Source organism: Lepidochelys kempii, chromosome 9, assembly GCF_965140265.1.
Source record: "Lepidochelys kempii isolate rLepKem1 chromosome 9, rLepKem1.hap2, whole genome shotgun sequence".
NCBI classification, from domain to species: domain Eukaryota; kingdom Metazoa; phylum Chordata; order Testudines; family Cheloniidae; genus Lepidochelys; species Lepidochelys kempii.
The window spans coordinates 49,983,688-50,043,482 of NC_133264.1; the positions used below are offsets into that span (position 1 = coordinate 49,983,688).

The 59,795-nt window shown below is 42.5% G+C and overlaps 1 protein-coding gene and 1 long non-coding RNA gene across 5 annotated transcripts; one reads left to right on the plus strand and one right to left on the minus strand.

Moving 5' to 3' along the window:
• Positions 1-951: 951 nt before the first annotated feature.
• TRA2B (transformer 2 beta homolog) lies at positions 952-36,229 on the minus strand. Of its 3 annotated transcripts, none has more exons than XM_073360305.1 (11): positions 36,060-36,228; positions 27,447-27,727; positions 27,053-27,186; positions 18,203-18,249; positions 16,207-16,369; positions 14,587-14,775; positions 11,041-11,156; positions 9,605-9,688; positions 7,277-7,342; positions 5,934-6,007; positions 952-4,825 (listed from the first exon to the last, which is right to left on the minus strand). In XM_073360305.1, exons 5-11 carry the CDS (start codon positions 16,237-16,239, stop codon positions 4,815-4,817), a joined length of 573 nt encoding a protein of 190 aa, XP_073216406.1. In that variant the 5' UTR covers positions 16,240-16,369; positions 18,203-18,249; positions 27,053-27,186; positions 27,447-27,727; positions 36,060-36,228; the 3' UTR covers positions 952-4,814. The 3 variants fall into 3 exon arrangements, with proteins under 3 accessions (XP_073216406.1, XP_073216407.1, XP_073216405.1); XM_073360306.1 differs by lacking the exon at positions 36,060-36,228 and adding an exon at positions 35,315-35,749; XM_073360304.1 differs by lacking the exons at positions 18,203-18,249; positions 27,447-27,727 and having other exon boundaries at positions 36,060-36,229.
• Positions 35,038-55,972, plus strand: LOC140917438 (uncharacterized). Of its 2 annotated transcripts, none has more exons than XR_012160830.1 (6): positions 35,038-36,245; positions 37,123-37,181; positions 43,327-43,388; positions 47,774-47,876; positions 51,121-54,759; positions 55,031-55,972. It is a non-coding gene; the product is annotated as an uncharacterized lncRNA (long non-coding RNA). The 2 variants fall into 2 exon arrangements; XR_012160831.1 differs by having other exon boundaries at positions 35,194-36,245; positions 51,121-52,561; positions 55,031-55,958.
• Positions 55,973-59,795: the final 3,823 nt, after the last annotated feature.

The window sequence follows — 59,795 nt, forward strand, 5'->3', positions numbered from 1 at the left end:
AAAGCTGGAGAGAGGACACAGGATTCCAACTCAGGCCATGCGGTGACAAGAACTGAAGGGGCATCAACCCACACTGCCTCTTACAGCCTTGCTAGGGAGCATAAGGAGATCTACTGCACGGGTGCATGCGCATCCACATGTGGAATACACCCAGAAGAACGAGCACTCAAAGAAGAAATGAACACTTGCTGGGAATCTGGTGCTGCCAGTAAAATAGTTTGTACAGCACCTGACACAATGGGGTCCTCCTCGCTACTGTAATACAAATATAAAGTGATCTCTGGTGTGTAAACTAGAGCAGTGGCAGTCAAAATCTCCATGTAAGCTTCCAAATAACTGAGGCGGAGATCTGAAAAAGGGCTGCCTCTCAGCCTCTTTACTCCACAAAGGCTTTTGAGCAGGAAGGGGCAACTGTAGTGCAACCCTGGCTCCATTACCAAAGCAGCTATCCAGATGCAATGCAGGATACACAACCAAAACAAACTATAAACTTTAGCTGAGTTGCTAGGTAACTGTTTTCTTGGGGTTTTAGCTGCACATTTCAAGTGTTCTACTGATTGTGGCAGTTATATGGGAATAGGGTTGATAAAAGGCACATCACTCAACCTCTACCCTTTCCAGATGTTGCTTTGTTACACAGATGGGAAACTGAAGTTCACTGTTTGAATTCAATGAGCCTTGGTCAACGGTTTGGAGTTTGTGTTATCACAACTGGATTGGATAGTAGGTGAATATGTTCTCTCAACAGGTCACGTCAGAGGAGTTAGTAGCAGTGAACTTCCATCCTTACATGAAGACGACTATCAGAACAAAAAGAAAAGGAGTACTTGTGGCACCTTAGAGACTAACCAATTTATTTGAGCATAAGCTTTCGTGAGTTTCACGAAAGCTTATGCTCAAATAAATTGGTTAGTCTCTAAGGTGCCACAAGTACTCCTTTTCTTTTTGCGAATACAGACTAACACGGCTGCCACTCTGAAACCTATCAGAACAAAACCAGCACTGATTCCCGACCCCTGCCACAAACTGCACTTTTGGGGACATAGTAAGGATGTACAACGTACAGGGGCGATTCCCCTGCTTGCATACACATACTTGCCCAAGTACAAAGTGTAGCTGCAGTAGCAGAGCCACAGCTTAGCCATGCCGAATATGCTCCCACATGGTTCAGGTAGGTTTATACTCAGCCTGGCTAAGCTCCGCCTCTGCTGCTGCTACCTGTGCTACACTGCTACTTACACGCATGAGCACTAGCGCAAGTAGGCATGCGAGCAGGAGAAATCAAGCCGCTGGCTTGTAGCACAGGCACAGCTTAAGAGAACTCCCAAAACAGGGAGGGCCTTGTTCTTTAGCCAGGCCACTTCTTGACCATCATTCCTTGACTTCTACACTAACGCCTCTGGTTTGGGTTTCCCAACTATCTGGATCTGTGGTTGGGCTAGTCATGAAAACTTACCTGAGCTCTGTGCAAAGCAGGGACAAGTTAGCCAACAGCTGTTGTTCAAATCATTCAAGCCATTCTGCACCTTCATACACTTATTTTCTCCTGGCAGTGCATGGCAGCCTACAGGAGCCTGCTAATATTTTTAATGCATTTGTTCCAATTCGGAATGGGGAAAATGTCCAAAAACAGACCTTTTAAAGTTTTTCCAATAGAAAACATGAGACAGAGACCCCACCTTCAGTATAACCAACAGTTTGGTGGCTAGGGGACTAAGCTGGGATGGGAAAAATCTATGTTCACATCCCAGGTAGAGGAGAGAGAGAGAGTCTGGAGAAATTCAATCATGGACCTGAGAAACCTTCTAATGAAAGTTTTGAACACAGTACATTCCCAGTTTCCATTTTGACAAACAGCAATCTTCCAATGGCAAAAAAGCCACCACGCCCCCGAATTCCTACTAGCTTTAATCATCCGATCGCATCCATTTCCTCACATTTCAGACATGCCTATTTCTAAATAGGCCCTCTGTCACTGCCAGGTACCCTCCCAATTTTTGCTTTAAATGGACTAGTTGTGTGTGCCTAGACAGGACCAAACCAGACCAAGTACTTGGCCTTTACAAAGCTGTACCAGGATTTAACTTTTTGGGGCTAGATGCAAGGCAAAGGCCTTCTTGTTTTAAGCATGGTGATTGGAACACCCTTTCAAGTACAAATGCAGGATAGGACATAGCATTAGGAGGCCTGCATTCTATTGCCAACTCTGCCACTGACTTGTAGCAGGGTCTGGTGCATCTAACAATGTACAGTGTAAGTTAGCATGGGACAGCAGCATACCATAATACCATATGTATTAATGTTTCTTGAGTATCCAAATCTCTGAAGTCCCCTTTAAGAGATCCATGGCTGCCTCTCCCTCTCACCTTACTATTCTGTTCAATTTAGCTTCTTACATACAAACATCTCTGGTATCTGTACACACTACAGAATAAAAATACCATACGGCCTGCATCAATACATTGTTTCTTCTCCATTTCCCCCTACTTTGAGGAAAAAGTGCAATACTTAAGTTTTTTTGCTCTATGCAAATGGTGATGTTATTAGTTGCTTTGTAGGAAAACAGATCAAATGACATTCGTAAATGGAAGATCTCCCAATAGAGGTGTTTCTAGCGGAGTCCGAGAGGGATCTGTTCTTAGCTCAGTGGTATTCAATATCTTTAAAAATGATGATCTCAAAAGACAAAATCATTACCTTTCTGGTTAAAAACAAACCAACCAACTTTCAACGATGGTGGAATGGTAAATTATAACGGGGAAGGTCAGATCTATACAACCCCCTGGATTACTTGGTAAGCTGGGCTCACTTGAACATGTATGTGTGACCAATTGCAAGATCACATCTAGGAACAAAATGTACACTTACAGAACAGGGGACTGAAACCTGGAAGCAGTGACTCCAAAAAGGAGGTAAATCATGGTTAACCAGCTGATCTTAAGCTCCTAATGTGGTGGCTTAGAGTATTAATGTGACCTTTGGAGGTATAAACAGGGGAACATTTGAATAGGAGTAAGGTTGTGGCATTACCTTTGTAGATGGCATTAGTAAGAATGCAGTTTCCAGTTCTGGTATCCACACATAGTGCAGATCAAGTGGTGATTTGATCATGGTCTAAGTACCTATATAGTGAGATCTCTGAAAGTAGAGGGCTCTTTACGCTATCAAACACATAGCAAAATTCAAGTGAGGGTAATGAATCACTGGAACACTGTTGGATTCTCCATCACTTGACGTCTTTAAATCAAGATTGGGTGTCTGTTTCTAAAAACACTGCCCTAATTCAATCACAAGATAAGGGTCTGATGCAGGAATTACTGGGTGAAATTCTTTAGCCTATGTTAAGTAGGAGATCCCTTCCGGCCTTAAAAATCTACAAAAGCAAGTTTGGAATAAAACTTTGCAATTTAACCCAAAAGGAGTGAGATTGTGGTCATACTTTGTGCTGATTACTCCTACAGGAACTTTCTCAGGATAAAGCTAAGAAAGTCACTTAGTATAGTTGCCACCTCCTCTCCATTTTCATTCTCGTTTTACCTCCCTATCCCCACATTTTTCTTTTCCTTCCTGGTATTGTTGATCCTTTAAGTTCCCCACCTCCTATATAGGCCATATGCTGCTCTTTCTACTTGTGAATGGGTGAGAAATCCACTGATGGCAAGCAGTGTAGCAAAAACAAACAAAAACTTTAGTAAACAGAAGAGTCGTAGGAAAGCTACTTTGTAGTATGAAAAAGTAGGGAGCTAGTAGGCTAGTTCTGTACATTCATGGTCTCCAATACTTCAGAGATTTAAAAGCTTACTTCAGGGATTTGCGTATTACAAAAGCTACATTCTCAAGGAATAATTCCATTTTAAAGCATCAAAACAGTTTAGTTGGTTACCTTCGGTTAGTGAAAACCTTACAGGTGAGAGTCTCGGACTTTCTATGTTCGTTAGTTGTGTAAGTGTTGTCTACTCCAGTGAAATCCATTCCCTGCCCAGTCCTAATAAAGCATATGATCTCATTTACAAGCCTTCAGACAGAACGTTAGGAGGTGTAGAATGTATTATGTCACCCCATGACAGACAACCGAAAGCTCAAATATTACCATACAACAGTAATTTATAAAAAAGCCTTCTCCAAGTATATAATACTATTCAACTTACCCATCCCTCCTGCTACTGTACAAGTTACACATTAAACGTCTAACTAGTCAGACCTTTAGATGAGCATCTATTTACAAGCCACAAAGCAGCGATTTTGTAGAGTAACTTTTGTCCAGATAAAAACAGTATAATCTTGACATTTTATTAATGGGCTTCATACTATGCATATTCTGGAAGGCTGTGGAGAAGAGTGATGACTGTCTTTTCTCTTAATTAGCTACTGAATTTGAGAGTTGGAGGAACAGATTACTTTGGCTATGCATAAGATTTGGGAAGTAAAAATCAAACTGTTTATTATTTACCATTTGAAAGCATTTTACACAGGTTTTGATCTTCAGAATACCCTGGAATCAGTAGAAAAAACTTTAAATGAACAGTTTTGTATAATAGAAACCTTTCAGCAGTCAAAATTCTGACTAAAAAAATACATGCAAAACATACTCCTCTCAAAAACACAACTTTGAACAAAGCACCGAACTACACAGATATGCAGAATGAAACAGCATTTTAACTTCACCAAAAAGTAGTCTTCATAAAAGGTGTAAAAGTCACCTATTCACTAGGCACTGCTCACTTTTTAAACAGAATAGACAATAAAAATATTGTCCACATATCTGCGATCCCAGCTCAAGGGCTGTAGTTAGAAATTCATTTAAACTTCATGTTTTAATAGCGACCTGTAAGAGAAAAAGTATACAAAACGAATTAATGTATGTTATTACTAATAGGCTAAATCTTTAACAATATCAATCAAAACCTTTCAACATCTTGATCACCTTGTTCAAGTAGGTAACAGAAATTCAAGAGCTAAGGGCTTGTCTGCATAGGGAAATTTACCAGCATTAACTATAGCACTGAACTTCCCTGTGTAAACAAGCCCTCAGATACTTGACATATGGAGGATTGGTGTTTCAAGGTACTGAGAAAGGACAGGGACAATGCAGATTACTATGTACGGCAGAAGGATGTTTCCATGTTTATTAGCAAAGAATGTGGGAACATTACTAATGTATTCCTTAAGAACAAGTAAAAATAATGCAATGGCATTCTATTTTAAACAGAACCTCCCCATATGAATACCTCAACAGAATGTGCACTGATAGTGAGATACTCCAGACAGAAGCCCTTATTTTAGCAACTTTTTGATATGAAATATACTAATACAAAAGCCATTACTCGGACTTTAATCTCAGATTAATTTAAAAAGTGTTCTCTGTCCTATAGAAAGTACCATGTTGGGAAACTCAGTTACAACATGTTAGCCTCTTCCAGGATTGACCATTTGATCTTGGGCATAACCAAAACGTTAACCATGACATGGCAATATGGTATAACTGGGTCTCCCATGAATTTTTAAAAGGAAAGTTATGCCTGGCAAGGACACAGTAATGCAAGAAGGCAAGAGTAAAACTGACATTTGCCTTGTCCTTAAAAAGGTGGTCACTTGCATTGAGAACTCAGTTTTTTTCCCCCCGCAAGGGGCATTTGGGCAGGAGGAGGGAAGGATAGCTCAATGGTTTGAGCATTGGCCTGCTAAACCCACGGTTGTGAGTTCAATCTTTGAGGGGGCCATTTAGGGATCTGGGGCAAAAATTGGGGATTGGTCCTGCTTTGAGCAGGGAGTTGGACTAGATGACCTCCTGAGGTCCCTTCCAACCCTGATATTCTATGATTAATACTCTCACCATCTAGTTTAAAGTTCCAGTAGTCGCATTCTCAAATTTTTTATCTACATGAAAGTCATCATCCAATCAACGTCACAGCCAATTCTAAAACAAGACTTACGAGGTGAATAGGATCGAGATCTGGATCGAGATCTGTAACCTCCTCGGCTGTAGTATGGGGATGGTGATCTTCTCCTGTAGAAAGGATTAACATGATAATTAAGCCAATTCAGGTTTCACAGTAATTAACACTGATCTACATAAATGGAAATGATACCAAGAAATACCATATTATAATTCTCCTTCAACACCCCGTTGCTCGTGATTAGTGTACATGCCATGAAAACTGGTCACCAGAAATTTAAGGTTAATCCTGTCACACATGCATTCTAGCTGCCTGTGCAACATTCTTAACTAGCAGTTGATTCACTGAAAACCATGCACTGCTAAGCTGACACAGGAGCATCTGTATACTGTATTAATAGATGCTACCTAAAAGTCAGTAAAGGTACTAGAACATAATGGCCATATGGGGTCACACCAATGGTCCATCTAGCCAAGTATCCAGTCTTCCAACAGTGCCAGATGCTTTAGAGGGAATGAACAAATCAGGGCAACTGAGTGATCCACTCCCTGTTGTCCAGTCCCAGGATCTGGGAGCACACGAACAGCATGGGGTTTGTCCCTGACCATCCTGACTAATAGGATGAATCTATCCTCCTGGAACTTACCCAATTATTTTTTGAACCTAGTTATACTTTTTGCCTTCACAACATCCCCTAGAAATGAGTTCCACAGGTTCACTGTGTGCTTGGTGACTGCATGCCTATAGAAGCTAGTAGTGTATGAAGAAAGCAAGCTTGAGGTACTTAATATTTCCAGAGAAAAGGTTTCATTTTATATTTTAAAAAACAACCACGAGTCATGCCAATGTTAACTTTTGGACTATTAAACATTCAGAGACTGAGAAACATTAATCTTAATGTAATCAAACAGCATACCATAAGATAAGTAACAAACCAATACTACTTATCTTAGCTATTCATCACCAAATATTTAAATTGGAAAAAAATTTAACACCAACAGCTGCAATCTCTGGGCTGGTCAAAAATTAGCACCCCCCCCCCCAATCAAGGCTCTCTACATTTGTCCCCCCCAACTTATTCTTGTCCCCCAGGGACTAGGTGCACAGAACAGTTTAAGAGTAACTGAAAAAATTCATTACACATGGAAAATTCACAATCTGTGCCAGAGTGTCAAGCTCCATCACCAGCCTATGTTCTCATCAACCTATATAATTTTAAATTTGGTGAACTTTTGTTTTATTCGTTCACCAGTGACCACTACACTTTTTTTTTTATGCTTCTGGATGTACATTAGGGCTCAACTGTTTGAATTTTTTAGGCAGGCTGTTTCATGAACATTTCTACTGTTCTTTGGATATTAAATCCTGTCCAAGCATACCTGTAAATCTGATCCCTGTCTTGGGCAGCTCTCCATCCTCCTCCTCCTCCACCACCACCTCCTCCTCTGTGAAGACAGAAGCAAAATAACCTTTTTTGCACTTCATTATTTTCAAAAGGTATAAAAACAAGGAAAACAGTGTTATATCTAATATAAAACTACAGCTGGATCACACAGGAAAGACAAGAAAATACCTAAATAAAATGTGCTGCATTGTGTAAGTGAAAGCTACCTGTTTCATCACAGTTCATGTGTGTATTATGCCCAGCATGGTTTGGCAAAAATCACGAAGTGTCTGGGAAAGTTGAGGAAGTCTCATGGTCCAGTTTGCCAATATTATACATTACAATTTCCTATCCTCCAGGTAGCAGCAGTTTGGGAAAGGAAGAAGCTCCATCATTCAGAAGTTAAAGCCATGAGGTGCAACAGACTGGTATCAGACACCCCCAGAGGACCCAGCTCAAAGAATACTCTAGAGCGGTAAGGAAACTGAGCATGGAGTTTATTTTTGTATAGATCTGTGCATTTCTTATGCTACTAAAGGACAGGCAGTGAGTGGTGTTTTAGAATCCTGTGCAGAGTCTGCATATGTTGCATGTTACACCTATTACATGACCTTGAAGAATTAACTTGTGGGCCCAGACAACCTACAAAGCTGGAGTTGTGGGAGCCACAGGGAGCCTGAGGGGCAAGGCAGCAGCAGAGGCAAGGCAGGAGCGGGGAAGGAGAAGAGGTGTTGGATGGGTCTGGGGTTCTGAGGGGGCAGTCAGGGGACGGGGTCCAGGCTGTTTGGGGAGGCACAGCCTTTCCTACCTGGCCCTCCATAAAGTTTCACAAGCCAAAGGTGGCCCTCGGGCCAAAAAAAGTTTGCCCACACACCTGTCCTAGAAGGAGTGACAGGAAAAAGGACTAAGGGAAACAGTTGCTCAGAAGGGATATTTTGAGCCAGCTAAGGAATAAAAAGACAACCTCAGATTTAAAATCTTATTGTAACTGCACAAAATCTGCCTCAGGCCTGATGATAGGAAGTCATTAAAAAACAAAGAAAATGAACTACTAGATATTAGCGTAACATTTAAATTTTGTCTTGACTGTTGCATGGTCCAACTTTGTTCATGCAACCAATCTGAAGATTCAGATGTAACATGACATTTTTCATCAAGACCACCACCAACCGGCTATATTCACGTGTTTTAAATAAATTTCAAACAGTTCTACAATTTATTTATGGCAACATATGTTAACTATGAGCTTTCAGTCACCTTAAGTACAACCATGCTAGGTTTGTCAGGCTTAAATCCTCTGCAAAATAAAACAGCGATTAAGCCTCATTGGCACTGCCACTTGAAAGGCTAGAGGGCAACTGTTAATCTACGCCATAGAATTCAAAGTTCCTAGACTACCCCTGCATTCTACGGCGTTCTCTATAATTCAATCCTGCATACGTCTAAGCTTTCACTTTCTTCCTTAATTTGGTTTCTCTTCTCATTTCCTAGAGTTAGTCGCTGTGTTGGTGGATCCTGAAGCAACTGTTGTCCATAACAGGCTTTACAACAGGAAAATCCAGCTATGGGTGCCAAGGAGTTAGCGCATAGATATGAAGCCGTGAAATATGATTGCCCTCTGTTTTATAGAAAGGCTATGTGACATTTTCATAGTACATCTGTCCAGTGCAAGGACAGATTTAATTTATGACCCTGTCTACACTTTAACTTTCAAAATAATCTTCCACTGTTGTACTCAAAGTGGCAATAACTTTTGAGCACTGGTGGTCACTGCTATTTTTACCGCTGTGTTGACTAAGTTTCTCTAGAACATGGCTAGACCACCAGATGGGGAAATGCAAGTGGTAGATGTCTATACTAGTACTTTCACCACTGCTGTCTCTTGGAGATTCCTCCCCCCCCCTCCCTTTTTGGGCCAGTGTACAGAAGAGGCGTGTATGTCCGCTTGCTCTTAAAGCTGAAGTATTCACAGCAAACACACTTAAGCTATTAAACTACTTATACAGATATATGTAAGTATAGCATTATGGACTATTTATGTTGAAATTAGAGATCTCATTCAAATTGAAATTCTGTCTGCCTGTCACATTGCCATCTGTTATATCTGATGTACAGCCAAACAATTATTTGCAGTAAAGACCAAAGATTTCAAAACCAGAGCTTGGATGTAAAACAGTGACTTCAAATGAATTTCAAAAGGTACAGTTATAAAATTTAGTAAGTTAAAGAAATGCAAATAATTTACTTCCAAAAGCACGAGTTTCAAGAGAAACTAGCCCATGGTGATCTGCACATATTTTGTTATTTGTTAATAGTGGCTCACCTATAAGATCTGCTGTAATATTCACGATCATCATACCCTCTGTCATACCCTCTGTCATAGTAATCTCTTCGTCGGGAGCTGCCACTGCATGGAATAGTGAAACAAAGTTACAAAAATACAAAATACTGCATACAGGCAAGCCTAGCTGAGTCCTACAGCACTGTAGGAATCTTCAAATAAGGTAGTCAGGAAATATAACTGCAATCTCAACTTGGATTTAATTTTTTGACATGAACACTAAGTTTAAAGATTGCAGGAGGAATTCTTTTCTATGACAACTTTCATCTATTCCTAACTTTCGGGGAAAAAAGTCCCCTCTGGAAGGATTTTTCCTTAGGTGAGGCCAGTATCATAGAAGATTAGGGATGGAAGAGACCTCAGGAGGCCATCTAGTCCAACACCCAGTAGGGACTTAAAATGTATGAACACAGTTTCAGTTACACAGCTACTAAACTAACATTTCAAAAAAGCTGTCAGCTGACAAAAATGTTTTCTTCAAGACTTTCAACTTGAGATCTTAGTTCTCATATGCCTTTGATGGTATGAAACCAAATTTTTAATGTAAGCGTTTTAGATTGCAAACTCAGATTTAAAGCTATACATTTAACATTTCCGGGTATGGCCTCTCCTACTGTTGGTCTCCAACTACCCATGCCCTCTTGGTTTTCCTGGCACCACTTCCCAGGGAAAACAATGATGTTGATAGATCTGGACGAGTCACAGCAAGTTAAGAACTGACTAAATTACGGAACATTAGAAAGGTGGATACAAAGTACTGAAATTGATGCATTTTTGGTGCTTTAGGTTTTTTTAAAAGTGTTCTATTACCAGTAAGTGACATAAGTTCATGTAGTTTTATTTCTATTTATGGTTATCTAAACACAAAGTTACAAGTCAATAAATTATTGTACACAAATGCATCTTGACTTTTTACAGTTAGAAAAAGCATACAACCTTTGAGGGCTACCCCCAAGTAAGAATTAAATAAAAATTATGGAATTTGCTTCAACAATAACTACACAAGTTAGTCATTTTCATTAACAGAGTGGCAGTTACTTCGCTAATAAGTGCCATCATTTGACATTTTAAAAGGTTGTTTTATCTAAAAATTCAATTTTTAGATAACTGTCAAGGGGGAAAAAAGTAGTTTGATACGTAGCCCCAATGTTGACTGGCATGATTTTGTTAACATTTGGTGCAAGTATACAAATCAAGGTGCACTATTATTTTATGCCCATATACTTAGAGTTGCATGTTTACTTTTGAAAGTCTGGGACTTTAACAAAAGTACCAAAAAACCACCACCACCACCACGTGGATGGAGAACTCCTACAAGAGCAGAGATCATTTAACAAAATAAAACAAAGACTACTTGGCGAACAAAATGTGCATTTCCTTTATGCCACTTGTGCTATTCAATGTCTGAAATAACTTACTAAGTTGGTCTCCCCATGTAGATTCCAGGTGTGGGGGTGTGAGGCCTTTTTGTTATGGAGAAATCTACCCGGATTCTTCTCCCATCAAGTTCCATTCCATTGGCACGCTCTTTAGCCTATATGGAGTGAAACAATCATGATTTAGACAGTTTTAACTGCAAACAGATTAACTTCAGCCTAATAACTGCTAACCCAAGTTTCCATCAACTACTTCTCCTTTCTCAGGTAGCTGGGGCTGGATCATTGATCTGTCTTTTCCAAGCCTGCCAGTCCAATGCTTGCTCCATACCCACTCCGTCCTCCCTTACAGTCTATCCACTGTTTACTTGGTTGTCCTCTTGTTCTCAGGCCACAAACTCTAGTCTCAGACGTCTCCCTAATGGAATGCCTTTCATCCATCCTTGTACATGCCGATACCATCTCAGCTTCTTTTATAGCTTCTCTCAGATACCGCAAACCTCGGTTTCACGCCTGATGACATCATTCCACACGTGGTCCTGCAAGGTCTCCCCCTCAAACATCTCATTTCAATAGCTTCAAGTCTTCTCAAGTGCCTCTCTTTGGTTACCCATGTCTCTGATCCACACAGAAGAGCTGGTCTTATCATGGTTTTCTATCATTGCCCATTATGTAATCTGAGCATTCGTTTATTAGAAGTCACTCCACTTACCTTGTACCAGACTTCCCCCATGCTCAGCTGTCTTGGTTATGGTTCTCTGATTTCTCTATTTGTCACTAACCAGCCCCACAAGTTAAACACAGATGATACCTGATTTAGGTGCTGGCCCTCAATGTTGATACTCATCTGTCTTCGTTCTGAGCAAGTCACTCACATGATTTCGCTTTTCTTTACTCATTTTGACTCTACAGTTTGTTAGTTCCCTATTGCCGGCATCAATTGCCTGGACCAAATCTTCCTCACCATAGGCCATTAGCAAAATTTAATTTGTATAGATCTTCATACAACCTTCCATGTGGATTTACTTACCTATGAAGTCTATCACAATTATGAATAGTAATGAACTAAGCACTAATCCCTGGTGGAGTCCAGCCTTCACCCTTGAAACACTGAAGGGCAACAGGCACCTGTGTCATAGAACCCTCATACAAACCCATCACCATCTGGACAAGATCCTCCAGTACCTCACAGAATTAGAGAGGCACCAGCAGTCATGTATGTATTTTGCCAGATGCTCTCTCTAAAAAAAAAAAAAACACAAAAACAAAACCCAGCCTAAACAATGAACCATGCTAGAGATTTCCCTCCAGCTTCTTTATCACCAACTGTCTGCCAATGAATACACTATCTGCTGTCCATTTTCCTTTTCTAAAGCCAAACTGCTTCTTTCCTTAAATGGACTCCACATTTCAAAGAATGCAGCTATGATGCTCACACAGTGGGTCAGGTCACTTGTGTTTCTATATCAGTACCAATATGGAATTATCTTTTCTTCCCAGAGTGTAGGATTCATGTAAGCCAATGTATCTTAGCCTCTCTCAAGGCTTTGATCATTTCCACCATTACTTCATCTGGACCTGCTGCTTTTCCAGGTGATCTGTGGGCAGACCTCAAGGCATCTACATTCATAATTATATGCTGCATTGTCATGCAAAGCAATAAAGGGTTTTCCACATTAAGTAGACCGCCCCAAAATTTTCGTTGTCAGTTACATACAAGACCCCTGCATCCTTTCTGGCGTGTTTTCTTTGTCATCTTCCTTTTGTTTCTTGTCCATGAGATCATATACATTTTCTTTTTGGCAAACTGAGAACAATTGTGAAACTCATACAAGGTATCCAAAATTAGGTTTCTTGCCTTCCATACTGCTTGTTTGGAGGCTCTATAGGTGACATCCACTTCTTCTGAAGGTTTCAGAGTAGCAGCTGTGTTAGTATGTATCCGCAAAAAGAAAAGGAGTACTTGTGGCACCTTAGAGACTAACAAATTAAATAAATGTTACTCTAAGGTGCCACAAGTACTCCTTTTCTTTCTTCTGAAGGGTTATTTTCCTGATGCACGTTTCATTGGAGCAAAGCTCATACTGGATCCATTTGCCAGTTGCGACCATTTCAACCAATGTGCTGGGGGTACAACTGCTTTTCCTTGGGTAACAGTACACTCATCTTCCTCTGGTTCATTTGGGTTAGCAAGAAGTTGTTTGCATGCTCAATACATTTCTTTGGTGTGTGACTCTTTTTCTAAGATAAATGATGGCAATTACCCACTGATTGCCTAGACAGGTATCAAGCGGTGCAATGGCCTCCACATTCTGTAATCCCAGTTCATATCATCCTCGTGTATGCTCATAGCCTGACTTGAGCCTGCATAAGCAGTAATTTCTCTGGTCCAACCTCTAAGTCTTAATACAGTTCAATTACTTATTGTTTGGATTGTGATTTCAGCAAGATCATAAACTCATTAAATTGAGTTTGTATTTAGGAGGATAACTCTGGTACAACTGGAGATCTACAAGTATTTTTATTTAAAGCATACCTCGCACCCTGTATTTTGTGCTGAGATACCTACAATGGACAGGATCTAATAATTCCCCAAGATGGCTTACAGCTCTTATATGATGAATAGAGTTAGGCTTTTGGGATATGTGTAAGTTACTTTCACCTCCAGCTGTGGATGGGCAACATTAATAGTCTAACTGCCATGGTCAGGTTCTAGTCTCCACCAAGTGCTCTGAAAAGGTGTTCAGTTTTATTTATCATTGACATTTGAAATTTTGCTTCAACGTGTATTTTAAACCTAATATGATTGTGGCTTTGGGCACATATCTGATTAAATTAATCTAATATAAAAACTAAAACCATATAAACCTTTTAAAATATTGTTTTAAGACTATCATACATTTACCTGTTTTTCAAGACCTATATCCAAAATCAAATGCACCCCAGGGGAAGTCTGAGTTTAATATCTCATCTACTTCAAATTGAGAGAGTTACAAACCAGTTAACTTTTAAGCCTAATTACATATTTAAATCAACTGAATGGAGGATTTTAATACTAAAATAGTATTTCGTTCATCCCAGAGGATCCTAAAGCAATTTACAAATAAACAATACTAGTGAAATGCAACCAACCAACCAGAAAGAAAAAGCAGCTTTAGTCAAACACACGCAACCAGCTGTGTGGGACTATCTATTTCTCACCAACGTAGGGCTGAATTGACCATACTGATATTTTAACCTGTGGCATTTGAAATAGTGATCACTAAATCATTCCTTTCAGAAATTTGTCTTTTAAACAATTGATCAGTTCGAGTAAATACATTCATAATCCCATCAGTTATTTTGAAGAACTGTTAACAAACTACAGAAAACAAATGCAACACTTTCAAGAATGCTATTCTTGTTCTTGTCCAGGTGCATATTTTCATTATAGCAGTTTTAAATATTAATACTGTACCTTAATTCCTTTTCTACAGTCTCAAAAAAGGTTTAAAAAATTCATTTTACAGGGCTATGTACTAGTTATACAGGAATAAGTTTTTAACATTTGGGAATTGCAAATTTTCAAAGTGTTATATTCCAGCTTACCTCCTTTGCATCATCAACATTTTCAAAATACACAAATGCAAATCCTCTTGAACGCCGAGATTGCTGGTCATACACAATGGAAACATCAGCAATTGGGCCATACTTGGAGAACACTTCTCTCAGGTCCCTTTCTGTGGTGTAAAGACTCAATCCAAACACACCGAGACAACAGTTTGGGTCAGGATTTGCCTAGAAGAATAAAAAAAAGTTTCCTTTCAAACTTTTAGCAATTCAGTGACTTTACAAACATGAGTTGATTTGGCATGACTTCAAGACAGAAAAGAAATTGACTGCTATCTAAGAAGTTAGTTTTACTTACAACAGACATCTGTGTTAGGAACAAATCTTCAGACTTAGCTTTCACAAAAACATGTTTTGCATTTCTCACCACAAGAGGAGCACACAATTCCCATGCCAAACTTTGTAGTGGCATCACAACTTTATTTCCAGAAGTGGGTACTGTCTGGAAGTGCCCAACAGTTTATCCACAGAATAGGGCGCTGACTGGTGGATACAAATATCTGTATATTGGTCTGCGGGCACTCCTATATTTGAGTAGTTTGGCATTTATTTTATTCTCCATTTTATAGATCTAAGAGATTAAAAGACAGTTGAGAATGAATATGACTTTTTAGTCAAGCTAATTTGTTTTGGTTTAATGAAGACATCAAGGCAGTTTTCATTCCCCAATCTCCCCCTCAAGTGTCCGCCTAATTAGGAAACTTTGGAAATTAAAAAATGAAGCTTATTTCTTTACTAAATATTTTATCTCGAGTGGGTATGTACACTTATTTGTTATTGTAGGGATGTTCTTGAGTCAGGACTGTTTTGGTAGCTTTTTTTTAAAATAAAAAAAAGCAGTTGTTTGGCAACAAAAATTACATGGACTTTGCAAACAAGACAGATAAATTAAAGGGCCTACCAACTTTGACTATATCCCTTTCTATTAAAATCTTTTAAAGCTTCAGGTTTTAAGGTGCCTGAATATATGACAAAATGCTGTGTATTTCAAGAGAGACTTATACAACAAATCTAGTTTATTAATTTTGAAACCTACACACAAAAAGGTAATGGTCAATCAGACCTGTTTAAGAGAACCACCATCTCAATTTAATTGACTGTGATTATAGTTAGTCAACACTTGTTTAGAAAAATGTCTACATTAACATACAACTTTCAGTGAACAGGCACCTTAAGTTACTGTAAGCACTGTGAAACTTCAAAAATTACAAGCTCAAATGTGATCAAATAAGGAATATCTGAAGATGCAAATATTAATGTACTGAAGTATGAGTTACCCACTCATAGTAAACATACAAAACAAACAAACAAAAAAAACCTTACAAATACCTGAGATCACAAACTTCTTTCACAAATTATTCAAAAAATCATTAACATTTAAAATGTGGTAATATAGTTAAAAACAAATGTCATGTTTTGCTGTGAATTTTTATTAATATAGTACAACATGAAGATAAATTTATTTTCCAAATCTGAGAAGAGATGGAAGCAGATTGCTTTTATAGATTCCTTAGTCAAGGGGGAAGACAAGCAGATTGAAAATTGCAATAAACCCACAAAGAGCTAAATTTAACAATCCCAATGCGTTAACAGTTTTACCCTGTTTCCAACATGACGCCTACGAGTAGACATAGGGGAATGGCTGTGACTGTGTCGTCGTCGATAATCCCGACTGTAAGACCGGCTCCTGGACCTCCTGTGAGAGCGGGAACGAGAGCGTGATCTTGTATAGTGTCTACGAGAACTCCTCCTTGATCTAGATCTGTGCAGAGAAAGAACTAAGTTACTTCTGAGGGGTTACCATGTTGCAACTACACATTAACATGAGGAAATCAAATACTCCATTTTCTATTTATAGGTAATTTTTAACTTAAAAATCATGTTGTACTACATCTTGTAGGGCAATACAAGTACTTATTTCATCACCAGTTCAAGTTTCTCAATTCAATCTTTACAGTTAGATTAGATTCCTTTAGAGTATTCATCACTATAGTGGGCCCCCATATAATTGCAAAAATAGAATTCTAAACTCCATTTCAACTCCAAGCGATTTCCAATCATTCATAATTGTTGATTTGAAGCAGTTTATGCATAATCTAATTGCAAAAGATGAATCAATGTTTACACAAAAAGAGGGGAAAAATGGCACCTTCTTAGACAAAGATACTACAAAGAAGGGGACCAGAGATATGAGACACAAATATGACTGCAAGCACAGTTTTCTTTCTTTCTTTCTTTTTTTTTTAAATGAGGTGAGACTGAGATGACCATTGTTCATTTCAAGAGGGGACATGACAGAGGTTTATAAAACATTGAAAGATAAACCAGATACTCCTATTTATCCTCAATAAAAGAGGATACCTAATGAAGCTGAAAAACAATTACTTTAAGAACTGTGAGGAAATAATCTTAATATAAAAAAACATACAGCACTTGCCCAAAAGGCATTAAGATGAACCGCTAAGTGTGATTTGAAAAAGATTAGACATTTATATTGAGTATGAGAACATCCAGTTACTCTAGCTATTAAAACTCACCACTAACTATAGTTTTGAGTGTTGCCATTGTACAGTCACACTTGTGGTAGGGACCCCCTGTGCAACTGAGCTTCTGGAACCTTTCTAGAAAAGCAGTACTTGCTGGGACAGTGAAAATGCCCTCTTTCAGCATTGAATATTCAGAGATCATAAGAAGCTGTGCAATCCCAATTTGCTTTAATTCCTTCCATTAAACCTTTTAGAGCTCTTAAAACAGTAGAGCTGTTAAGAAGGGAATTTGGGTAATGAAGCCAGGTAACATTCCTTGAGCTTTATGTCAGAAGTTAACTAAGTGGGGAATTAGCTTAATATAGTGCTGACCACAACCTGTCCATGTCTACAGTGACTAACAGTGGTCAGCATATTACCTTACTTGACCCCTCAACAGCGATGTTAAAAAAATTTGTAGTTGAGAAAAGCCCTTGAAGAATACAAGTTGATGGTCAACTAGTCTCTGCATATTCCCTTTTATGACTCAATCTCCAAAAGGACAGAGGACAAGAAGGGACTAAAGGAAATGCAAAATGGGTCTAGACTTCTGGGCAACCTGTCAAATTTGAAACTGGATCGATGTTGAAGAAAATGCGCCAAACTTCACCTATGTTTCAAGTGACTTTATACTCTTCAGCTGCAGAGACTTCTGTGGAAGGGGTAATGGAGATAGATGAAGGGTATTACTTCTAGAATCTAAGAGACAAGGGGTGGGGAGGGACGGGGAAGAAGGGGAAGCTAACTTTGTTCAAGTTGTACCAACCCCTTAGATGGTGCTGCAGATGTAGTCCTTCTTTTGAGTTTTCTTTCTATTCTAAGCTTGCCATTAAGAAAAGGAAGGTTTCCTACTTTGGCTTGTGACTAAACCACCAAGCAAGATAACTTGATCTAAGCTCAGTTGATAATGCCCGATGTCACAGTTCTGACTAATCTGATGGTATCCAGAAAGCATGGAGGGCATGCCCTGGAACAGAGTGACCCATCAGTTACAGTCTTAATGAGCACTGAGAAGATGGGTCAAGAAAAGGAAATACCTGACCCCAAACCTGCAATTGATATCAAAATACCTTAATCACTGGTGACATGGAGAATGCCAAGTCAATCTTCCTGGCATCTGTCAAAAAGGGTTGATAAAAATCAATGTTTATTTAAAATTAAAAAAATCAAATCTATTTTTTTTATTTAAAATTGGATTTTTTGATAAAACGCTTTTTGAGGAAAAACCTACCTAAAGATATCTGAGCTATAATGAAATCTCATCATGAAATAGGGATTATAAATTCTAATTCTATAGTATGAGTATATATTCATGTAATGTTTAAGAAAAGGTTTGTAAAGGAGTTCCAATAGTTCATGGATTATGGACCCAATTTTATGGGGTTCCAGGGGCTTCTGTATAGATTTAGGTTAATCTTTCTATCTACCCAATGGGACTCAGTGCTCAGTCTAGAAGATACCATCAGAAATGCTTAGTTTTACAGTTCTCAAACTGTGGATTTGTGTGTCCAGGGGTAACATGCTTGTTAACAGCAAAAATGTTTTAAAATATACAGAGGTGAGAAAACCTCAACCCTATTGTCCCTTGGCAAATTTGTGTACGTAGAGTCAATCCCTTATCTCTCTCTAAAAGTGCAAAGTTTCAAAAAGTTCAATGAATAGAAGATTGTTGGAGGCAGAATAGATCTAGACAAGGAAAAATGGTCTGGAGATAAATGTGAGAAGGGAAGGACAGGCAACAGAAACCACAGTGAAACTGTTTGAGCAGCATATTCCAGAAGTCTTGAGGTCTCTCTCAGTGTAGCCTTCATTGATTTGAGATCTACCATACCATTCTCACTAGAAGGGAAAACTTATAATGGTTACAGGCCATAAGAGAGACCCAGTTTGGGAATATTTTAATGAAGTTCCTCTATCTGTGGGTAAGACGGGCATGCGTGCAAAATGCAAAGTGCAACAAAGAAATGCAAGGCCTTGTTGCCCGAATGAAACATCACGAGAAGTGTTCCTTCTCAGGAGGAAGCTGCGTTGAAGATGATGAAAGGAACATGGCTGAACACGCAGGATCTTCAGGTTGGTGAACTTTTTTATTTCATATTTCTTTCTTAAGCACTGCCTATCTTCCTTCTGGACCAGTCTTGAATTCTCATGTTTGATCAAAAAATATAGTTGTTATTCTATGGTACTATCATTGTAGATGCAGTTGTGATAAAAAAAATAGCTAAAATAAGTAGATCTTCCTTTTACAATTTCACCTTTAAAGTAGTACTGAGTGTCAGTGAATGCAATGAGTAATACTAAATGAGCAGTATGGTGGTAATTAAATAACTGCATTGACTTATTTTGTTTAGGAGAATCCATCCTCAACATACAGGATTCTGAAGACTATCCACCTTCAAGATCACCATCATTTTCTACAGTTTCAGAATTATCTGCCAATGATAGTGTTTCAGTCACATCATGTATGTCACATAACCACAGTATATCACCTGTGGCAAAAAGAAAAAAAATCTCTGTCATCCAGAAACCACCATAGATAAGTTTGTGATAATAACCAGCAGATTACAAAAAGTGGTAATTGATGAAAACATTGCCCGGTTTGTTTATGGAAAGGACAGTTTGTTGCATAGGATTGAGAACCCACACTTCATTAACATGGTTCAGCATTAAGACCAGGATACAGTCCACCCAACAAAGCAGATGTTGCAAGCAAATTGCTGGATAATGTGTATGAAAAAGAAATTGAGCAGTGTGCAAAAGTTCTAGAGGGTAAAATTGTCAACCTGAGTCTTGATGGGTGGAGCAACGTCCACGATTCTGTTGTATGTGCTTGTGTGACAACAGAAAAAGGGACTGTCTTCCTTACAGAAACAATTGATACATCAGGAAATGCACACACAGCAGAATACTTAAAAGAAGTAGCAGTCAAAGCTATTAAAAAAAACTGAAAAAATTTAATTGTCTAGCATGCAGCTTGGTCACAGACAATTGCTGCAAATATATCCAAGATGAGAAGAAATTTAGGAGAGCGTGAAGAGAGTCCCAAGCTAACGACATATGGTTGCAGTGCTCATTTGATGCACTTCCTAGCCAAAGACTTAAGTGTTCCAGGAATAAAGGCGAATGTTGTTGAAATTGCAAAATACTTCCGTATCAACCACTTTACAGCAGCAGCTCTGAAAAAAGTGGGAGGAACCAGGCTAACTCTCCCACAAGACGTGCGATGGAACTCAGCAGTGGACTGATTTGAGCACTACATCAAGAACTGGCCTAATCTGATGACAGTTTATGACCAAAATCGTGAAAAAATAGCTGGCACTGTCATAGCTGAAGTTCTCAACATTGAGCTTAAGAGAAATGTTGAACACATGCTGAGTACCCTGAAGCCTATTTCTGTAGCCTTGAACAAAATGCAGGGAAATACCCGTTTTATTGCTGATGCTGTTGAAATTTGGAAGGAACTAAGTGAGATCTTAAAAAGAGAAATAATGCAATGACAGAGTTAAATTACGAGCATTAAAAAAACGAATGGGACAAGCACTATCTTCAGCTTATTTTCTTGCAGATATTCTCAATACTTAGTACCAGGGTCAAACCTTAACTGCTGAAGAAGAGGAGTTAACATGGACAAGGAGCCGACATGGACATCCACCAATCATCCCTCCATAATGCCAACTTTAATAAACGTCAGAGCTAAGGGTGAACCATTTAAGAAATATATGTTTGATGATTATGTTTTAAAGAAAGTCACACCAGTGAACTGGTAGGAAGTCACTTAACCACTTGGATTCAGTGATAATCTCACTTAAGAGCGGTAGCTTCTTCCACTGGAGTGGAAAGAGTATTTTCTTCCTTTGGACTAATTCATTCCAAATTGAGAAATCATTTGGGACCTGAAAAAAGCAGGAAAGCTTGTTTTTGTTTTCCAGATTATGAACAAATAGAAAAATGAAGGTGAAGACGACTGAGTTAACAGCAGAAGCCAATATTTTTAGTTTCTCATGTTGACCTGGCTGACAGTCTATTTAATTTTTGTTTTTTAAAAAATATTTCAATTAACTATTTTAGTTAAATATCTGCTTCAATTACCTTTGGTAAATGAAATAACCAATCATTCATTTTCTGGTATAGCTGTAAAACTAATCTGAAAATATATCACTTTAAAAAAAATGTATAGTGTGTACCTTCTAAAAATGAAACCTACATCTGAGTTGTGAAGAATATGTATTAAGGTTATAACAACCAACAAGAATGCACTCTTATATAGAAATCCAGGATTAAATGGAGTCTTCCTGACTACTGACTGAAATCATGATTTAAAGCAAGTCCACCCTGGAAAACCCTTGAGCCCCTAACATTACTGATATCTGCTGAGAAACCAGGAATCGGGTGTGGAAAGGCATAGTGGAATCCCTGTTGCAGGACCTAGTGCAAATAATCTGCCTTTTTGGTGACAACAGGTGCAGATGCTGGGGTTGTCCAATCTCAAGCAAGGTTCAACAAGCTGCCATTGTCAAGCAGAGCCATCTTTCAATGCAATGACAAAAAAGGTGATGAGTCTTCTCTTGGATTATCGTGACCTCCAAGTCTGATGACGCCACTACCAGTATCAACAAGTCTCAAAATTGTCTGTAGTCATTAGGAAGTGACAAAGATGTAGACATGACTGTGGAATCTGAAGACTTAAGTTTCATCATGACTTGGAATCACTTTCTGCTTCCTCTCCATTTGAATATGACAAGTCATCATGATGTCAGTTAGGGACAGAGACTGCATTTTAATGTACTTTTACCTCTCACAGGATGAACAAAAAAAGCAAGTTCTTAGGATCTTCTGGCCTCCAGAAAGTTGACAGAGATCCTTGACAACATGGAGGTAAAGGGGACAGGAAGAGGGCATCTACACCAATGTTTCCCCAACAAACCTGCACTGCCCTGGAGAAGAAGGCCCAACTGGAGTCTAACTGGAGCCCCAAGTGGAATCTTCCCAAAAGCCAAAGCCCAAATAACCCAGAAAAAGCCTTCATATCCATACTATATGAACCCCAGGCTGACTGAGAGCCCTCTACAACCATGATTATGTATCAGGAGAAAATTCTCCAGATGCAAAGTAGGGATCCCAATGGATCTCTACAGATAGCAATAGTCACTGTACAGATTGTAGAAGGGGTATCAATACAAAGGGACCAGCACTGAGAAAGGGAGAGCCAGAAGTAACAGGGATCAACATTCACTGGAAAAGCTAGAGATGTGCCTTCGATCTGCTCCTGTGCTGCGCTCCTGTGCTGTGCTGCTGTGGATTTACATAAGAATGGCCCAACTGGGTCAAACCAAAGGTCCATCTAGCTCAGTATCCTGTCCTTCTGACAGTGGCCTATGCCTGGTGCCCCAGAGGGAATGAACAGAACAGGTAATCATCAAGTGATCCGTTCCCTGTCACTCATTCCCACTTCTGGCAAACAGAAGCTAGGGACACCATTCCTGCCCATCCTGGCTAATAGCCATTGACGGACCTACCCTCCATGAATTTATTTAGTTCTTTTTTGAACCCTGTTATGGTCTTGGCCTTCACAACATCCTGTGGCAAGGAGTTCCATGGGTTGACTGTGCGTTGTGTGAAGAAATACTTCCTTTTATTTGTTTTAAACCTGCTGCCTATTAATTTCATTTGGTGACCCCTAGTTCTTGTGTTATGAGAAGCAGTAAATACTTTGTTATCTACTTTCTCTACACCAGTCACGATTTTATAGACTTCAATCATAAATCCTCTAAGGCGTCTCTTTTCTAAGCTGAATAGTCCCAGTCTTATTAATCTCTCCTCTTAAGGAAGCCGCTCCATACCCCTGATCATTTTTGTTGCCCTTTTTTGAACCTTTTCCAATTGTAATATACCTTTTTTTGAGATGGGGCGACCATATCTGCACACAGTAATCAAGATGTGGGTGTACCATGGATTTAGAGAGGCAACATGATATTTTCTGTCCTATTATCTATCCCTCTCTTAATTATTCCCAGCATTCTGTTCACTTTCTCTGAGCCAGTATGGCAATCTAGCCACACAAGGCCACAGAAATCACTGAAATAATTTAAAGTCTCATCCACAAAAAATTCTTAAGGAATCAAAGAAAAAAGGTCTGGAATGGAAAAAAAGGTTCCCTCCATCTGCAGCTTGCCACAGGAGGAAAAAAGCCAAGGTAGATGGGAAGCACACAACTTCATAACTTTTACTCTGAACACTCAGTACTGGTAGGGAGTGCTCAGATGGTCCCAGAAAGCACAGCTTTTCTATAAGTCTGCCAAAGCTGAACCACGTGTGGAGAATCTTACAAATGGGAATATGCTACAGTCACCTAGGGGAAAAAAAATCATCCTTCAGGGCATAATCCAACCACAGATTGTCAGGTTAGAAAGAAATTTCCTTAAGAACAGGTTCTTTTGCATCCTCTTCTGAAGCATCTAGCAGTGTCCCATCTGTGACAGGATATCAGACCAGATCAGGACTGCGCAACCACCCACGCACATGACATTTACTCTGCAAATTAAATTCTAAGCAATTTTTAAATTAGTCTCATTGGGATGCTAACTCAAGAGCTAATCACCACATTAATGTCAATAAATGTGATCACAATTTAGTCAATGAAGCTGGAAAGAGGGTAGGCAGTGAATCCTACATGGGGGTGAGTATCAGAAGTTGCTGCAAAGACAGAAATCCAGAGGAAAGAAGATGGGAAACAGAAGAGGGCAAGAAACAATGGAGACTAGAGAAAGCAACAAAGGGCAGAAATAATGGTGGTCAAATTTACATGCTTTTTCACGGAATGTTATAATAAGGTACTGAACAAATAAGGGCTGGTATCTAGACGTCTTGTTGCTACGTGAATGCCATATTCCACCCTGACCTTTGGAAGTTCTCAGGTTGAAAGTGTATTTAGCCCTTAACATATGCGCCAGCCCACAGACCATAATTAACAATGGAGTTAGCCCTCTTCAAAGAATGAGCTAGCCGTACATCACTGGACAAGATGGACCACTGATCTGAAAAACTCCTGTCTTATAATAGATGTGTTCCTTATGTATACCCACCTTGCTTTTATTCTGCTCATACTACAATGCCAAGAAAACCAAAAATCCTGTGTTCAGAACTGTTTATTAATGGGATGTCTACACTGCAGCAGCACAGCCACAAGTTCTTCTGTTGATGTAGCTCTCAAACTTTCCAGACTACTGCACCCCTTTCAGCACTCTGATTTGTCTTGTGTACTCTCAATTTCACTGATGAAATATTAATTTTTAGATTCTGCTCATGCTTTTTATGTAGCCTGTTGTAACACTAGGCAAATACCTAGATGAGCAAATGTAACCCCTGGAAGACCTCTGTGTATGCCTAGGTATACGTGTACCCAAGTTGAGAACTACTGATGTAGATATGGTTACACCCTGTCAGATTGACTCTACTGGGGTTGGGTTAACCTAACCACAATGCTCAGGGCATGAAATTTCACAACCCATAGCAACGTAACTTAATCAACCTAATTTTATGTAGACAAGGCCCTAGCATCAATCATATGCTTATACAAGCCAGCTGAAGGCATTTTGCTCATACAGGTGTCAAAGAGCACCAAAGACAAATGCACAATTATCATTTTGTGCATCATCAGATTTCTCTCTCTTCTACTGGTGTGTCAGAAAGAACCCAGTCTAGCTCTCAGAACTAAAGCTAAGTTTGTAGGGCTGTTTCATTTCTGAGCAGAACCACTTTTAAAACAACTTGCCCTTGACCATGTTCAAAATCTGACAAAACTGGAAATGGAATGGAAATGGTACCTTGGCTCTCAAGTACACCTTAACACAAGGCTGTAATTCTACTCAAGTTAGATGGTTAAGCCAGTGGACTTTGTAAACTCTGCAAACTGACTATTTCCAGTTCAAGGCATTTAAAGTTTATTACAGTGTCTCTGTTCCAGGTTCATGAAACACAGTGGTCAAAAGCTTCCAATGAGAGTGGACATCCTGTAAAGCTAGTAGGCCGAGGAAATTATAAATTCTATTATAATGCTTGTGATCTTCCCAAGCTCAATAGTTATTGACTTCTTATTTTCTTTAAAAGCCAAGAGATTAAAAGCTAATACTGTGGCAACATTAAAGTTGCAGTATCAACTATAAAACCTCAGTAAGTCCCCAAAGTTATATTAATTCCTTTCAACATCTGGCTACTTGTTGTTAATTTGTATTTTATTGTACATTAACTGATGTTCTTATCCATTAGAACATCTAAGCCTTTTCTGAACGCTCTTGGTGTCCTCAGATCTCTCACAGCAATGAGTTCCACAGGTTAATTATGAACTGTGTAAACAGGAGTTTTCATTTTGCTTTTCAGTTTCACTTGATACCCCCTTGTTCTTTTATTACAGTCAAGTGTAAACTGAGTGCAGGATTTACCATTCATTATTTTGTACACATTTATCATATCCCCTTATTCATTTCTTCTCAGAAGAGTCCAAATAACTTCATACAGAAGCCCCTTCACACTCTTAAGCATTTTGTTGCTCTCTCTGAACTTTTTTTTTTGTGGCAGGGTCACCAGAACAGTATTTAAGAAAAAGGTGTACCACTGATGTACATAATGGCATGTTTTCAGTATTTTTTCTATTAATTCTTTATACAGCCTAACACTTTGCGCTTTTATACAGTCAAAAAAAGTCAGTGTGAACAGCTCAATGAAAGCCACCTCTGCTCAGTGACACCTACGTCTCTCCCCTGAGTGTTTACAATTAAATTTAGAACCTAGCAACATGTATGAGTAAAAAGAAAAGGAGTACTAGTGGCACCTTAGAGACTAACCAATTTATTTGAACATAAGCTTTCGTGAGCTACAGTTCACTTCATCGGATGCATTCAGTGGATGCCACTAGTACTCCTTTTCTTTTTGCGAATACAGACTAACACAGCTGCTACTCTGAAACCTGTCATGTATGAGTAGTTCAAATTATTTCTTTTAATTTGTCAGCACTGAATATGTAGATCAGAACAATAGAACACTGTACAATAAGCCATCTTTATGTACATTAAACAAAGAAAAAATTGGGAATTGTGCTTTTTTTAAAAAAACGTAATCTATTAAGACAGTCTGAAAGGTGTGTAGTTTGTAAAACCTACCTCCCCCTCCCTTCTCTGCTTTTGTATTTAAATCTTGAATTCAGGCCATATGCCATGGAAGATGCTATGGTGACTTATGAACTAGTGCAATGACATCACAAGAGTCAAGAGAGGGGAAGGAGTTTTAGTCGGACAATTTAGCAGTTTGTAGACATTTAACTATCAAATATTATGCCACTGAGAGACAGGAAACATTTTATTAAACTGATAACACACATACACCCCCCTAAATCAGGGGTTCTCAAACTGGGGGTTGGGACCCCTCAGTGGGTCACAAGGTTATTACGTGGGGGGAGGATGTGTCACGAGCTGCCAGCCTCCATCCCAAACCCTGCTTTGCCCCCAGCATTTATAATGGTGTTAAATATATATAAAAAAAGTTCTTCATTTATAAGGGGCGGGGGGTCATACTCAGAGGCTTGCTATGTGAAAGGGGTCAACAGTAAAAAAGTTTGAGAGCCACTGCCTTAAATGAAGAGGTGAGCCCATACATGTGAAGACTGCAGGAGTCCTTCCAGAGGGGGAAGGAAATAAGGAAGACCTAACTTGATATACCTGAGGTTGAAAGAAAAGCAAGAGTCTTCACATCTCACTTATTTTTGTCTGTCATACAGCAACTGAAATGGCACAAGATTGTTTTTATTCAAATCTTCCGTAGGTCTGTTTTAAACCTTTGGTACCAGGTTCAGGCTTAGCTTGATTAGTTTCCACCCCACCACCGTCAAAACAAATTCAGACACACTTCTGTGTTGTAGGTAAACTCACCTAGATTCAGACCTGGATCTAGATTTTGACCTGGATCGTCTTGAGTCCTCCTTGGATCGAGATCTTGCAGGAGTGTGCCTTGCAGACTTGCCGGACCCATGAGCACTTCCGCTTCTGGAAGCAGAACGGGATTCCTGCATGCAGATATTGAAAGTCTAATTTGTACACAATTTCTGGGTGATCTAAACTCTGTAAACAAGCTCCAGTGAAAAAAATGGTAAAATTTGCATCTCAACTATGTGTCCGGGCAGTTGAAATTAGAACTGCCTAGATTTTAAGAAGTTTTTTTCCCTGGTAGGCACTTCTTTACCCTGCATATGCTTTCTCTATTAAACAGATAATGCATGCATGTTTAGCAAAATATACAGGGACACATAAACAGACTAGTAATTACTTAGCGTAGTGCTTTCAGATTCCAGATTACTTCTTATCTTAACTTCATTTTTATTCCTTTTCTTCATTCTTCCGTTTCAAATTCTGACTTCTTTCATCTTCCCCACTTCACACAAATTGCTCAATATTCTATAAGTGGGACTTCTGGTCTGATAATTAGCATGCATTCACTTTCTTTTTTTTTTTCAAATTTCAGCTTCACTTATTCCTGAGCTTCAAATAATTCTCATTTATAAAACTTGTCAAATGACGACTTCCGCATTTTCCTTCTTCAACATTAACCTTAATAGAAAAAGAACAGGATGAAGAATATTTTAAAACTCCAGGATAAAATCTAGTGCCAAAACTGAAACTAGAAAAAAATGCTATGGTTTTTGGACTTTTTTTATTATATATGCAGTTCAAGACTTGGACCTACCAATTTTTCTATTACTTTTTACATGGATGTCAAATCAGTCTAGTATTGGGTAATTGTGCATTCTCTATTTATGCCTAATTTAAAATTAAGTGTGCAATGGATTGAAGATTTACCGGTCATTTTGACATGAAAAATTTCAACGGCTACTATATTTCACACTTCTTTAGCCACATATTTAAATCTTAATCAACAAGAAAATGTTTAAGTGTCAAAAGGTCACCACTGCACTTGAATTTAGTTAAACTGAGCAAACCGATCTTTTTTAATTCAAAAGTACAATTCAGTTGTATATTAAATGACTTAACCTTACATGTTCCTTTATGTCACTAATACACATAACAACAATTTTGAAAGTGTGATTTTAAAAGCTAGGTATGTGCATGTTTAGTTTGCCTGCAAACTCACTGCACATGCAGGTTTTGTATTTCCATATGCAACCATGGTAATTCTGCACACAAACTGAAGATGCAATTGTGCATATCAACATTAATTCTGGTTCTCAAAATCTAATGTACTATTTATACCATTGTTTACTACTTGTATTTTTCTTGATATGGATAATGAATATACCCTAGTTACTTACATTTTATGATTTAAAAGTTTCTAGCCAGTGCCACGTTCAACTTTCATACACAATCACAAGGCTGCAACATTTGGGTTGCAAACACTGGAGAAGCATGTTAGTTTTGAAATATTGGTTGGGGAAGTTTTTTGTTTTAAAGCTCATGGAAACTTGTCTATAAATAGCAAGCTTTTTCCAAATTAGATTTCTTTAAATTAACATTTTTGGGCCAAAAATTACACTCTTCTTTTGTCAATTCTAATGATTTTCTCTCTTCTTTTTAACTTCATATTCCCAGTGTTTGGAAATTCATACACAAAGGTTTTTTCGTACTGGATAGTCATTAGCTGAAGTTTAATTTTAGTTGAAACCACCACTTCCACACAACCAAAAGAAAAGCTTGCTCTGCTGTGAGTTTCATTGTTTATGTTGACTACCATTAATGTTTAAAATATCATGAAGTGTTAAGTGAGAATTTATTTCGAAACAGCAGCAATGGCAGTTAGAAGTCAGATATTCCTCTTATATTTGAGAAAAAGTAATCAACTATACTACCCAGCTATGAAGAAATAAAAAGCAGACCTTAAGTTTTCTACACTAAGCAGTATTTACTATGAGTAGTCTTTTACAGTTTCATGCAATGAGAGCTAATATGATTTTTCTAATTAGTGTGAACATTATTTAATCTGGACTCAACTACTACATTTAAAGAAAAATTCTTAATCCACCCCAGAACTCTGCCTCATTTTAAGTTTCTATGAACCAATTCGATTTAAAAAAATTTGGAACTTAGTTGTCACTTCAAACACAATTTTCTTTTGCAAAGTACTTTATGCACAACAGTCATAAAACCAGTAAAGGCCAAAATGTCTTGTAGATTAGGCTTCCTAAACCTAACTCAATTTACTCAGTGTTTTCCAAATATACTCCTTTTAGACCCGGCAGAGAAACATACTGAGCATTAAAAATTCCCATTGCTTCTATAATCCTAGTTTTAAAACCACTAGACTTGGGAAGAATTTGAGCATTTGCTTCATTTAGTGACATTTGTCCAAAAGCCTTAACCCACTTGTTAACACAGAACATTGTCCTATGTGTAGTTCATACACACTTTGCTATATTCTTCATAAACTAAGCTCTCATTTTTAAAGAAATTTCTAGTTCTTTGTGGGTCTCAAACTTGCAGACAAAGAGCAATACTATTGTATGAACGCCCAACACCCATTTTAAATGGCATAATTTCTAAGATTACATTTTATCCAAGAAACTCATGTGTTAAAAAGATGGGTCACTTTACCTATATTACCACTGCAACAATATCGGAGGTGGAACATGTTAAAACATTTAACATGCCAGACAATTACAAAGGTTGGCAACACACTGTTTCATACAAATGCAGAGGTAACCATAACTAAGTGGAATTCCCTTCAAAAAAAAAAAATTGCAGGAGAAGGAAACCTAAAAAGAGGAAAAAGATAACTGCTTAATATCTACATCCTAAATAAAGCAATTGGCTTCTCTCTCATTCAGCTCTCTCTCTCCTGTAATTCTTTCAACAGAAGTCATGATTCTATGCCCAACCCCTAGTTTCAGTCTAACTTTCTATACGATCTCCCCAGGTTCCTTTCTGGGAGTCTTTGAAGAACCTATTCCCTCCTCATCTCTAAAGAGGGCACACATTACTGCAATAATCCTTAGAAGACCGAGGAAAGCTGGACATGACTCCAGTAGAGCATGTCAACACTACCCCTCCACTTGGCAAGAAAGGAAGCACTCCCTTCACAGAATATATTGCCTCAAATACTAGAAGCCCATGGAGCAGAGAATCTGATTTGTTTCCCCACTACATCTTCATCAGTCTCCTCTCATCTTGGTGCAAGTTTCTCCCACAGTTGATTCTTACATTTTTCAGCTTCTAGTTTGCTTGGTTTTGCTCTTCCCAGTCTGAGTTTTCCTCTCTTCCTACTTCTATTGCTTTATGCTCCTCTCTGTATTAAGATTTCTCTTGGAAGCTTGCTATGCACAGGAGCAGCAAAGGCAAGGCAAGTTTCTGCTTGTGCTATGGCTGTGGGGAAGGGTGGCAGAAGAGAAGTTGGTTCTCCCTCCCCAACTCTATGCAAGAGTGTGAATCGGTCAAGGATTGTATTAGTTTCATACCACTGCATATCCCATTTATGGAAATAGCAAACATTTCTAATTGGAAATTTGTTTATCCAATGTTTTATATCTAAATAGTTTTCTAAACCTGAATTTCAGAATTGCAGAGAGGGCTTTTTTTAGGATTGTAACTCCCCCATCCTTTCCCTGTATCTGCTACTATATTCATTCACATTTTTCCTTCATTCATTCAACTTTGGATTTTGAGAGTCCATGGGAGCCAGCAGATCCAGGGTCGTAGTTCCTGTAGCAGTCATGCCACATATTTTTGGCATACACATGACAAAACATACACTTAATGCACTTAAAAAGGAAATACAAGAGACCAGAAACTCAAATCTGCGCCTTCTGTGTTTTCATTATTATTCGTGACATTCCATTAAATTATGCTACTATAATAGAACAATTAAGATACTACTAAAAATATGGAAAAGTTATAAAATCAGAATTATTTCTAAGAAGGTAGATTGTTTTCAAGAATGCTCCATGTGGTGAAAGCTGTAAGACATAAGGCAAGCGAAAACAGCTAAAAGAAAACCTTGTATTTCTACAAACACTTTAAAATAACATCTCTCATTCATTTCTATAATAATTAAATGACAAGTAATAGGGCTTCAGTTATCTTAAAGGGATAATCAACTTGAATTTTAATTTAAAAATATAAGTAGTTTCAGATAATGCACTTAACCCTGATTTCCTGTTAATTTGTGAGTTTACAATCACATTTTTCGAAGTGTTTTTCCTATTCTTAGTTACTATGTAAAAGTTCCACTTAACAGGAGAAAAACTGAATCTTTCAGGTTTTGTATTAGTAGATAAATTCAGAGATGTGATATTTAAGTTGACTGTGTCCTAATGTTTAGAATGAGCCATGCTTAAGTATTTTCACCAAATGGAGTTGACTGTTCCTCTCATAGTTTGAATACTATTGAAAATTTCTTATTCACAACACTGGGACATGTTCTTTATTTATTACTAAAAAAAATTTAAAGTTGATGTGTAAGCATTCTATAAACAAGGCACCAGCAGGATACGTTAAGTCACTCATATAAAGGACAGAGGACATTCAGTACAACTATAATTATCTTTCACTGGCCATGTCTTCACTGGAAAAAGATGTGTTTTTCAAAGTTGGTAAAAAAGCAGCCAAACAACTTTTTCATTATGAAGACAAGGTGAGTAAATCCTCTTCTGAAAGAGGTTCAGTACCTTCAGCTCTTATTTGGTCATTCAAAGGAACAGGATCAGTATTCGCAGGTCTCAAACATTACCAAATAAAAGTACACAGACCAAGGTAACCATCCATTTTCCAGAAAGACTGTTCACTCCGAAACGTATATTCAGAGTGACCAGAACACCACTGAACCAACATGTGGCATAAAAGCTCTTGAAATAAGAGTAGGAACAGTTGTCAGTGTTCATTGTGAAAAATGTTGCCATTTATTTCAAATCCTGGATTTTGCACAATTTACATCACCTCACTTCATCTTGGGCAGGTCGTCAGTGAATACATTTCAGGGGCGTTATCATAGTGGGAGACAAGCACATTACATCTCACTCAATTACTGGGCCCCCAGCTTTACTACCCAACTTCTAGCTTGAAGCAGCTAAAAGCTACTTCTCTCTAACCTTGCAAAAAAAAGTACTTAAAAATACTAGAAAAATGTCACAAAAGCCAGTGGTGTTGTTATGTCAGTACCAGGATATTGGAGAGACACACAAGGTGGGTGAGGTAATGTCTTTTATTGGACCATCTTCCGTTGGAGAGAGAGACAAGCTTTCAGGTAAAAAGCAGCTCTGTAAGGTTGAAGAGCTCTGTGTAAGCTCAAAAGCTTGTCTCTCTCACCAACCGAAGACAGCCATATAAAAAAATATTACCTCACCAGTGTCTCACATAAGACAGTCTTAAAACTGCAAATCTTATAATCTAGTCTAAAATAGCAGATTTGTGGTAGCTAGTTGGCTGTGTTCTCCATTTTTATTTTTTAAAATGTGTGAAATGTATGAATTTTCCCCAAAAAAACCCCAAGTCAGTAATATTACTCCTGTGTGGCTGTGTTTTATAATTAAATGCTAGTGAGACATACCTGATTTTAGGTCTTGTTCGTGTCTATGTTGATAGGGGGTTGCTTACATATGCAATTTTCTGAAGCCCCAAGGTCAGGATGATGTATAGTTTAAATTTCACATACTTTCTATAATTTATTGTTTCTATAAAACTATAGGTTTTAATATAGCTTCCATAAACACTAATCAGAGATGCAAAGTGGTTATGTTGGCAAATTACTCAAACCCTGCCAGTATTTTCTTAATCAAGTAGGGCTTCTGCCAGTACACTCTCATATAGCTACCACAGATCGGCAGCCCACTATGAACAGGGATTAAATGGTATAAACAGAAAGTATGTTCTTTTCTTTACAGAAAAGTTCAAGATGTAGAGATTATGAAGATTGGAAAAACACTAGCCTAAAATCTGATAATGTCTAGCATCCTGAATGTACCCTGAAGTTTAAAAAGGAATTCTGCCCCTAATTGTTGAACATTTAGGGTTACTACACTGCAATGTAAGCCTGTGTTAGAGCCCGGTATCAAGGCTAATGCCCTTGTGTCTCCACTGCAACTGTGTTAACCCAGGACCAGGACCCTGCAGGTCCAAGCCCTATTGTTCGGAAGTGTAGCTGCAGCCCTCCTTGACACATATCCCAAGAGTCAGCTGGAAGTAGCCCACATTTCCATGCAAAAACTTCCTGAGCCCTCTTACCGCCAACAATCTGCAATCCACTCTATTGAAAAGGGAAGCTACCCCCAGCCCCCCTTTTGCAAATCAGAGCACCTCAGGTCAGTGTTAACCCATTTGGTTCAGATCACCATTCTGCAAATACACTACCAAAATCTCCTGGGTGTGCAGCCGAAAGTGAGCAGATCGAGCCTTCTGCTTCCTGGTAATGTGCTGAGGGGGCTGGGCAGTAAACATGTCCTACAGCTAGATTGGCCACATTTTCGGGAGGGGGGGGAGCGCTAGGGACTCTGGGATATGGTTACTTTGACTTAGGCCTGCACACTGCAGCGTGGATGCCTGAGCCCTAGGTTTAAGCATGGGTTAGAAAAGTCTGAAAGTAGGGTTTAAATACAATGTAGACACTCAAACCCAGAGTTCCTTACCACTGGTCAACTGATTTGAGTCCCACTAACCCTAGGTTTATACTGCAGTGTAGCTATACTCTTAAGGTCAGTACTACTGTCCAATAGTAGTAAATCTGAGCCACCGGAAATTCTACACATGCTACTGGAAAGATGAGTACATGGATAAAATTTAAGATTTCGTACTAACACCCTACATATTCGTTTCTATGGAAAGCTTACATTTTACTTTGATTTTTTTTTAAAGGAAATCAAAACCTCTATGACAGATTTAAAAACTCAATTATCAAACAATGTGTAGAAATATAAACAGCTACATAGGCCTCAGGCATAACGGGAAGTCAGAAAATTTCATTTAAAAAATATGTATTTTTGCAATGTTTCAATTTAAACTAATTAACTCCATTTGGATTACACTGACAAGCTTCCCCCTCCTGACCACCAAATATCTAAATAATTCACCTCTCTTTTTCTGCTTAACTTCCATTTGTTATATTTGACCCAGCTAAATATAACATTTTTGCAGTAAATGCTGCTTGTTTCAGAAGTTGCCGTTTACTGTACCGTAACTGCAATACTACTACTTGGCTTTCATAGAAAATTTTGTGCCCCTTGTGAACACGAAGGATAATACTGTCCCAATAATCACTGTTTGCAAAACCAAAACTTCAGGACTTGTAATTTCAAGTCAGTTGATACTGTCTAGATATATATACCAGTCACTTTGAAACATGATTCAGGAGGCCAAAATATCTGCGCAGAATAGAATCTGTAGCTATTTTAAGAGGCAAATTTATGTTTTTAGACATAATTAAAGGGCCAAAGTTCAATGTATAAAAGATTAACTTACACAAGCAACTGCAACTTTTGACTATTAAACATTCAGAAGTGCATTACTACCTGCATAGTGAAATCACGAACAGAATTATAACAGAAAGCAAGTAACAGATGTGTTGCAGTGTGGACATGCAGAACCACTGAAAACTATCTTACTGCCACTCCAAAGATTTTCCCCTGTATTTTGATCTACCTGTGATCAAAGGGCTAACTGTATACTGCAAAAGTCTACAGTGTTCTTATCTGAGCAGCTATGCTATTCCAGTTTTTGGGGAAAAAACACATTCTAAGACACTGCCATCCTTGACAAGCCCAGTGAACTGCTATGAAAAGTTACATAGTGTTTACAAGCAGCGTAAGGTTTGACAGAGTGCTCCCCTCATAGTTGTAAACACAGCAAGAACTCAGGTTCAGCTCCATTCTCCCATCCCATTGACTCAGGCCCCAGCAAACGCAAGGGATGTCTATGCCAATACTAATGGTAAAGCAAGCTGCCCCCCCATAAGCTAGCCCTCAAGCTCTATATGCATTTTAGGCACCATCAATAGCTTCTGGTTATTGATAGTTTGTCAAAAGCCGTCACACCCAACCATTAATAGCAAGATAACAGGGACAGTACAGGCAGCGCCAGTGCCTCCAGTGGTGAGTACAGGAACTAGAGCGTGGAGGCTTGAGTTCCAATCCCGTTTCCACGGTGCCTGGAGTGGGACTCCACCCACGTTACTTAACGTCGTCTAAATACCCCATCCCTTACCCAGAAACACCACTGAGGAAGAGAGGACAGGCTATAGCCACGCTGCTCTGCGGCAGCGACTGCCAGCAGACGGGTGGCTACGCCCCTGGGAGCGCCGGGAGAGGTGCTGGGCCGGAGGAATCACATGCCCTAGCCAAGCTCCTTGCTTCGCCCACGATTGGCTCAGCAGCTTCAGGGCGAAGCCCGCTGAAGCTCCCTGGTGCTACTAAGTGCGGGAGGGGGGAGGGCTGTGCGCCTCTGGCGTGGAGCCCGCGCAAGGCACGTCCTGCCGGGTAGAAGCACGGGTCGCGCCCGCCAGCACGCCCAGGCCGTGACCGTACTTCCAGGGCTGCCACCCTCGAGAAAGGGTCTCGCCTGCCAGGACCCCGACCGCGGGCCGCCTGGGCATAGAAGCGCCCGGCCTCTCGGCCATTTTGTCCCTTTGGCGGGTCACCAGCCCAAGATGGCGCCGGGAGGACTCACCATGGAGCACGCAGTCGAGCAGCTAGAGTGTCCCCGCCTCCCCCATTAGCGGCCCGGCGGCCATTTTCCCGCGCCAACCCCAGCCAGCCCTAACGGACGGGCCTCCCAGCGCGCTCCCCGCGGAGGCTAAGCCGCGCTCCGCGCCGCCCCCTGCCTGCGAACTACAGGCCTGCTCCTGCCTCGCGGGGCCGTGGAGCGGCGCCCCAGGCCAGCCCCAGACGGGCCAGGCCGCGCTGCCGCTTTGGAGGCCCGGCCGGCTGTGCACTCAGGCTCCGTGTATTACCCGCTCGCCGTAGTTCTGCTCCCCGCTGTCGCTCATTGTCCCTCGAAGGCTGCCAGCAACCGTCGCACCAACCTCCACCACCGTCCGGCGCCAGCGCTCTCTACCACGGAACGGAAGTGACGTCTGTCCCTCCCTCCCTGGCCAGGCCCCGCCCGCTCCGTGAGGCAGTCGTGAGTGACGCACCCGGTGACTGGATGAGCCTAGCCCCGCCCCCCACTTGCCCCTCCCCCCTGACTGAGCTGTGAGCCTAGCCTCTTCCACCGCCCCCCATTTCCCCACACTGGGTATATTGGGGGGAGGGGCGGTGTGTATTGGGAGGGATATTTGGGGTGTGTGGGAAGGGTGTATGTTTACTGGAAGCGGTATTTGGGGGGTGCTCGGGTGTGTGTGTACTGGGAGGGGTATTTGGGGGGGTGGGAGATATGTGTGCATTGGGAGGGATTTGGGGGGGGTGCTGTGTGTGTACTGGAAGGAGTATTCGGGATGTGTGGAGGGGTGTATAGATACTGGGAGGGGTATTTGGGGGATACTAGGGATGTGTGTGTAATGGGATGGGGTATATGTGGGTTCTGGCAGGGATACCTGCAACCTCAATCTCAAGGAGGGGGAACTGTTGTGCTCCCTCTCAGGGTGGTAGGCCGGCTGGTGTCAGTCAGCACCTCCCTATGGGCCTTTCCCATACTGAGAGCAGGGAGCTGGGGCCTGGCCACGCTGTGACTGATCCTGACTGGGTTCTGTGGTCATGCAGTGGGATAGGCAGCCTGGCCGAAAGGCGCTTGACAGCCACACTTACCTGGCAGGCTGGGTGGAATCCGGCAGTTGCAGATGCAGGGGGGACCAATGAAAGTGCAGAGATGCAGGGCCGTAACCAGGGCAGGGTGAGTGGGGCAGCTGCCCAGGGCACAAAGCCACAGGGGCAAAAAATGATGGGGGCCCAACAGCTGGGGGCGCTGGTAGGCTTGCTCTTCCTGGGCGCTGAAGAGCCTAGTTACGGCTCTGCGGGACGACTTTTTCTGATCTGTAATGAGCAAGAAAAAATCATGGACATTTTTCCACATTTCAGAAATTTGCCCAGATGGAAATCGGAGGACCAGAAAAAAGGTCATGCCCAGGAAAACCCAGGTATGGTAACTCTAAACCCCTCCCACACCTCTTCCACAGGCTGAGGGGTCAGTCTAACCCCACCCCGCACCTACCGTTCTCCCATGCTTTTCTCTCTCACCAACATAAGCTGGTCCAATAAAAGATATTGCCTTACCAACCTTGTCTCTCTAATAGCATGGGACTGACATGATTATAACACTGCAAACAACATATAGATATGAACATGGAGCCTTTTTCTTCACATGAATTTTACACCAGTGTAAACTCATGCACTTTGATGTTGTTACTCATAATTCACATCAGAGTACACATTCCAACCTGTCTGCCCATAGCAAGAGCTTAATGAAGCATATAGCATGAGTTGATGTTCTGATGCCATAATTACAAATTCTCAGTGTACCTGACAATTTACAAAGGATGCAGTTTAAAAGACTGGGATTTTAAACCCTGTCACCAGTAAGATATTGCCTGTACTAGTCATATTCTCATGCCACATACAGAGAATACCTGCTCTAACCAGGCAGGAAAGGGATAATAAGCCATAAATTTTTCAGGGATCAAAGTAGTGGTTCCTGAGGCCAGATTTACACTACAACATTTTGTCAATATAGCTATTTTGGTCAGGGGTGTGAAATAAACACACTCCCTAGCTGATAAAGGTGTACCCTCAGAGCCCTCTAATGTAGGTGCAACTTATAGCAGCAAAAGGCATTTTTCTATTGGCGTGGTAACACCACCTCCTCAAATGATACTAGTGGTGTTGACAAAAAAGTGCTGCATCATTAATTTTGTTTCCAACATCTTGATTTGATGCTACCTGAATGCTCATATTTTCCCTCTTTTTACTCTCATCTTTCAATATTAGTTTTGTCAGGGAGGGGGTTAAACTTATAGTAAAAGGGTTGGGTAAAAAAAGGGAAGATATGAGCACTCAGCATAAAATTGAGATGTTGAGAACAAAATTAATTAAGGAACCAAAGGACACGAAGAGAAGAAATTCTTGTATTGCCTATACACTAGTGCCAGGAGCCTGGGTAACAAACAGGAGGAACTAGAATTGCTCTTTTTTTGAATATCAATTGAAATGTTGGAATCAATGTTGGAATAAATGGTTATAACCTATTTAGGAAGGACTGAGTGGGCAAAAAGGGATGGGGAGTGTCACTCTATGTCAAAAATGGCATTATCTGTTTCCGAGTCACTGAGAACTTCAAAGAGAATGATCTTGAATGTATATGGATCAAAGTCCCAACAGATAAAGCACAAGAAGGGGTATTAGTTGGTGTCTGCTACACACAACCAAATCATGCTAGGGAACAGGATGAGCAGCTCCTGACGCACCTATCTACAGTGTGAAGGAAAAAATGCTTTGTAATCATGGGGGACTTCAATCTGAGTGACATATGCTGGAAGTTTCAGGCTACCAGTACTAAAACATCCTTGGAATGTCTAAACATTATACATGACAATTTTATAACTCAAATAATATTGCAAACAATATGGGGAAATTCTATATTTGCCCTTGTTCTAACAGATACAAAGGAACTAATCACAGAACTAAAAATTAATGATAGCATAGGTACAAGTGATCATGACTTGATCACATTTATAATGAGCATATAGAATAAAATCCAGACCAGTAATATATATACTGGGTGCTTTAAGGGGGCTAATTTAATAGAATCATAAAAATGTAGGCCTGGAAGAGACCTTAATAGGCCATCTGGTCCAGTGCCTGGCATTGAGGCAAGACTAAGTATTATCTAGACCATTTCACAAAGCTGAAAACAATTATGGACCAAATCAGCTGGAGGAAGAATTTAATCAGAAAAATGTAAATGATAATTGGGAATCATTTAAAAGAACACCTTATTAGATGCCCAATAAACCACAATCTCATGATTGAGGAAGAAGGCTATGCTGGTTAAAAAATGACCTGGATTAGAGAGGAAATGAAGGCAACTGTATATATAATACAAACACACACACACACACACACACGGAATGAATGGAATAAAGGGGAAATTGATAGTAATGAGTATAAATCAGAAATTAGGAATTGTAGACTATAGATAAGGGAAGCCAAGGGACACAAGAAGAACTCTATGTTCAGCACAGTTAACAACACTTAGAAAGAGTTTTTAAATCCTGACAATGGTATTGGTCCTTTACTAGATGGAAGTGGTAGAACTATCAATAATAATGCAGAAAAGACAGAAGTGTTCAATAAATATTTCTTTTCTGTATTTGTGGAAAAAACAGCTGATGCAATCTCATCACATGGTGGGATGGAGAAAGTTGCATGATGGGAACTTGACCCTTTGCTAGCCCCCCCTCGCATGACTCGTGTGTGTTGGTGACACAGAGGCCCATTTGTGGTTCACTACTCTGTATCAGCAGCTCTTATCAGGCGTGACACACTCACTACACTTCACACACTGGTGTCATGATAGTTATTTATTAACTCACTGATCGTTGATGCCACTGTGAAATGTTTGTAACAACTCAGTAGGTGAAATTATGGTACTCTCTAATATTATGTCCTGGAGACTGTAACAGACAAAGGTGACAAAACAAGTTTCTTCTAGATAAAGGGAAAGAAAATATAGTGGCAGACGCCCTGTACAGGAAATAAGGCTCTGACCAGCTGTCTCTGGGTCTGCCAGGGGCTACCGTCCTGCAGCTTTGTAAGGGGGAGATGCAATGCAAAGAACATCCCAATGCCAGAGGGCAACGGGCTCATTGATGTCATAATCTGGACCTAAAAGATGAGGGAGGTCAATGGCTGAGCACTTTGAAATGTTACCAGCCTTCATTCCTCTGGCTAGGCTGACTCACGGGACCAGGAGGTTGGCATAGAACTTCAGATTGCCCCTGTAGGACTCCGACACAAACAAATGGACCCTGGATACCCAGAGGGCCGTGCCTTTCACTCATCAGTCATCCAGGATCAGAGGACACAAGTGGTAATTGTGATATCATCGGTATGAGTCCCATGTGAGCCTCAGATTCCCTCTGAACTTTGTACTGCTATGCGCTGAGGGTAAAGAGAAGGGAAGAGGCATTTAACTCACTGTACCAGCCTGGCTGAAGACCCGAGTCATTCACAAACCGAAGAGAGGCCACACATGTGAGCGGCGGATCCCCCACCTCTCTGCATGGAAGCTGAACAACGGCCCTGAACTGGAGAACAAGGGGGAAAGAGGCCAGGGGGCAGAGACGGTGCAGCCAAAGCTGTAGGGAAGTCTCCAAATATCCAAAGGGTCCTGCTTTAGCTGCTTCTGCCAGTGAAGTCTCTGGCTCACTTTTTACTGCTGTTTTTTCACATGGTGGAGGAGGGAAGATGCTACCTGAGTCCTAGTGCCCCCACAGTGGGTAGAAATGGGGGGTGTCTCCCCTGCACAGTTCTGGGTCCAGGGAGGTCCTGTGGGAGCCCAGCTGAACCCCATTTTGCTCCCTCAGTCAGAGGATGGAGACAGGGCTTGGCCAGTCAGAGATGCACAAATACAGCAGCAGGCTGCGCTGGCTGAGGAGGAGGATCCACCTGTCCACAAGGCTGGCCACTACCCCCGAAAGGAGGAGACATAGGGTGCTGATGGTCAGGGACTCCCTTCTGAAGGGGATGGAAGCCTTCATCTGCCAACCTGACATGATGTCCTGAGATGTTTGCTACTTGTCTGGACACGACAGAAAGGTTGCCGAGGCGCCTCCATCATTCTACCTCATGCTTCCCATCCATTTAGGCACTAATGATATAGCCAGGTCTGAGCCTGAGCTGATCCGCATTGACTGCAGGGCTCTGGGAGCGAGGGTGAAGGTTGTGTTCTCGTCCATCCTCCTGGTTGAGGGTAAGAGCTCAAGCAGGGACACACACACATCATGGATATGAATGCATGGCTGGGCAGATGATGTCGAAGGAGGGCTTTAGCTTCCTCGATCATGGGATGCTGTTCCAGGAAGAAGGTCTGCTGGGAAGAGATGGGGTCCACCTGACCAAGAAGGGGAAGAGCATCCTCATGCACCGACTGGCCCCTAGCAAGGAGGTCTTTAAACTAGGTTCAAAGTGAGCAGGAGACAAAACCCCTGTCAAGGCTGATTCCCCACTCTGGCACTTCAAGTGCAGAAGGTGAGGGCCCGCAAAGATTCTAAAAATTAATACTGGCCACTCCAGGCTTGTATCAGAGTAACAGCCATGTTAGTCTGTATTCGCAAAAAGAGAAGGAGTACTTGTGGCACCTTAGAGACTAACCAATTTATTTGAGCATAAGCTTTCGTGAGCTACAGCTCACTTCATCGGATGCATCTTATGCTTATGCTCAAATAAATTGGTTAGTCTCTAAGGTGCCACAAGTACTCCTTTTCTGTTTTCCAGGCTTGTATTAATCTCCCAAGGTTACAGCTTCTCTCTGACCTTGGATGCTGCCACCACCCAAGTGCAGACCCCCTTTGAGAACCCATGAAGGCGCAATTGAGAATTTCTTCCTGTGGGGTACCCTCAAGCCCTTTCACCCCCCCCCTTTGGGGAAGGCTGAGAAAGAAAAAAAAAAGAAAGAAATCAGCTGTTGCCACCAGCTAATTAACATGTGTACAAACCTCTAAAGACACAAAAATCCAATTCAGTTCTTTAAAAAGGTAAATTTTATTAATAAAAAAAATAGAAAATATACCTGGGAACTGAGGCATTTGCTAGATTAAAAAAAACCCAAAACAACTACGAGGATTAAGCATCAAGAATAGCTTTCTTGAGGTCCAGTTTAAAGGTTACAAGCAAAACAAAAAGCCTGGGATTAGCACAGAGGAATCTACAAGCCATAAGGAAATAAAAGGAATAAACCTAATCACATCTTCCTAGACATTTCCTGATCTACTTACATATCTGGGGTTTTAAATGAGTCTTTCTAGGTATGATACTGATGATTTTTTTCATACCTGGCCAAAGCTCTTACAGCATAGCTCTGTTCTGTCCACCTCTCCCTGGAGAACAACAACAGTCAGACAAAAGGGGAGTATTGTTTCCATTTTAAAAAGTTTTAGCCTTCCCATTGGCTTTTGGCCAGGTGCCCACTCCCTTCCTTTTACCTATGCATGGCAGTGAGACTTTTTAACACTTTACAGATAGAGCGATTAGAGAACAGCAACTAAGAGGGATTTTATAGCTACAGGCTGGCTGGGTGTCCATAAAAGGGAGCTACCCCCAACCCCCCTTCGTTTATCACACACCCTCCAAATTACAGACGGTGCTGGCCAGCCTGGTTCAAGTCGGGTCCACACTGGCTGGGATTTCTTCCTGGAGGTTTAGGAAACAGAGTTAATTAGATACATGCACCTCTAATTTTGCTAATAATGACATGAAGAACTAAACAGTATTTTCCGCATGTTAAAGACTACAAGGACTTAGAATATAGGGACATTTTTACCTGGCTGATTCTGGGAAACCTTCCTAGGAGAGTGCATCAGCCACTTTGTTAGAGGCTCCTGAGATGTGTTGTATCACAAAATCAAAGTCTTTAAGAGCTAAACTCCACCGAAGAAGTTTTTTGTTAGCCTTTTTGACGGTGTCAAGCTACTTCAGTGCAGCATGTTCAGAAACGCCATCCCCAAATATATGGGTGTAGCTTCTCCAGAGCATACACAATGGCGTAGCATTCTTTTTCTGAGACTGACCAGTGGCTTTCCCTCTCCGAAAGTTTTTTTGCTGAGGAACACGACAGGATGGAATTGTTGATCTGGTCCTTCCTGCATTAAAACTGCTCCTATACCACGCTCAGACGCATCTGTGGTTACGACGAAAGGTTGGTCAAAGTGCGGGGCCCTTAGTACAGGCTCAGACGTAAGGGCCTCCTTAAGCTGGCTAAAGGCTTTTTGACACTTCTCAGACCACTGAACTGCATTTGTCTGTTTTTTCCTGGTTAGGTCAGTCAGTGGGGTGGCAATTTGGCTGTAGTGTGGTACAAATCGTCGGTAACACCCAGCTAAGCCCAAGAAGGATTGGACCTGCTTCTTTGACTTAGGGACAGGTTAATTTTGGATAGCATTTACTTTAGCCTGTAGGGGGTTAATAGTTCCTTGACCCACCTGGTGTCCAAGGTATGTTACCCTGTTTAGACCTATTTGACATATTTTGACCTTAACTGTTAATCCTGCCTTCCTTATGCGCTGGAAGACAGCTTGGAGGTGTTCCAGGTGTTCTGCCCAGGAATCTGAGAATATGGCCACATTATCAAGGTAGGTGACTGTAAATTCCCCAAATCCAGCCAGAAGGTTATCTACCAGTCTCTGGAAGGTGGCAGGTGCATTTCACCGTCCGAAAGTGAGCACATTAAATTCATACAGCTTTCATGGATGAAGACTAACCTTTTCTTGGCTGGGTCATCTAGCGGCACTTGCCAGTACCCCTTAGTTAAGTCTAAGATGGAGATGAATTGGGCATGTCCCAGTTTCTCCAATAGCTCATCTGTGCGTGGCATTGGATAGTTCTATGGGCGAGTTCCAGCATTTAGCTTACAGTAAGTGGATTTCCCCATCTGGTTTGGGAACCAGAACCACTGGAGAGGCCCATGCACTCTCAGAGGGGCAGATTACACCTATCTGTAACATGTCCTTGATCTCCCTTTCTATCACAGTTTTGGCCTGAGCAGCTATCTGGTAGGGTTGGGCTCTAATTGGGCGAGCATCACCTGTGTCAATGGAGTGGTATGCCCGTTCTGTCTGTCCTGGGATGGCTGAAAACATTGGTGTGAAGCTGGTGCACAGCTCCTGGATTTGCTGTTGCTGCTTATGCCCAAGGGTTATGGAAAGGCTCACCTCTTTTACGCCACTGTTGCTTTTCCCTTCAGAGTAGGCCACTCAATGTCGTCTCTCTCCTATGCTATAAACTGGAAAACCTTGATTTCTCAGGAATAAAAGGGCTTTAGAGAGTTAACATGGTATACTTTAGGTTTTAGGGTAGGGTCTGGGAATGCTATGAGGTAATCAACAGCTCCCAGGAGCTCTTGGATCATAAATGGCGCCTCCCACAACGCTTCCATCTTATTGGCCTGGAGTGCTTTCAGGACCATGACTTGGTCACCTATTCTGAAGGAACACTCTCTGGCATGCTTATTGTACCAGGCCTTTTAGTCTTGTTGAGCATCCTGTAGGTTTTATCGAGCAAGGGCTAGAGAGTCTTTGAGGGTGTTTTGCAGGTTGGTTACAAAGTCCAAAATGTTAGTTCCTGGAGAAGATGTAACCCCCTCACATTTCTGCTTTACCAACTGTAATGGTCCCTTAACTTCGTGGCCATAAATGAGTTCAAAGAATGAAAACCCGAAACTGGGATGTGGTACAGCCCTGTAGGCAAAGAGCAACTGCTGCAACACTAGGTCCCAATCATTGGAGTGCTCGTTCATGAATTTACTTATCATAGCCCCCAAAGTCCCATTAAACTTTTCCACTAGGCCATTCGTTTGATGGTGGTAAGGGTGGCAAACCAAGTAGTTCACCCCATGAGCTTCCCAAAGACATTTTATGTTCCCTGCCAGGAAGTTAGTTCCTGAATCTGTAAGGATGTCGGAGGGCCAAACTACCCTGGCAAAAATGTCTGCCAATGCCTGGTTCACGCTTTTAGCCCTGGTGTTGCTTAGAGCTACTGCTTTCGGGTGGCAAAATCCATGAAGGTCAGTATGTATAGATTTCCTCTGGGTGTCTTCTTAGGGAAAGGACCCAGAATATCCACAGCTACATGTTGAAATGGAACCTCAATTATGGAGAGGGGCTGTAGAGGGGCCTTGACCAGGTCTTGGGGCTTTCCCACCCGCTGGCACACCTCACAAGACTGGACATAGGTAGAAACGTCCTTGCCCATTCCCTCCCAATGGAATGACTTTCCCAAATGGTCTTTGGTCCTATTCACCCCAGCATGGCCACTAGGGTGATGGTGGGCTAAGCTCAAGAGCTTTTCCCTATACTTAGTTGGAACTACCAACCGTCTCTGAGAAAGCCAGTCCTCCCCACCAGAAAGGGTTTCCTTGTATAAGAGCCCTCCCTCTACAACAAACCTGGACCTATTAGAAGAGCTGAGAGATAGTGGGTCATTCCGTGCCGCCATCCAAGCTCCCTTAAGGCTTTCATCTGCTTCCTGCTCTGCCTGGAACTACTCCCTTGATGCTGGAGAAGTTAGTTCCTCGCTGGGTTGTGGACTTGGGCTTGGTCCCTCTGGAAGCGATGCAAGTGATGGTGGTGTCTCCATTGATTGTGAACTGCTCTCCTCAGGTGCACTAGGTTGTATTTCAGGCTCTGGTTGAGCTTCTTGTGCCTGTTTAGCTGCTGCAGGTGCAGGCTCTGTGGCGCCCTTTGGTGCTGACTCCCATGACTCTAGTGGGGTTGCAAGCACGGGCTCTGGTGCTGACTGCTCCACCAGTTCCAATCCTTGGGCTGATTCTGGTCGGGTCCAGGAACTGGATTGACAACCACTGCCATAGACTCTGGTCAGGGGTCTAGTTCCACCACCTCTGGCTGGGTCCCTGGGCCTCTGGTATCAGGGGACAACAGACTGGGTTCTTGTAGGAGGCTCAGGAATGGGGTTAGGTGTGGAGGCCTGTTTAGCCTGGGTGAGGGTGACCATCCCCACCCTTTTTGTTAGCCTCACATGGTTGGCCAAGTCTTCTCCCAGCAGCATGGGAAAGGTATAATCGTCATAGACTGCAAAAGCTCATATTCCTGATCAGCCCTTGTACTGGACAAGCAACTTGTCTGTAAGCAGTTAAAAGAGTTGGCCTTAAAGGGTTGTACTGTGATTTGGGCCTCTGGGTTGATGAATTTGGGATCCACTAGGAATTGGTGGAAAGCTGACACCTGTGCTCCAGTGTCTCTCCATGCAGTAATCTTCCTTCCACCCACACTCACAGTTTCCCTTCGCTCAGTGGGTATTTGTGAGGTATCTGGGCCTGAAGGCTGTCAGTGGGATCGTAGGGTGATGAGTTGCAGTCAGCTGGTGCTCTTGGGGCAGTTGGCTTTTACATGCCCCAGCTCATTACATTTGAAGCATCGCCCAGCTGACTGTCAGCTGGGGCAAGGTGGGTGGTTGGAGAGTAGGGTGGTAGGATGAGAATTTATTTGCGGTCTCCCCGACTATGTGGAGGGCTCCTCCTTGTGAGGTGGGACTTTGGGCTGACTCCAATGATGGGGTGTTGTCTCGGGTTGCCCCTTCTGGTATCCCCACCAACTGCTACTAGCTTTTTTCTTCTCCACCACTTCCACCCATTTGGCTCCAATCTCCCCCACCTTGATTACAGTTTTGGGCTTCCCATCTAGAATGTACCTGTGATGGGTTGGATCACAGAAACCCCCTGGGGGCTGCCACCTGGTGTGCGAAGACTACTTCTGCTCCTGCTTTCCTGCCCTGGCAGCTTAGGACTTCAGTGCCCTGCCTGGTTTGAGCCAGAACTGCTAGCCTCGTGCAAACCCGGACCCAGGTCTGAACCACGTCCCCAAACAGCTGTAGGCTTAATTGAAAGCAGCTTGGGAAGTGTTCCTGTCTTTAACACTCAGATGCTCAACTCCCAATGGGGTCCAAACCCCAAATAAATCCGTTTTACCCTTTATAAAGCTTATACAGGGTAAACTCATTAATTGTTCGCCCTTTACAACACTGATAGAGAGATATGCACAGCTGTTTGCACCCCTCCCCCAGGTATTAATACATATTCTGGGTTAATTAATAAGTAAAAAGTGATTTTATTAAATACAGAAAGTAGGATTTAAGTGGTTCCAAGTAATAGCAGACAGAACAAAGTGACAGGTTTCAGAGTAACAGCCGTGTTAGTCTGTATTCGCAAAAAGAAAAGGAGTACTTGGTGCCACAAGTACTCCTTTTCTTAGAACAAAGTGAATTACCAAGCAAAATAACATAGAACACGCAAGTCTATGTCTAAGAAAACTGAATACAGATAAAAACCTCACCCAGTAAGCTTCCTTTTACAGACTGATCTCCTTCTAGTCTGGGTGCAACAATCACTCAGACCCCCTGTAATTACTGTCCTTTGTTCCAGTTTCTTTCAGGTATCCTTGGGGGTGGAAAGGCTATCTCTTGAGCCAACTGAAGATAAAATGGAGGAGTCTCCCCCGGGCTTAAATAAACTTTCTCTTGTGGGTGGAGACCCCCCCCCATGCAAAGTCTAGCTCCAAGATGGAGTTTTGGAGTCACATGTGCATGCAGGACTCAGTTTTTTCAGGCAGCAGCCATTGCTTACCTGCTACCTTGAATGTCCTCATGTAGACTTCTTATGTAGATTGGAGCCTTCCAAGATCCATGGTCTCTTAAGTGCTTCTTGATTGGGCATTTAATTTGCACATTCCTTTGTCAAGAAGCTGACCAAATGCTTTACAAAGGCTACTTAAAAATCAAGCCAGTACACAGCCAATATTCATAACTTCAAATACAAAAATGATACATGCATACAAATAGGATTAATAGATTCAGTAGATTAATAGATTCATAACCTTTACAGAGATATGTTACATGGCATATGTAGCATAAAACATATTCTAGTTATGTCATATATACATTCAATAAGCATATTTCCATAAAGCCTTATGGGGGGCACCGTTACAGTACCTTTCTATTTCCTCAGGAACACCCACTAAGAACTGCTCCATTTGTATGAGGAGAGACACATCTGCCAGAGACTTAACATTTGCTCCTGATATCCAGGCATCCCAATGTTTTACAATGTGGTAGGTGTGTTGGGAAAATGCCATGTCTGGTTTACCCCTTAGGGCTCTGAACCGCTGACAGGCATGCTCGGGTGTTAGCCCCATCCTAATTCTGGACCTTGTGTTTAAAACGTTCGTACTCATTCATGTGTACGTTAGGCATTTTAGCTGCCATCTCTGCTAAGGGTCCACTGAGTTGTGGCCTCAGTTCCACTACATACTGGTCTGGAGGGATGTTGTACTGAAGGCAGGCTCTTTCAAAATTTTCTGTATTATTGCCTACCTTGTATGTGGGGAATTGCTTGGAATGGGGAGCGGTACCTGGAGGAGGACTTCTAGGGCTACCTGGTTGACCCAGCGTAGCCCTTTCCAGCTCTAAGCGCTTCATCTCTCTCCTCTCCTCCGCCTCCAAGCGCTTCGCCTCCGCTTTCAAGCGCTTCATCTCTCTCCTCTCCTCTGCCTCCAAGCGCTTCATGTCTCTCCTTTCCTCCACCTCCAAATGTTTTGCCTCCAAACGCTTCTCCTCCGCTTCCGCCTCCAAGCACTTCATCTCTCTCCTCTCCTCTGCCTCCAAGCGCTTCATGTCTCTCCTTTCCTCCACCTCCAAATGTTTCACCTCCAAACGCTTCTCCTCCGCTTCCGCCTCCAAGCACTTCATCTCTCTCCTCTCCTCTGCCTCCAAGCGCTTCATGTCTCTCCTTTCCTCCACCTCCAAATGCTTCACCTCCAAGCGCTTCTCCTCTGCTTCCGCCTCCAAGCACTTCATCTCTCTCCTCTCCTCTGCCTCCAAGCGCTTCATCTCTAGGAAGAAATTCCTGTCTTCCGCTGTTAGAACTTGGTCTGGGTTAAGGGCCTTGGATGGGTAGATGCTGCCACCACTCAAGTGCAGAACCCCTTTGAGAACCCAGGAAGGCGCACTTGGGAATTTCTTCCTGTGTGGTACGCTCAAGCCCTTTCACTCCCCCCTCCGAGGAAGAGCTGAGAAAGAAAGAAAAAAAAGAAACCAGCTGTTGCCACCAGCTAATTAAACAACATGTGCACAAACCTCTTAAGACACAAAAATCCAATCCTGTTCTTAAAAAAGGTAAATTTTATTAATAAAAAAAAGAAAGAAAATACATTCGGGAACTTAGGCATTTGCTAGATTTAAAACAAAAACAACTACAAGAATTAAGCATCAGGAATAGCTTTCTTGAGGTCCAGCTTAAAGGTTACAAGCAAAACAAAAAGCACCTGGGGTTAGCACAGAGGAATCCACAAACCATAAGGAAATAAAAGGAATAAACCTAATCACATCTTCCTAGACATTTCCTGATCTACTTACATATCTGGGGTTTTAAATGAGTCATTTCTAGGTATGATACTGATGATTTTTTTCATACTTGGCCCAAGCTCTTACAGCATAGCGCTGTTCTGTCCGCCTTTCCCTGGAAAACAACAGACAGACAAAAGGGGTGTCTTATTTCAATTTTAAAAAGTTTTAGCCTTCCCATTGGCTCTTTTGGCCAGGTGCCCACTCCCTTGCTTTTACCTATGCATGGCAGTGAGACTTTTTAATCTTTTACAGGTAGGGCAATTAGAGAACAGCTACTAAGAGGGATTTTATAGCTACTAGCTGGCTGGATGTCCATAAAAGGGAGCTCACCCCCCTCCCCCGCCCTCATTTATCACAACCCCACAGGCCAGGTCTACACTTAAAAGTTACTCCTGCATAGCTATGTTGGTTAGACGTGTGAAAAAAACCCCACACCCTGACCGATGTAGCTACACTATCCTTACCCCCTAGGTAGATGAAGCTCTGTCAACAGAAGAATGTTTCTGTTGATGTAGCTACCATTGTTTGGGGCGGTAGAGTTCTACCCTGATGGAAAACCCTCTTCCATAGGTGTAGGCTGCATCTATACTGCAGGGTTATGCTGGAATAGCTTCGGTCACATATTTCTACCAGTATAGTCTCTGTAGACATAGCCTCAGTCTGTGCAGTCTCTCAGTTATTTGGCTGCATATAAGCTTCTCTTTTGCATACCTGCACCCACTTGGACAGAATGCCCAGTGGAACTCTCTGCCCACATGGTGCGAGTTTCTGGGCAGACTTCATGATTCCTTGTTTTAGATGTGGCCCCTTAACTGTCTCTTCCAGCTATCCTAAATGAAGGGTGTGTTCCCACCCATCATTTTCAACAACATTTTGACTCAACCTGTAACAAGGTTTAACCCAGCTCATAACATTCATTAGTGAGATAGCAACAATGACTGTAGGTAGCTGGGCTGTGTCATCATAGATTAAATTCCGTGTCAATGTGATCCACGTAATGAAAGCATTTCACTTGTGACTGAAGCCATTTGAATCCAGCCCTACCATGGATGTATCCCAGTAAACGCAGTGTAGCTCTCTACCCCTGGTGGCTAGAGCATGTATAGTGTTTGAGTCTGCTACTGCCCCTGCGCTAATGGATCAGGTCTTTCGCAGCAGAGGCCCAGACTTTTAGTTCTAGACTTCAGTCCCTGTTGGTGTCATTCCACAGAGAGGAAAGTCTTTGTATTAAAACAGCACCACTGAGCATACCTTCCACTTTCCCACTAGCAATACCGAGCTCCAGCAGGTACCCCTCAGCCCTGCTGCATAGCCCTCATGTCTCGGACGTGTTTGAAATGGCTCAGTGGCCAGAGTGCTGCTGACCGACTTGGGTTTTGCCATGAGACCTGTGACCAGGGATGTGAGGTCAATTGTTCTAGCGCTCTGTGACCAGTGAGATGGGGTGATGAAGGGGGACCTGAGTGATGAGAAGACAGTGGAAAGGATTTTAGGAAGAGCCTTCATAGTAGCAAACTTTTAGGATCATAAAACAAAGGGGAGGAAATGAATCAGGTATGGAGCAGAAATTGCTTTGGCCTCTTCTCCTAGTGGTTAGTGTTTGCTTTCCACTCTTGAGTCACTGGGATGGGATTCTTTGCTGCCTTAAACTAGTGGGGAGAGTGGGATCGCTCTGATACTCCTTTGTCTGGAGCCCACATGTGAGAGGTCCCCTGTATAGATGTTGCTTTCTTTTAAAGGTGAATTCTGGAGTAACACCAAACATTAGTTTTGTCTTTCACTGACCCTTTAAAGATAGCCTCAGAACTTGTCCTGTTCGCTTGACACTCACTTCCTTTGCTGGGCAGCCTTTGGTGATGTAATGTTCACAGCATACAGACAGAGAATTAGAATAAAACATTCCTGCTGGGAGGCTGTAGTATAACACTATTTTATTTTTTCTATATCCAGAACCCTAATGCACAAGAACCAAAACTAAACATGCAGAGAGAAAGCAGGCTGCTCTTGAAGGCAGCGTGGCACAACTCACCCCACCTGAGTCTAGGCTGGCTCTTCGCAGACTGACAGCTGAGGACACATCCTATGCTTCCCTCAGAGTCCCCTAGCCTGCAAGCTGGAACAGGAAACCCCTTGGAATTTAAAGTGACAGCTTGTAATTTTAACAGTTTTCAATACACCACAGGTGAGAGCCTAAAAGAACCTGAAAAATGATGTCATAGGAGGTACCATAGAAGAATAAATAAAGGCATACATACCCCAGGAAGCACATGGAGGGCAGAGGTTTCAGCTGGCTTTCACACCACTTCCCACTGCGCCAGCTAGGCTTTCAACTGCTGTGAAACTGAATGTTGGACTCCACCTGCTCGCAGCAGTGGAACCCAAAAACACGAATCTGGCCTGGTCCCTACAATGGGAAGAGGGACGAGTGGAACATTTGACTTCTACTCGGAATCACGTCAAGACAACCAAAGGGAGAGCACACAGTGCCATGTACACCCTGGACAGAATGCCAGGTTGTCAGCAGTGTTCAGTCCAGCACCTCTGCTGCTACTGCATGTGCCCAGAGAGCAGTAGGGCTAGAACGGTGAGGAATGGAAGGTTAGTCGCAAGTGGGTGGTTTTTAAGAGGACAACCAGCCTCTGGAATTGTATAGCTCCTAACTGGACGTTTACTAGCTGCTTGGTGTGACACAGACAGTTAGAGCCATGCTTTGAGCCTGCACTTCAGGAGAAAGGGATCAGATTCCCAATGATCAGAACTGCCAGCGTTCTCACAGGCTTGAGTCTAGATAGGAAGAGAGGAAGGAAAGCACTTGCTGAACTCAAACAGTCTGGCATGCACTTCCAGCGTGCAAAACGAGAGATGATGCAGTTATTCTGCGATAGGAAATGAAGTCGTCTTACTGCATTCAAGTTTCTGTGCACAAATGTACGTAGGGGAAATAAGCAAGGAGAGCCACAAGTGATACTAAATGAGAGATTCTGAATCTCATGCTTGTTTGGTTCTCATAATTGGAGCGTTCAAATGGATGGCTGCAGTCTCCCGGATATGGGAGAATAGGAATGGAAGAAGGGGGTGGGGTGGCACCGTATCCGAAACATTGCCTGCAGCAGTGAGAGTCGCTTTGTGGGAGAAGAGAGGAGGGAAAGGACACAAGACCTGAAAAGCAACAGAGGAAGTACAGTGAATATCTGTTATAGTACCCCAAGAGCAGGACTGAAAATCCCTGGGGTAAGGGTGGTATAACCCCAGAGGACTTCTAGTTCTGCATAGCTGTGCTTGAGACCCAGTGCAGAAAACATGCATCATCCCATGGGCCCGTGAGCTCCAGTGGGCATAAGGTTGGTGAGCTGGAGGGGCCAGCGAGAGGAGAAGTCATTGTGGATCCCAGGTAATCTCTGTGTGGGTGGAGGGGTGATGCTGTGCCTCTGCCCCTGGGCTGCTCACACCCCCCGCACCCTATTCCCCATGCAGACCCTGGAGCAACCACATGGGGTGCAGGCTCCCCTCCGTGATGCAATCCCTGTGCAAACCTGGGGTGCACACTTCTCACTTGGGCAAACTCCCAGGAAAAATTTGTCTGGGTAACTGCATCAAAACAGCCAGGAATGCTGGATTTGTCCCTTACTGAATATTTCCCAGCAGCCCCTAGGAGAACTGAATCCCAGGCCCTTATACTGGGTGGGGGTTGTAGCCAGAGTGTACTAGGGCTCCAGGGCAATGGAAAACAGAGTGTAAGTTAGAGCATCCCTGAGCTGGATTTTTCACTCCCTTGAGCACCGTGGCTATGCTGACCTAAGTTTTAAATGTAAACCAGCCCTCAGACTTCCAATGTCAAATGCAGGAAGGAAACGTGAAGACCAATAACCCCCTTGCAGGCTGCCTCACTGCATTAGAAAGAAATTAGAATGGAATGGCCAAAGTCCATTTTGCAGTTCATCTTTTACATGTGGGTGGTTTCCCTGTCGCTGGCTGAGCTTCGCTCTTTCAGAGGCACTTTTAAAATTTGCTATGCACCATTGAAATAAATCCCTAAGGAAACCTGGCTTTAATTTTCCCTATGGGAGGGTCTGTGAGGATATTGAATTGCTTGGGTAGTTCTGGAGCACAGGCCCAGGCCCTGCAGGGACGGAAACCTTTGCGACTAGCATTGTCTTTGGGAGCGGGTGTGCCCCCACTCCCCAGGGATGGTGAAGATCAAGACAGTGGTCTCCAATACCTTCCATTCTCCAGAGAGTTTGATTAGGAGGGATGTGAAGTGCTCACAGCTGTTCGCAGACATCATGTGTTACTTTTGGGTGGACTAGTCCAGTGGCTCTCAACCTTTCCAGAGTACTGTACCCCTTTCAGGAGTCTGATTTGTTGTACATACCCCCAAGTTTCACCTCACTTAAAAAGTACTTGCTTACAAAAAAATCAGATATAAAAATACAAAAAAGTGCCACAGCACACTCTTACTGAGAAATGGCTGACTTTCTCATTTTTACCATACAATTATAAAATAAATAGATTGGAATATAAATATTGTACATACATCAGTGTATAGTAGATAGAGCAATATAAACACGTATGAAATTTTAGTTTGTACTGACTTCGCTAGTGCTTTTTGTAAAACTAGGCAAATATCTAGATGAGTTGATGTACCCCCGGAAGACCTCTGCATAGCCCCAGGGGTACACATATCCCTGGTTGAGAACCACTGGGCACTCACTTCATTGCCCAAAAACCCCAACTCCCACAGAAAAAGCACCTGGAGACCCAGAGTTCAGTCTATAAGGATTTTCAGTAAGGATCACACAAAGTCAACCTCCCCACATTCAAGTCCCAGAAAAAACAAAAGGAATGAACTTAATTCTTAGTTAAGCTAAAGAGTGTTAGACCTGAAGCTAAATGGCCACAAGGTGGTGCCATACCTCCAAAAATGAAGCTGGGCTGTGGCTCACTCCAGTGCGCTAGCCAGAGGCTAGTCTCACAGAGCAGGTCCCACACCCCTGGGATCTAGAATGCCTCCAGAGTTGCTGGCTGACTCTCGCCCACATGGGCCTCCAGCATCTACCATCTCATTGCTTCCACCAAGCAAACCCTGTGAATCATCAGAAGGGTTCTGGCGAGAATGGGCTGCTCCACAGGAGACTGGGGCTAATGTCAGTGCAGGAAACTCAGCTTCCAAGTCCTTGAGTTAGCCAAGGAAGAGGAGGATTAAGATTTAACTTTCCACCACAGTGTCTGCCAGCTGACCTGCTTGGGGGCCCACTACAGTCCTGCGTTTGCTAGGCATGTAGCCCTCCCCTGAGGGGCAGTAGGGTGACAGGAGGGCATGGCCCAGAACTTCAGTTGTAAATTAAAATGTTCCCTTTCTGCCTCCATTTCAGCGTGGAGGACGAGTGCATGTGTGCTACTCTGAGCCGCTTGGGACGGTGAATTGCCTCTTGCCCCACAGAGCTGTCTGTCCCCTCTGGCCTGCCTTGTGCACCAGGCGCAAGCACTGCTGTTTCGCCCAGGTTCTTTCCCCAGGCCAGGGAGCATGCTGACCTGGGGGTGGAAGGATGGCAGCAAGAAGGATGTTCTAATAGGACCCCGTCCTGAAAGGTACTCGGTGCCTCTGCTAGGTGCTGACCACCCTCAGCTCCCATTGACTTTAATGAGATGAGGACACACTGCCCCTAGCAGGGCCAGACCCAGGCAGAACAAGCTCCCCCAGTAAAACAGCCCTGTGTGCAATATCCCAGGGCATGGTGACACTCTCTCCTGGGTCCCCAGACAGTGGCTATTTGAGGGTGTAATAAACCCCAGGGTAAAATCACAGCCTTAAGCTTGAATGACAGCATTTCCCCTTCTCATCCCCTCTCCCCGTTTTCAGATCTCCTGAGAAGCATAGGAGAAACCGGGCTTTCTGAGCACCGCGGACCCGGTGTTTGGCTTCTGGCAGAGGAGGCTAGATCAGGATCCTACAGTGACCCACTTGCTCAACCTCCCAGTCAACAGTTTTGACCAGTTCATGGCAGCAAACAAAGGAGTCCTAGAACAGCAGGACTTGCGGTAGCATCATGCAGTCAGCTGTGCTGTGAATTAAAAAGCAGCTGGCACATAAAACTTTGTTTCCCCAGTTTAGCATTTACTCTGCCTATTTTGGCTAGTGTCCATTGGGCCAGCTCATGGAGATGAGCCGCCTGGAAAGAGCTGGAAGAGCACATCCACAAGCAGCATTTGCAGTCTAAAGTTGCTATTTTTAATACACCAACAATCCCCGCTTCCCTTTGCTGTGGTTCATGTGGGCGCCTGGCGGTGTTGCTCAGAGGGGAGCTCCAAAGGGGCCAGAGGCTGTGTATCTCACCGAGTGGGAGGAGCAGTGTCGGGTGGCACATGAAGAGGGGAGTATGTGGTATCTCCCCAAGAGGAGCAGGCACGGTGGGGTTGAATGGGGGATGCTGGGTGCTCAGGTAGGGTAGCAGCACTTAGAGAGGGCTCTAAAGAGGGAGGCAGTGAGCATTCGTCCAAGACAGTTGTGTGGGAAATACAAGACAAGGTTCATTTCCCAGGGCAGCACCCCAGAGGTTTGCATTCCCTATGGGGCGTTAGCTGGCTGTGTCCTGGCGCGTGAGCCCTTCCCTGGTTACTGACAAGTACCATGGCTCTTGGCCTTGCACAGGGGTCTTAGAAGCTCCCGAGTAGATCCAGGTCATGAGACATGAAACAGCAAATTAAGGGCCTCCCTTAAAATGCAGCCAGATGCCTATGGAGGGGAATGCACTAGGGGGTTAGGGGGCTTGGCTGTCTGAACACAGGCACTTAGGGGAAAGGTCACGATACGCCTGACCGGGCTTCTGGAAAGAGACGGGTGCCCCTCAGCGGTCACTTCTTCAGGCTGGGCTTTTCACTGGAGCCCCAGGATGGCAGGGGCCCAAATCCTGTGACAGCCAATGGGAGCTGGGCAAGGCACCTAACTTCCTCAGATGGCTTGGAACCCTTTGCTGGCTGTTTACTACTTTCCCTGGTGGAGACAGCCTTGAGAATGGAATCAGAAACTGCTCCCGAGGGCTGAGCACCAGCCACTGATGTTCTCCAGTTACTGTCGCCTCAGCCACATGGGCAAAGGTCCATGCCAACCTCTGCATGTCACATGACATTCTCATACGCAAACTAGGGAAATGTGGCCTAGATGAAATTACTATAAGGTGGGTGCACAAATGGCTGAAAAACCAAACTCAAAGAGTAGCTGTCAAACTGGGAGGACATACCAAGTGGGTCCCACAGGGGTCTGACCTGGGTCCAGTTCTATTCAATATTTTCTTTAATGACTTGCTTGGATAATGGAGTGGAGAGTATGCTTATAATTTCTGCAGATGATACCAAGCTGGTGTAATCGATTAGAGTTAAAATGATCTTGATAAACTGGTTGATCTGAAAGCAACAAAAAAAAATTTCAGTGAAGACAAGTGCAGAGTACGTCACTTAGAAAGGAAAAATCAAATGCACAACTTCAAAATGGGGACAAACTGTCCAGGCAGTGGTCCTGCGAAAAAGGACCTGGAGTTCACAGTGGCTCACAAATTCAGTACAAGTCAACAGTGTAATGCTGCAGTGAAAAAAATCAAATGACATTTTGGGCTGTATTCACAGTAGCGTTGTATGTGAGACATGGAAGGTCATTGGCCTGCTCTGCCAGGCACTGGTGAGGCCTTAGCAGGAGTACTGTGTCCAGTTCTGGGCACCACACTTTAGGAAAGATGGGGACAAATTGGAGAGACTCCAGAGGAAAGCAATACAAATGATAAAAGGTTTAGAAAACCTGACCTGTGAAGAAATTTGAAAGAACTGGGCATGTTCAGTGTAGAGAAGACTGAGGGGGGACTTGATAACACTCTTCAAATATGTTGAGAGCTGTTATGAAGAAGACAATGATCAATTGATCTCCATGTCCACAGAAGATGGAAGTAATGGGCTTAATTTGCAGCAAGGTAGGTTAGATATTAGGAAAAACTGTCTAACTATAAGGATAGTTAAGCTCGTGGAAAAGGCTTCCAACAGAGGTTGTGGAATCTCCATTCTTGGAGGCTTTTAAGAACTGGTTGAACAGACCTGTGAGGGATGGTCTAGGTTTATGTGGTCCTGCCTCAGCATGTGGCGATGGACTAGGTGACCTCTCGAGGTCTCTCCCAGCCCTACATTTCTATGATTCTACACCCCTGTCTGCAATTAGGGCTCATCTTCACTAGAAAACCAGCTTGAGTTAGGACTCTGATCATGAAGAGTCATGTCCACTAACAGAATGCTGACACGACTTGCCACTTGGTGTAGACAGAAACTGTAGTCTTCAACATCATGTCAGCTGGCCATGAGCAAACCCTACCGAATTGTAGGGTTAACTATGACCAGCTGACACAGCGTTAAGTGTAACTTATCCCTGTCCATTCTGACTGCAAAGCCACGTTGAACTTCGTGTTTGTTGATGTGGCTCCTCAGGGTGGTGTTCTAAGTCTAGCATGACCTGATTTCACAGCTGGGACCCCTAGGCAGCTGCAGCAGGCATGCTGCTACAGCAAAAGCTGGCTGCTGATTGTTGAGTCAGGGCTACCCTCATTCCATTGGACTGTTTTTCCCCTCCAACGGTTGTGCTAAATAGGTGTTCACATAAAGAGTTTGAAACAATTGGAATACAAATCACCATTCCCAGTGGGCCGAGGCCTCTTCCAGAGAAAAAAAAGCAAAGGCCCCTACTGAACATAATGTCAAAACCAAGCAGAACCTTCCTCCCCCTCCCCCACAACCTTTTCCTTGTGTGAAAAAAACAAAGTCCAAACTTTGTTTTCTTTTTTCCCCCAGCAAGACGACAAATAAAAAGCAGGGGACAAACATTTTCTTCCCTTTGCAAGTTGCCTTTGGCTGTCAGATGCACAGTGACCCTGCTGGCTGCTCTTTGAGCCAGGCTGTTTTCTTAGGATTGGGACGGGCCTGGGTTTCATGCTAATGCCATGTGCGCGTGCACTGCCTGCTGAGGCCAGTGTTGGCTCCATGTACATAATCACAGCCTGTTGTTACAAATCACTGGAGCAGAATGGGATGTTACGGTATTGCTTGATTTTGTCTCAGTACTATGGCAATTAACACAGCATATGCAGTGGGCATGGCTGAACCTCCAAACTGGGGAGGAATGGGGTGTGGGTGTGTGTGTGAGAGAGACAGAGAGATTTAGTGACAGCTCCATCCCTTAGACCAGGACACATGCAGCTGGATGCTCGGCTCCTCTTTGAATACAGGATGGGTCAGAACCATGCCCCTCTCCGAGTCACACGAACCCTTTCTCTGCAATGGTGCTGAACTCTGGCAGGAGGCAGGGATATGTGACAGCTTTGTGTGTCAGAAGGAACAGCCAACCCAGACAGTGATTTCTAACTCATGGACTTTTCTTGGCAAGGGAAATTGGACGATTTTTTGACTTAGAACTGTGTGAACACAGGGAGCCTTCTTCATCACATTTCCATGTATGTATCTCTAGGGAATGTAACCAGTACACATGAACACCAGGGGGCACCATCTGCCCTCACATGTGCCTCTCCAGCAAGAAAGCCCTGCTCTCTGTTCTTTCCCCTCTGGCCTCCAGAGCAGCATGCTTGCCCAGGTGCGCAGGGCGACTGCAGCCTGCAAGCTAGCACCTGTTTTTGCTCCGAGATGCCCTGAGCTTTGCTGTGATCAGAATAAGTTAAGCCTAAATTCAAGGGTAAATCTCCAATTTGAGATCACTGGAGTTTATCATGCGTTGATGGATGGTTACTTGGCCTGCCGTCTACAAATCACAGTGTCTGAGCACATGGAAGGTGTCGCCCATCCAGAATGATTATGACTCGTGAAGCCTAACGTGGCATTGCCAACTCTCCCAATTTCACTGTGAGCTTGCGATATTTGGTGTTTTCCTAAAAGCCCCAGGGCCTGGAGTCTTGTGACTTCACGAGAATCTCAGCTTTCATTTACAAGGAAAGTTAACTTTCTAACCCTCCTGGTTGTGGAGCAAAGCCTGAGAACAGGATCTGAATGCAACATAGAGGCTCAGAAACCAGAAGGCCCAGTTTTTAGTACGATTATGAAAATTTAATCTCAGCATATCTGAGATTATCTCATGATCCTTGGCTGTAGGAGGCTGTCGATACTTCTAACAATCTCCTTTACCTCTTGCCCTGAAACTGACCTGCTCTGGGTGTTTCCCACTGGGCAGTAAGGCATCTGGGCTGAGGAGAGATATCTCAGAGGTTTTAAAGGCTCCGTCTTCTGGAAAGAGCAGGGCCGTCATTTTCACCCAGATGCCTGGAGACAGGCTGGCAGCACAGATCAGCCTGGTCTCCCCATCCCAAAAGTCCCCAGTAGCACCACATCGTACAATTAGACCACAACAGCATGTGTGAGAGGGGCCAGATGTGTGTGTGTAGCACTATGTGCATGTGGATGCTCTGTCCATCTCCCCCCCTTGAGCAATGAGTCAACCCTCACGTGGGCTGCTCTCAGGAGCTGCGGAGGACTGGGCTGAGTCAGGGGATTGCACTTTGCAATAGGGGGAAGTGGAGTAGTATCCTGGCCTGGTCTGCCCTGGCCTTTCCTCATGGTGGGTGCGCCCTGGTGGTGCGTGCAGGAAG

Excerpts from the sequence above, each read along its gene's own strand:
- TRA2B (XM_073360304.1), bottom strand. The coding sequence starts at position 36,095 with ATGAGCGACAGCGGGGAGCAGAACTACGGCGAGCGG. Across the intron at positions 9,689-11,040 it reads TACATGGGGAGACCAACTTA|TGGCAGCTCCCGACGAAGAG; the intron begins GTAAGTTATTTC and ends TATTCCATGCAG. Across the intron at positions 7,343-9,604 it reads TATTACAGCAGATCTTATAG|AGGAGGAGGTGGTGGTGGAG; the intron begins GTGAGCCACTAT and ends CTGTCTTCACAG.